The sequence below is a fragment of the Cynocephalus volans genome, chromosome 3 (genome assembly GCF_027409185.1).
Source record: "Cynocephalus volans isolate mCynVol1 chromosome 3, mCynVol1.pri, whole genome shotgun sequence".
NCBI lineage: Eukaryota > Metazoa > Chordata > Mammalia > Dermoptera > Cynocephalidae > Cynocephalus > Cynocephalus volans.
In genome coordinates, this window is record NC_084462.1 from 9,816,199 (window position 1) to 9,874,845 (window position 58,647).

The window sequence follows — 58,647 nt, forward strand, 5'->3', positions numbered from 1 at the left end:
CTGCGGGCCTTTGCCCGGGCCTTGTCTTTATTGTTGCCGGTTGCTGCACAAAGCGTCCTCTAATAACACCAACTGAAAAGATCCTCCTAGGCCTTGTATCAGTATTCATTAAGGTCCCGTCTGGTTTTGAACCTCAGTTTCCCCAGCTTTCATAGACCCCTCCCTGCCCATTTTAGAGGTCTGCTGTAAGGATCAGATGAGTAAGTGCGTATAAGGAACTTAATTTTTCTTTTTTTGGTGGCTAGCAGGTAAGGGGATCCAAACCCTTGACCTTAGTGTTATCAGCACCGAGGAACTTAACTTATACTTTTTTTTCACCTACAGATTGATATTTTTCTTCGGGGACGTTTTATTGAATTACATGTTTGAGTACATTTTTCTGTTCTACTTGTTTGGCATAAAAATGCCAGTTATGCATTTCTCCTTCACATGTTAGCTTCTATTAATCTTTGTCATTACACCTGCATTCACTAACACTTGTCAGCAATTTGATTTTTCAGCCATGTCTCTTCTGGTCCCTACAATTTTTAGTGTATTTGTGGCACATGGTGTTGTTTGGTCGTTGTATCAGCTAGCTATTGCTGCATGGCAGACAACCTCAGTAGCATGTATCATGTTCACAGCTTGGAGCTGCAGGTGTGAAGTTTGGTAAGACTGGTCCTGTTCCCCATGTCTCTCATTCTCTGGCACCAATGGGCTACCCAAGGCACCATCTCATAACAAAAAGCAGGTACACAAGAGACCAAGCCCAACTGTGTTAGCATATTTTAAGCCACCTCACATCTGCCACCTCCCATTGGTCAAATCAGGTCACACGATCAAGCCTGAGGTCAAGGGGCAGGTGTATATGTCCCACCCACCAGAAGTGGGAAAGTGTACTTAGTGGAATGGAAGGACTATTCACTGCACAATCTAATTTAGAACAGTCCTCAATTTGTTTCAATAGGTTTGCCAATCTTCCCTTTTCATATTTGAGGTCTTGTTTTAAAGTAGTATCAAGTTCCACACCCAACTACAGGCCTGCTCCTGGGACACAGAGTGGCCTCCATCACCAATACCCAGCTCAGACACTACCACCAGAACATCTGCCTGCCTGCCCCAGAAGTCAGGTGCATCCACTTCTGCATCCAGACCATCTGGCAGGTTTTGACTGGTGGAGGAGTGAGACCACTGACAGATTCTGATTGGTGGAGCTGAAGTCACATGAGTATCTACTGCAAGGGATGCTGGGGAAAAAGATGGCTTCTATTCTAAGGAAAAACATTTAATGGGTGTTGTTAGGCATGGACATGTAGTGGGGGGAATTACACAAACCTAGGAGAATTTAGGGATGCCAAGTGAATAAAAAGGACTGATGTTTCCTACACTCCTTCTCGATAGGCCAGAAAGATGAAAGGAGACAACAGCTTTGTGGATGATAAAGAGCAACACTTTTATTATTACTCCAGTGGCACCCCAAGTACCCTAAGCTTGTGCCTCTCCTGCCCTTCATGCACCTTCCAGAGGAGGTGACAGAGGCAGCAGTGAAGGAGGAGGTGGAGGAGAAACACTTTTATTGGAAGAGCAGTGTGGAAATGAGAAGGGGGATAAGTGTGAGAGAGTGTGAGAGGTGGGGTCCAAAGCTGGTGCCTTTCTCAGCACCCCCTACAGGGGGCTGCACAAAGGTGGGCTGGCATGCCCAGGGTGCAGGCACCAATAAGACTGTGTGATCCCTTGGGAAAGGACCTTGTGGGTGGGGAGGGAGGCAGGAGGACGGGTTCCCACAGAGAGGAAGGCAAAAAGTCACTAGGTTTCACCGATCCATGCTGTCATCCGTCGGGCTGGAGAAACAGGTCTGTAGCAGCTTTTCGCAGAATTCCAGCTCCTCCTGGATTGGGGAGCGAGAACAGAAACCCTGAGTGCAAAGGTCAAGCCCTGCCTCCAGCATGCTCAGCACCCAGAGGTTGCTCCTTGTTCCTCCTGGCTGCTGCCTGCCCACCCCAGAAGCCATCCAGGCTTCTCTGACCACTGATCCATGATTCACTTTCTCTTCTCATCAGTTTCTGAACTACTGAACTACACCCAGGGTCTCACAGCCTCCAGTCTTACCCCACTGGTCTGTCCTCACATCAGCCTCCTTTGGCTCTTTCTAACTCCCAGAAATTGACCCGTCTATCCCTACTCAAGACCCCTTCCACGGATACAAACCCCTGAAACCAAGAAAGAAAGCACAGATAGGTTGAACCACATAAAAAAGATACCTCCATGGCAAAAAAATGTCAGAAACAAAAATGAAAGAAAAATAAGTTGGTAAAAAATATTTGTGATTCAAAAGGCTAACATTTAATACTTAAGGAGCTTTAAAAAATCAATTGCAGGGCCGAGCCCGTGGCGCACTTGGTAGAGTGCTGCGCTGGCAGCGCGGCGACGCTCCCGCCGTGGGTTCGGATCCTATATAGGACTGGCTGAGTGCCGGTCACGAAAAAAAAAAAAAAAAAAAACGACCAAAAAAAAAAAAAAAAAAATCAATTGCAAAACCACCACCCAAAAGATAAATGGGCAAGAGATATGAATGAACAGTTCTCAAGAAAGAAAAGATGCCCAATTTCACTCACATTTGAAATATAAAGTGGACTAGAATACCACTTTTCACCAATCAGCCTGAAAAAGGGTCAAATGGTTTGAAGCCACATTGTCCTGGCCAGGATGTGGAAAGTTGGGCACCCGTGAGGCAGGGAGTGTCAAATGGTCCAACCTCCATGAACAGCAATTTGGCAATAGCTGACAAAATGGCCCTTAACCCTTTAGCCTTCAACTTTAACATACTATACCCCAACCATTACCCTTCTAGAAATGTGTTCTGTAGACACACACATACGAAATAATATGTATAAAAAGTTATTCTATTAACAGGCATTCTCTGTCCCTTCAATAGTTTAATTTTTCCTCACTATAGTTCTAACTCCCTGATGTCATGTAATAAATATGTAACAGTACATATTAAATGTATTACATATATTATACATGCGTATATATACGGTGTGTGTGTGTAAACACATATATGTGTGTGTGTGTTTGTCGACATGTTTATTTGTCACCCTACGAGCCCCATGAGAACCCAAGCTGTGTCTGTTTTGTTCCCCACAGAATCCCCAGAGCCCAGGGCATGGCCTGTCACAAAGGCCACCTACTACCTGATGAATGGAGGGATGGAAGAACGAATGTTTCCACAGGTATTTACACATGTCAAAACTTCCCACATTGTACATTTTCAATATGTGCAGTTTATTATATGTCAATTATACTTTACTAAAGCTGTTAAAATTATTGTTTAGGGCCGACCCTGTGGCTCACTCTGGAGAGTGCGGCACTGGGAGTGAAGTGACGCTCCCGCCACGGGTTCGGATCCTATATATGGATGGCCGGTGCGCTCACTGGCTGAGCACAGTCACAAAAAAGGACAAATAAATAAATAAATAAATAAATAAAATTATTGTTTAAAAAGAAAGAAAAAAGGGCCAGCCTGTGGCTCACTTGGGAGAGCGTGGTGCCGACAACACCAAATCAAGGGTTAAGATCCCCTTACCGGTCATCTTTTAAAAAAAAAAAAAGAAAGAGAAAAAAAGGAATGTTGGTCACTTTACATGAAGCTGCCCCCATTAGCCCATGGGCACCTCCAGGGTGGGGACAAGGTGGGCCTCACAGGTAGACCCCAGCTTCACCCGGCCAACTGACTGGCACACCAGAGGCTCAGGGGATGTCTGGGGGACAAACACACTCCCCAACCCAAACCCCAGGCCAGGCTAGTCCCAGGCTTCCCCTGCCTCATAGCCTGCGGGTCCTGTCATAAGGTCAGAGTGAACACCTGCGGATGGGCATCCTGCCTCTTCTGGTCACCTTTATGCCCAGTGCCTCTCTGTAAACACTTGACAGTGCCCACAGAAGAGTGGGCCCAACAGAATGGATGCTCTGGGTGTGTTGGCACATTTGCTGGACTCGGCTTTGCTGAAGTACCAACATTTTAGTGGTTAACTAAATTAATTAATCATTTAAATTATTAAATAACGATTTGAATAATTAGTTCTGATTTCTCATATGTTACTTAATATCTATTTATCTGAGTTGTTTATCACTTATTTGTTACTTATCTATTTAATTAAATATCTAGTGAGCTATTTATCAATTAGTTACTTTTTAATCTAATCAATTAAACAATTGGTTATCACTTATTTCTTATCAATTTAATGAAATAGCTTATTAAGATATTTCAGTGATATGATATAAATAATCATATTAGATAACTTAGATAATAATTCAACAACTTTATCATCCCCTCAAGAATCTCTGAGCTCCTCTATCTCCCTGCTGCCTCCCCTGTACTGACACAGCACTGGGCAAATGGGAGGCACGCAAAAAATGTCTGCTGAATGGACAGCAGAAAAACACACATAAAAAGAGAGAATGCAAAGGGTTGGCCCGTGGCTCACCAAGTCAAGCATTAAGTTCCCCTTACCAGTCATCTTTTTTAAAAAAAAAGAAAGAAAGAAAGAGAATGCAAATGGAAAGCCTGAATCAATAGAACCCAGAGCCCCCAGGGCAGGTATGGGCTGGTTCCTCCCTGACCCAGGCCCTCCACCCAATACCTGGTACTCTTCATGCTCCTGCAACAGCTGGCATCGGTGGCGGAGGAGCTCCTCCAGACCCAGCTCAGGCTCCCGACACTCACGCACGCCCTGGGGGAAGTCTGTCACCAAGCTGTAGGAAACAGACAGCAGCCCTTAGGACCTCGCTCTGCCAGACAGAACTGGGCTTACTCACACTGCCCACCCCCAACAGCTCCCATGGGAGCCAGGACATGTGACTGCCCCACACTGGGACTTAGTTTCCCCATCTGCAAAAGTGACCTCACACTGCCCCACATCACCCCAGGGGTTACAATGAGGCAGGTACAAAACAGGGCACTTAGTACAGTGTCTGACACTCACTCACTCCATTCTGTCATTTTTTTAGACACTAATCCACTTGTACTGTGTGTGTGTGTACAGGGGGTATAAGAAAGACATTCCCCCTCCCACAGGCCACCATGTCAGCCCCCTACAGGTAGAGAAACTGATGCCCCACATTCCTGCTCCTCTCTGGCCCCGCACCTTTCATCCCCCACATGGAAGGTCCCAACTCCTGGTTCTGAGAAAGGAGGAGGCTGGTGAGCTGATTCCTGAGGCACTCTCACTGTGGGAAACCCACCCCAGGCCCCATCCTCTAGGGGCCTCAGCGCACCTGCAAAGGGCTCCAAGCACGTGCTCATGGAAGGGACTGTGTTCTGTCCGCACAAGGGCCACCAGCTGCTGGACCATCCCCATGGAGCACAGGGTCCCTGGGGGAAGGGCTTCAGGGGTCAGAGGGGCAGTCCCTCCCATTCCCGATGCCCTCGCCCTCCCCAGGATGTCTGCTCCTCCCTTTCCCCTATGCCCATACCCTCCCCAGGTCATCTGCTCCCCCTCCCTCCACCCTGACCTCCCTCAGGGGCCATCCCACCTTTGTGTTCAGGGTGGCCCACCAGCAGGTTCTGCAACAGAAATGCTGACTTGACCTTAAGCTTCTGCACCTGCTGCTGCATGGCCCGCATCAACACTGAGAAGCCGTCTAGGCGGAGGAACTGCAGCAGCCCAGCCTCCTGCTCCCGGACCAGGCCTGAGAAGGAAGGAGCAGGGCCTTGAGGTCACAGTCATCATCACCACCACCATCACCATCATCTTCATCACCACCATCATTACCACCACCACCATCATCATCACCACCCTCACCATGACCATCACCATTCATCACCAGCATCATTATCACCGTCACCACCATCATTATCATCATTTTCTATGGGCCTACTCTTTTTTTTTTTCATCTTTTTAAAAAAGTATTTTTATTGAGATATAATTCATAATCCATGATGCTGATAACACCAAGGTCAAGGGTTCAGATCCCTGTACAAGCCAGCCACAAAAAAAAAAAAAAATAGTCCATACAGTTCACCACTTTAAAGTATACAACTCAGGGGCTGGCCTATGGCTCACTTGGGACAGTGCGGTGCTGATAACACCAAGGCCGCAAGTTCGGATACTATATAGGGATGGCCGGTTAGCTTACTGGCTGAGCGTGGTGCTGACAACACCAAGTCAAGGGTTGAGATCCCCTTACTGGTCATCTTTAAAAAAAAATAAAAAATAAAATATACAACTCAGTGGTTTTTAGTATATTCACAAAGTTTTGCAGCCATCACCACTATCTAAATCCTGAACATTTTAATCACTCCCCAAAAAACCTATTAGGAGTACTTCCAAGTTTCCCCTTCCCCCAGTTCCCACAACCACAGATCCACTGTCTTTATGGATTTGCCTATCCTAGACATTTCACGTAAACAGATTCACATCATATATGACCTTTGTGTCTGGCTTCTTTCACTCAGCATAATGTTTTCTAGGTCCATTCCAGCTACAAATTGTTTTGTTTTGTGTTCTTCTTTTGCTTTTTTTTTTTTTCACTTTGTAAACCGTATCAGTACTTCATTTGTTTTCATGGCTGAATAGTATTCCATTGTATGGATAGACCACATTTTGTTTATCCATTCATCCATTGAGGAAGCATTATCTCTTTTTGATCCACACAACTATCCTAGAGGTAGGTGCCCCTGGAATCCCATTTTACAGATAAGGAAAGTGAAGCCCAGAAAGCCAGGCTACGGAGCATGTATGACCTTTACCTTGAGAGCAATGAGAACTCTGGAAGGCCTCCAAGCAGGACAAGAGCCAGGCTGTGGGGTGCACCTCCAATGAGGTGCCAACTCTTGGGCAAGCTCTAGGCCTGCACTGCCCAGAACGAATGGACATCACTAGAAGCTTGTGGCCACTAAGTACCTGAGATGTGGCAGGCGCAACTGAGTAACTGAGTTGTTCATTTCATTTAACTTCAATTCATTTACAATTAAAGTAAAAAGCTGTAAAATATTTTCCCATTAAACACAACTTTATTGCTTTAGTACAACTATACTTCATGCCAGCCGCTGAAAATTCAGCATCTGCATTGAGTGTAAGATGCACACCAGGTTTTAAAGACAGCATGACAAAAAGATGTAAAGTATCTCATTGATATTCCATATTAACTATGTCTTAAAGTTTAATAGTTTGGATATATTGGGTTAAATAAAAGGTTGCTTAATTAAAAATAAAGAAGAACAGGCCTGTGGGGAGTGACAAACATGAAGATCCCCCCACATTCAACTGGCAAGCACAGCCTGTTGGCTCTCCCTTCAAAATGTAGCAAGAGCAACTACTTCTTTACTCTAAGGTTTCTCCAACTGGACATAGTTGACATGTGGGCCAGATCATTCTGTGTTGTGGGAGCTGTCTTGTGCATTTGTGCACTGCAAGATGTTCAGCAGCATCCCTGGCCTCTACCCACTAGATGCCAGTAACTCCTGCCCCTCAAATTGTGACAATAGGAAATGTCTCCAGAAATTGACCAAGTGCCCCCTGGAGGACACAATCATCCCTGTTTTAGAACCACTGCTTTACTCCCCCCTCACCCTTTATCTCTTGCCTAGGTCATTACTATAACCTCCCAACTCACCTTCCACCTTCCATCCACCCTTGCTGCGTCTATCCTCTTCTCAACGCAGCAGTGAGCAGGAGGGACTGTAGTATGGCTGCCATCACTTTTGAAGCGAAAGCCAATGTCATTACCATGGCCCACACATCTCCTTTAAAAAAGTTACACTTTGGGCCGGCCCCTGGCTCACTCAGGACAGAGTGGTGTTGATAAAACCAAGGCCATGGGTTCAGATCCCATATAGGGATGGCCGGTTCACTCACTTCAGAGAGCATGGTGCTGACAACACCAAGTCAAGGGTTAAGATCCCCTTACCGGTCATCTTTAAAAAAAAAAAAAAAAAAGTTCCACTTAGTGCTAAAAAGATATAAGCTATCGAGCCATGAAAAGACATGGAGGAACCTTAAATGCATATTGCCAAGTGAAAGAAGCCAATCTGAAAAGGCTACATACTGTCTGATTCTACCTACATGATGTTCTGGAAAAGGCAAAACTATGGAGACAGTAAAAAGATCAGGGATGGGATGAACAGGTGGAGCAAGGGATTTTTAGGGAAGCACAACTACGTATAATACTGTAATGATAAATACATGTCATTATACATTTGTCCAAACCTATAGAGTGTACAACACCAAGAGTGAACTCTAATGTACACTATGGACTCTGGTGATAATGATGTAACACTAAATTCATCAGTTGTAACAAAGGTACCACTCTGGCGTGGGATGTTAGCAATGGAGGAGGCTGTGCATGTGTCGGGTAGGGGCCACATAGGAAATCTCTGTACCTTCTGTTCAATTGTGCTATGAACCTAAAACTGTTCTAAAAAAAAAAAAAAAAACCTTGAAAAAAAAAAAGGAGGGCCACCCTGTGGCTCACTTGGGAGAATGTGGTGCTGACAATACCAAGGCCCCGGCTTTGGATCCTATATAGGGATGGCCAATTAACTCACTGGTTGAGCGTGGTGCTGACAACACCAAGTCAAGGGTTAAGATCCCCTTACCGGTCATCTTTTAAAAAAAAAAAAGAAAAAAAAAAAAAAGAGCCACTTACAAGCAGCATGATGGAGGGCAAGCAAGTCCATGCCCTCACGGGAAGGGCAGGGAGAGCAGTAACGTCACCATCTCAGGCAGCAGGAGGAGCTGAGGAGACTGTGCCCTACATATGGCTCCTAGCATGGAGCTTACCAAATGGTAGCTGGACAGCCAGCTACAAAATGGCGAGCCCTGAAAAAAAAAAGACAGATGCCACTGAATTGTACACTTTAAAATGTTATGTGAATTTTACCTCCAAAAGAAAAAAAGGCATTGCAGATCCCATAGTTCGTGCCTGCATCGTAGATAGCTTTCTCTGGGGAAGACAGCCACCATGCTGTGAGGACACTCAAGCAGCCTGAGGCTTCTTGCCAACAGCCAGCAAAGACTTGCCAGCCATGGGAGGGAGCCACCTTGAAAGCAGACCTGTAGCACCCCTACCTAACATGGGGCTAGTGAGTATTAAATGAGGCACTCCCTGCACAGACTCATCGAGGTCAAACCTTCAGGTGACCATGCCCCTGAAGTTTGACTACAACCCCATGAAAGACACAAAGCAAAAAATACTGAGGTGGGCAACTTCTGAATTCCTGACCCACGGAAACAGTGAAAGATGATAAGTTATTCTCAGTTTAAAAAAAAAAGACAACACCAATGTCAAGGGTTCGAATTCCCCTCCCAGCCAGCTGCCAAAAACAAAAAACAAAAAAGACAGAGGCAGCTCAAAGTGCAGAACAGTCAGAATGGTCTGATACCAGTTATGTACAAATGTACAATAGGAAAAGAGATGTGTCTGCATGTGTCTATGTATACACACATACACCTGACACACACACCACACACCCCCATCACACACCCCCATCACACACCACATGCATACCACAAGACACAGACACCCACACACACACAAACCAGACACACACACACACATACCCCACACCCATGCACAAAAGACACACCTAACACACACATACATGCCCCACACACATACATACCACACACACACACACACACCCCCAACACACACACACCACACACATTTGTGCTCGCAGATTTATTAAAATCTCTGGAAGCAGGGCTGGCCAGTTATATCAGTTGGTTAGAGCATGGTGCTAATAACACCAAGGTCCAGGGTTCCATACCCATACCAGTCAACTGCCAAAACAAACAAACAAAAAAATCTCTGAAAACAGAAATTCATGTCACAGTGATTTTCTCTGGGAAGATTATCAGGTGGTTCCAGGACAGAGTCTTTTCACTGTATATTCTTTTGTACCTGTTGAATTATGAATGTTGTGACTGTCTTACAGATTTTTTAAATATTTGATGACTTTTTTTTAATGTAAGCTGTTAGAAGAAAACTTTGAGGCCGGCCCGTGGCTCACTCGGTAGAGTGCGGTGCTGATAACACCAAGGCCACGGGTTCGGATCCTATATAGGGATGGCCAGTTTGCTCACTGGCTGAGCGTGGTGCAGACAACACCAAGCCAAGGGTTGAGATCCCCTTACTGGTCATCTTTATAAAAAAAAAGAAAGAAAACTTTGCCTGGCCCGTCCCCACCATGCCCTGCTTCTCCATACCTCAGGGGAACCAAGTCTTTCTCTCTTCCTTTTGCTTTGTGGCTGAGCTGCCCCGGGTTTGTCTGTCTATCTGTCTCCCTAGCTTTGGCTGTGTCTTTCCAAGTGCCACCTCCTCCAAGACTCTTTCCCTCATGTCTCAAGATGCTTCCTCCCTCTGGGAATCTATATCCAAACCTTCCCTGTTCTCCTCCCAGGTCTCTGCACCCCTAGGGAACATGCCAGTAGAAAACAAGGGCTCAGGATGTACAGGGATGGGTTAAGAGAGGAAGGGGGGTGTTGAGACCCCTCCCCTACCCTCCATTCCAGTGACTGGGTAGGTTTCTGGGGTTAAGAAACAGTCCACTGCAAACAGATAAACACAGTTACCATATGACCCAGCAGTTCCACTCCTAGGTATCTCCAAGAGCAATGAAAACATACATCCACACAAAGACTTGTTCACCCATGTTCATAGCAGCACAATGCTCAAGAGATGGAAGGGCAAGCCCGTGGCTCACTCGGGAGAGTGCGGTGCTGATAACACCAAGGCCACGGGTTCGGATCCTATATAGGGATGGCCGGTTAGCTCAATGGTTGAGCGTGGTGCTGACAACACCAAGCCAAGGGTTAAGATCCCCTTACCGGTCATCTTTATCAAAAAAAAAAAAAAAATACTCAAGAGATAGAAACAAACCAGTTAAAGAAATCATGGTGTTGGGGCCGGCCCATGGCTCACTTGGGAGAGCCTGGTGCTGACAACAGCAAGTCAAGGGTTAAGATCCCCTTACCGATCATCTTTTTTTTTTAAAAAAAAAAGAGAAAACATGGTGTATCATACAATGGAGTATTATTCAGCCATAAAAAGAACACATGCTACAACATGGATGAACTCTATGCTAAGCTGGACACAAATGGCCACAGACCATATGAAATATATAGGGCAGGTAAATCCTTAGAGACAATAAAATAGATTAGTGGTTGTAGGTGCTGGGGGTAGAGAGGGATGGGGAGTGAGTGCTCAGTGGGTATAGGATTTCTGTTTGGGGTGCAGCTGAAAATGTTCTGGAATTAGATAGTGGTGATGGTTGCACAACTTTGTTAATAGACTAAAAAGTACTAAGTTGTACACTTTAAAAGAATGAATTGTATGGCCTGTGAATTGTATCTCAATAAAGCTATTAAAAAAGAAAAAAGAGGGGCTGGCTGGTTAGCTCAGTTGGTGTGAGCACAGTGTTCAGATCCCTGCACTGGCCAGCCACCAAAAAAAGAAAAAAGAAACAGTCAAATGGGGGCCCTTGCACAGCCCACACACACAAGGCATCTGATACATGAAGAATTCCACCTAGGCTCAGACTCCAGCTCCATGTGTCCTTACTGAAGAGTGAGGGTGGGAGTAGGAGCCAGCTGCCCCTCGGAGCTGTACAACCTGACCAAATCTCTCTGCCCACGCCTCAGTTTCCTCCTCTGTCAAAGGAGGATGAGAACAAACCCAACTTCACAGGACCGTTGGGATAAAAAGAATTTGTGTAGAGCAGTGGTTCTCAACCGGGAGACTCTCTGCAATGTCTGCAGGCATTTTGGGTTGTCATAACCAGGGGGTGCTTCTGCATCTCTGCTGGATACAGGCCAGAGACGCTGCTCAACACCCTACAACCTGCAGTGCACAAGACAGCCCTCAAGAGAGAGAATAAACTGGCCCCAGATGTCAACAGTGATGAGGCTGAGAAACTCTGATGTGTACGAAGTGCTCAAGCTGGGCCACAGAATCATTTTCTACCACCATCTTACTATGTTGTTAGTATCCATCTCTTCGGCTAGCAGGGGTTTGGGGAGCTTGGCTGCTTTGTTCCCAGCACCCAGAGCAGAGTCCCAACAAGTATGGTGAATAAATGCATAAAGGAGGCACCTCTCCCTCTGCCCCCAGCAGATCCCAGCAGGACCCACCTCTGTGGGCAGCTTTGGCCCCAGCCCCAACCCTGAGCATCCCTGCCTCTGCTTCCCCACCCCAGTACACTCACAGGAGATGGCAAAGAGGGCCTTGACGCGCACCGTGTCACAGGAGTCCCGATCAAGCAGCCGCAGCAGCTTGCGAAGGGCGCCAAGGCCCAGCACCTGCTCCTGGATGGCTGCCACGTTCTGACTGCATGTGCCAATGAGCTGTGCTGACCGCCACCGTAGCCCCGCGGCCCCTGCCTCCAGGTACCGGCCCACCAGCAGGTGCATGCCTGACAGCTGGCAGAAGTCTGTGCGGCAGAGAAAGGAGAGAAAGTTTGGGTGTTATGGGCTGAACTGTTTCCTCCCAAAATCTGTATGTTGAAGCCCTGACCTCCAGTACCTTGGAAAGTGGCTATATTTGGAGATAAGGCGTTTAAAGAGGTAATTAAGGTAAAATGAGGTTATTAGGGTGGGCCCTAATCCAATATGACTGGCGTCCTTATAAGAAGAGGAGATTAGGGCACAGACATGCACCAAAGGATGACCATGTGAGGACACTGGTAGAAGCCATCTACAAGCCAAGGAGAGAGGCCTAAGAAGAACTAACCCAGCCAACACCTTGTTCTCAGACTTCCAGCCTCTAGAACTGTGAAAAGATAAACTTACCCTGTTTAAGCTGCCAGGTTGTGGTACTTGGTTATGGCAGCGGGAACAAACTAATACATCAGGGGAGGATGGGAGAGGGAAGCAAGCTCCCACCAGGGCCTGTGTCCAAGTCCTGGCTCTCTCCAAGCACTCAACCAGGAGTCCCTCCAAGGCTGGTGTGTCTCAACACCATCAGCATTTGGGGCATTAGGGTCCTGCTCAGCCCACTAAACGCCCATAATGACCTCGAGTCTTTGTGACAATCAGAATGTCCCCTGCAGGAGAAACACACACTTAACCAGGGGTCAGCACACCATGGGTCACCACCTGTTTTTGTAAATGAAGTGGTACTGGAGAGCCTGAAGGTTTCTCAACAAGTTAAACACAGAGTTCCCATGACCCAGCAAATCCATTCCTAGGTATAGACCCAAAAGGATTGAAAGCAGGGACTCAGACACTTACACACCCATGTTTACAGAAACACCATTCACAGAAACCAAAGTGGGGAAATGACCCAAATGTCCTTCAACAGGTGAAGGGATAAATAAAACCAGGTCTATCCATACAATGAAGTATTAGCCACAAAAAGGAATGAAGTTCTGACACATGCTACAAGATGAATGAACCTTGAAAACATGCTCAGTGAAAAGCCAGTCACAAAAGGCAATGTTATAGAATTCCATTTATACGAAATGTCCACAACAGGCAAATACAGAGACAAAAAGCTAACAGTGGTTGCCAGGGGATAGGGGTAGGGGGAATGTGGAGGGACTGCTTAATGAATATGGAGTCTCTTTTGGGAGCGGTGAAAAAGTTCTGGAAATAGAGGTGATGGTTGCACAACACTGTGAATGTACTAAATGCTATGAAATTGATATTGTAGACTTTAAAATGGTTAAGTTTATGTTATGTGAATTTTACCTTAATAAATAATAATAATTATAATGAGTGGGGTAAACAGCCATATGAAAGAATGTTCTCCTCAGCCCATCTTCATCATCATTCTGCATCTCTATTAAGAAATTACACACACACACACACACACACACACACACACACACACACACACACACAGAGTACTTCAAAAAGTTCGTGGAAAATAGAATTAAAAGATAATACGATCAAGGGGGCTGGATGGTTAGCTCACTTGGTTAGAGCGCAACCTTGTAACACCAAGGTCTAAGGGTTCAGTTCCCCATACCAGCCAGCCACCAAAAAATAAATAAATAAGATAATACAAATCTTTCCATGAACTTTTTTTTTTTTTTTTTTAAAAGATGACCGATAAGGGGATCTTAACCCTTGACTTGGTGTTGTCAGCACCACGCTCAGCCAGCGAGCTAACCGGCCATCCCTATATGGGATCCGAAACCGGGGCCTTGGTGTTATCAGCACCACACTCTCCCGAGTGAGCCACGGGCCGGCCCTCCATGAACTTTTTGAATATCCCTCATATATACATTTATGTGTGTGTGTGTGTCTGTGTGTTTGTGTGCGTGTGTGTGTGGAAAGAGAGAGGGCGAGAGAGAGAAGACAGGCCCGGGAGGAAATCTTTGACTTTCATTCTCATTTGGTTACTAATAGGGTGTAAAAATCGCTGCTGCTGTAATTGGAGACTCAGCACAGTGCTTAGAACATAGCAGCTACTTAGCAGATATTTCCTGAATAAGCGAAAAATGAATGAAACAGCTGAGTTGCTATAAGCCGTCCTATGGATTGAAGTGGGGAGGGTTCCCTGCCTGGGTAAGTCTGGGAAACACTGGGTAAAAGAAAGCTGCAGGGTTGTCTTCACTGTGGGTCTTCTCAGAGCACTAAATGTGCTCAGATACATCATGACTCTCCTGGAACAAAGGAGGGCTTCTCCAACATCGTCCTCCCTGTCTCCCGCGCACTGCGTGTTTACTGCACCTGGACTTGTGTGGATCACATCCCTAGACACAGGAGGTAACCAGGGGCTCAAAGGGCGTCAGGGACCTGCCAAGCTCACACCACCACATGGCAGCACAGCCTGGACTGTGAACTAAATCCACGCCCTCAATGACCACACCACTCCACCCCTGCAAATGAAAGTGGAGTCTCACTTTGTGCTCACCTGCTCAAACCTTCTATTGGCTCTGCTTCATTTAGAATAAAACCCATGGTCTGTGAGGCCTTGTCCACCCCAACATTATTTCCTACCCCAGGCCCTTCACTTATTCCATTCTGCTGTCAGGGCCTTGCTGCAGTTCATGAACATACCAGGCACATTCCCACCTCAGGGCCTTTGCATTTGCTGTTCCCACTGCCTGGAAATGCTTTTTCCAGAGATCATCCCACAACTCATGCCCTCACTTCACGTCTCTGATCAAACATTGCCCCTCGGGGAGACCTTACCTGAACACCCTGACCGCCCTGCCCAAAACTACATCCCCTTCTCATACTCTAGGGAGTGGCAGTGGATGCCCAGCAGACTAGAAGAGAAATGACCAGTCTCGGGACATATCAGGGAAGTGGTGGACCAAACCTGCCACCAGGCTGCCTGGAGTGAGAGAAAGGCCTTGCTCCTCCTGGCAATGGAAAGGGAGAGGCTGGAGGAGGCTGAGAGGCCAGGGAGGGCTGGTGATGAGCTCCCTGAGAGAAGAGATAAGGGCTGAGCTGCAATGGGATATAGCCAGAAGGGGTAGGACACCCCAACATAGTAGGGGATATGTAGAGGGGCATACCTGCAGCATTGTCCATGTTCTCACACAGGTCGGCTAGCAACTCCAGGGCCCCCTCACGCTCCTGCTGGTCAGCGGCCAGTTCAGCCTCGCCTGCTGCAGGAGGCATGGGTTGGGACAGCACTCGGAGGCAGCTCTTCATCTGCTCCACCTCTTCCCGCTGGCCCCGGAAGGCGGCCGACATGGCTTCCTGCAGCCACTGACGCCTCTGGGGGATGATGGCAGGGGCGGGGGGAAGAAGACCTCTATCAGTAATTAATTAAGGAGTAACAGCTATCAATAACTACAGCCAACATCTGAGGGCTGACTTCCTTCAATCAACAAATATCTATTGAGCATCTTTCTCATTCAAAGAATCTTTTCCAGATACTAGGAATGCAGCCCTCAGACAGCCAGAAAAAAACCCTGCCCTGGGGTAAGGAGGCTCACATTCTGGTGGGGGAGTAGATGATAAAGAAAATACACAAAACATGTAGTATGCAATGTGGTGATATGACAAGTGCCATGAAGAAAGTTAAGCAGAGTGGGGGATTAGAAGTGCCAAGGTGGGGCTGTGGAATTAAACAGGGTGGTCAGCAAAGGTCTCAAGGGGGCAACATGTTAGTAAAGAAGTAGGCAAAAGAGTGAGCCAAGCAGACACCTAGGAGAACATTCCAGGTGGAGGGAATAGCCCAGGAGGCCAATGTGGCTGAAGCAGAGTGAGCGAGGGGGGAACAGACAGAAGGTGAGGGGAGAGAAAGATAATAGGGAGCAGATTATGCCTGGTGTTGCAGAATGTTGTAAAGACCTAGGATCTCACTTTGAATGAGGTGAGGGAGCCACCAGAGGACTCTGAGCAGAGGAGTGGTGAGACAGACTTATTGAGTATAGACTGAGGGGAGGTAAAGGCAGACAAAGGAAGACTTGTTACAAGGCTAAGGCAGTGATCCAGGCAAGAGAGAAGGTGGTGTGTTCCCTGTACAACCAGCTGCCAAAAGAAAGAGAGAGAAGGTGGTGTGGAGCAGGGTGGGAGTGATGGAATAGTGAGAAATGGTCAGATCCTGGACTTACTTTGAAAAGAAAGCCAGTACAATTTACTGAGATATGGGTTGTGAAAGAGAGGAATCTAGGGTGACTATAAGGTTTTTGTCCTTGCAACCAGAAAATGGGGAAGATGGTGGGAAAAGCAGGTTTGAAGTGGAAGGAGTTGAGATTAAGAGCTCCTTTTTGAACATCTTAAGTTTGAGTGCTCTATTATACAGCCAGGGTAAAATATTTAGCAGGATGCCTGAAGTTCAAGGAAGAGGTCCAGCCTAGACCAGGATTTCTCAAACTTGGCTATACTGACACTTTAAGCTGGACAGTTCTTTGTTGTGGGGGCTGTACTATACAGTACAGGATGTTGAACAATCCTAGCCTTATGGAAGTAGCATCCTCCCCTCAGTTGTGACAATCAAGTATGTCTCCATACATTGCCAAATGTCCCCTGGGGGATAAAATCACCCACAGTGGAGAACCACTTGCGAAGAGATATAAATTTGAGACTTCTAACGGTAAAAGCCTCAACACAACATGAGATCACAAAGAGTGAGTGTAGATAAGAGATCCAAAAACTGAATCCTGTTGCACTTCATCATTAAGAGGTTGGAAGAACCAACCAAGGACACAGAAGGAAAGCCTTCGGGTAAGGATGAAAACCAGGAGACTATGTTGTCCTAGAAACCAAATGAAGAAAGAGATTCAAGGAAGAGGGAGTAATCAAATGCTGCTATTAGGCCAGATGAGATGAGAGCTGAGAACTGACCACAAAAATTTTTTTTACTTGGCCAGGACCTGTGTTAAGTACTCATAAGAGGGCTCTATAATCACAGCCCTGGATAAGTTTGGGTAAGCTTTTTTTTTTTTGGCGGCTGACAGGTAATGGGGATCCGAACCCTTGATCTTGGTGTTGTCAGCACCACACTCTGTGGGCAAGCTCTTTAATCTTCCTGTATCTACTTTCTCCTACCTCATTCTCATAAAGGTACAATGGCATCGTGTATATAAATGGATTAGCACAATGTTTCATTTACTGTAATTGCCAATTAAATGTTTATACAATAATACTGCTATCAACCTTCAAAACAACTCTATGAGGTAAGTATTACTGTTATTCCCATTTCAGAGATGATAAAATTGAGGCACAAAAAGGTTGTGACTTGCCCAACATCACACAGTCAGCAATTGGCCAAGCCTGAAGTCAAATCTAAGCAGTCTGTCTACAGAGCCTGTGCTCTTCACAACCGCCTTCAAACACACTGCCTATATGCGGGGCACTGTGTGCAGCCCTATTTAAACTGGAACCTCAGAATTACCCCAGGGCCGGCCAGTGGCTCACTTTGGGAGAGTGTGGTGCTCATAACACCAAGGCCACGGGTTCGGATCCCTATATATGGATGGCTGGTTAGCTCACTTGGAGAGCGTGGTGCTGACAACACCAAGTCAAGGGTTAAGATCCCCTTACCGGTCATCTTTTAAAAAAAAAAAGAATTACCCTATGAAGTACTGTTATCATTCTACTATCATCATCAATTTGCAAATGAAGAACTTGAGCTCAGAGAGATTAAGTGACATACCCAAGGTCACACAGCTGGACAATAATGAACCCAGGTCTGTCTGGCTCTAAAAAGCCCTTGCTTTTTTTTTTTTTTTTTTTTCCCAAAAAAACACCACGAGGCTTATTCTGCCTCCTAGAACAGTGCTGGAATCCAGGGATCTGTCCCCTCAGACACTTTTGAGGTCTGACCTTCAGTCTACAATGGCCCCATCTAGCACGAATGTAGCCTACCATGCCTCTACACCTGGACACCTGCCCCCCCACCCAGGAAGACCCCAGCTTCTTGTTCCCCAAGCCACACTTCCCAAGACACCTTTGTCCCCAGCCCCCTCACCCCAGCCTCTTGGATCCCCATCCTTTACCTCCTCACTCATGGGTTCTGGAGGGGGTTCTGGTTCCTCTGAACCCGCAGTGATGGCCATCTGCAGCAGGCCTTGGAGGTTGTGTGGAGGTCGGGGATTTCCCGAGCCCCCCGCCGAGGAGCCACCACCTCCTGACGAGCCACCCTGGGAAGCCGGGGGCAGCGCCAGGGGCAGGCGGCTGCCCCCTGAGCCTTCGTTTGCCATGGGCCGTTTATGAAGAAGGGAAAAATGTGTTGCGGGGGAGAAGGTGGTCACCGCTGAGGCAGCTCTGGCGTACTGATGGGTCGACTCCTGGGGGTCTGCCGAGAAGGTGGCGTTTTAGGGGATTTCGGCGTCCCCGCATGACCCCAAACAACTCTGCTCACAACCCCCTTAACCACAGTCCCCTTTCCTTCCCTCATACCAACAGGACCATTTCCCAAAGCCATAAGCCCCTCCTTCCTCCCTAGCAACAGGCCCCACCCACTCTTCCTGGCAACAAACCCCCACCCCATCTCCACTACTTGCGTTCCCGTTTCTTAGCAACCCCCTACCCCTCCTCCACAACAACAAGCCCTGCCCTTGGTCTCCTTAGCAACAAGTCTCCCCTCTTCTCTTCTAAGAGGGACGCCGGAGCTGGGCGGATCTCACCTCCCAGAGTTTCGAGACTCCGTTTCTTCTAAAGACAGTGTCGTCCGCACCTGATTACTCTGGGAGTCGCCATCTTGACCGGAAATGCGCAGTCTCACCCGGAAGTTGTAGTACCAGCCATCCAATTTCAGGCGGTAGATAGGGCTGAGGCGGCTTGCCCAGCTCTTAAGCCCTTCCCACCTGACCCTATACTGCACCCGGCCCCGCCCCTCCCAGCCAGGCCCCGCCTCCGTACTAGGCCCCGCCCTTACTCAAGCCCCGCCCTCTGAGTCTAAGCCCCGCCCCTCCAACCCAGTGTCCGCGCCTTGGGGAGCCCCGCCTCTTATTTGGAAGCTCCACCCTGCTTTCGTGTAGGCCCCGCCCCTCCCAAGTCCGGCTCCACCCAGGGCTGGACTCCGCCCACACGTGTGTCCTCCCCCTGTTCTAGGCCTTTCGGCCTCTCCCAATTACTCCTCTTTCCTAAGTCCCGCCCCCGGGCTGGCGCTCTAGCCTCTCCGCACTAGGTCCCGCGCTCTTCCCAGGCCCCGCCCGATTTGTTGTTGGCGGTGGAGTTAGTTCGTCGCCGTTAGGCGGGTTCCGGCCTCATCCCCCAAATCTGATTTTACACTCCACCCGGCCCCATACGCCATCTTCTACTAGAGCCCTGGGGTCTCACCCCTAACAGCTGGCCTATGCAACCTGAGACCCATCCCCACTCCTCTCTCGGCCTCCGTTCTCCCTCTTGAACTCTTCCCTGTGTCAGGTGAAGAGGAGGGGATTCTGGAGGTCTGGAGCCGGGAAGCAAAATGCCCCAGAGCTTGAGTCAGGACTCAGAGTGCCAAAGGAGCGAGGGTGTTGGGGAGGCTCAAGGCTTCTGTGCACCAGATTTGGGGCTTAGGTCTGGGAATGTGCTGGGGCAGGCCTTGTCTGTGGTGGTGTTAGTGTTGGTCTGGGTTTAAAGAAACCATAGTCTTGATTCTTGATAGGAGACACCCCCTTCCAGGAAAAGGTTGTGCTCAACTTCAGGTGGGGCCACAGTCACAAATGTGCAGAGGAATATTTTGGGCAGAGATGGGAAGACCAAGCAGATAGGCCGTGTGTGTGTGTGTGTGTGTGTGTGTGTGTGTGTGTGTGTGTGTGTGTGTGTGTGTGTGTGTGTGTGTGTGTGTGTGTGTGTGCAGAGATAGGCCGTGTGTGTGTGTGTGTGTGTGTGTGTGTGTGTGTGTGTGTGTGTGTGTGTGCAGAGATGGGAAGACCAAGCAGATAGGCCGTGTGTGTGTGTGTGTGTGTGTGTGTGTGTGTGTGTGTGTGTGTGTGTGTGTGTGCAGAGATGGGAAGACCAAGCAGATAGGCCGTGTGTGTGTGTGTGTGTGTGTGTGTGTGTGTGTGTGTGTGTGTGTGCAGAGATGGGAAGACCAAGCAGATAGGCCGTGTGTGTGTGTGTGTGTGTGTGTGTGTGTGTGTGTGTGTGTGTGCAGAGATGGGAAGACCAAGCAGATAGGCCGTGTGTGTGTGTGTGTGTGTGTGTGTGTGTGTGTGTGTGTGTGCAGAGATGGGAAGACCAAGCAGATAGGCCGTGTGTGTGTGTGTGTGTGTGTGTGTGTGTGTGCAGAGATGGGAAGACCAAGCAGATAGGCCGTGTGTGTGTGTGTGTGTGTGTGTGTGTGTGTGTGTGTGTGCGCAGAGATGGGAAGACCAAGCAGATAGGCCGTGTGTGTGTGTGTGTGTGTGTATGTGTGTGCAGAGATGGGAAGACCAAGCAGATAGGCCGTGTGTGTGTGTGTGTGTGTGTGTGTGTGTGTGTGTGTGTGTGTGTGTGCAGAGATGGGAAGACCAAGCAGATAGGCCGTGTGTGTGTGTGTGTGTGTACACCACACTCTAACCACCTGTGTGTGTGTGTGTGTGTACACCACACTCTAACCACCTGAGAGTGTGTGTGTGTGTGTGTACACCATACTCTAACCACCTGAGCTAACAGGCCAGCCCCAGTTTCCTATTGCTATCAACAAGTTACCAAAAACTTGGTAAGTTAAAACAACACACATTTATTATCTTGCAATTTGGGAGGGTGGGAGTCCAAAATGGTTTCACTGGGCTAAAATCAAGATGTCAGCAGAGCTGTGTTCCTTCTGGAGGCCCTAGGGAAGAATCTGTTTTCTTTGCTTTTTCCAGCTTCTACAGACCATCCTCGTTTCTTGGCTTGTAACTGCATCACTCCAACCTCTGCTTCTGTCTTCTCATCTCTTTTTCTTTTCTTTTTGGTAGCTGGCTGTTTCAAGGATCCAAACCCATGACGTTGGTGTTATAAGACTGTGCTCTAACCAACTCCTCATCTCTTTTTCTGACTCTGACCCTCCTACAACCCTCTTAAAAGGACCCTTGTGATTATTTTGAGCTCACCCAAACCAGGATAATCGCCCCATCTCAAGATCCCTTACTTTTTTTTTTTTTTTTAAAGATGACCGGTAAAGGGATCTTAATCCTTGACTTGGTGTTGTCAGCACCACGCTCAGCCAGTGAGCCAACCAGCCATCCCTATATAGGATCCGAACCCATGGCCTTGGTGTTATCAGCACCACACTCTCCCGAGTGAGCCATGGGCCAGCCCTTCAAGATCTTTTACTCCATCACATCTGCAAAGTCCATTTGCCATGTAAGGTCACATTTTCACAGGTTCTTGGAATTAGGATGTGGACATCTGTGTACAAGTCTATCTATGATACATATATACACATGTAATATATATAATATAATATCATAATGTAATATAGATGCACATATAACACGTAATTGTTTATAATATAATATATGAAGGTACTTCAAAAAATTCATAGAAAAATAGATAATACAAATCTTTCCATGAAGTTTCTGAAGACCCCCCTATATGTGAATATATGAATATGTTGGTGGCCTAGATGAAAACTCTCACATGCTCTGTAAAAGCCATAGGCTTTATAATGACCTCTAAGGAGAGTGATCATGTAATTTTCCATCTGTAGCAAGACACTTGAGAGTGAAAGGGGCCTTATTAATAATTACAGAATAGTAGGTGTAAACCGGGACATATGGTCACCCTGCTTCTAAGGCCTTATATGATCTGCTTCTTCATCTTATTTCCTGTCACTCTCCCTTGCTCACTCCTCTCCAGCCACACTGGCCCCTTCAATGTTCCTACAACACAACAGGCACACTCTTGCTGCAGGCCCTTTGCTGTTTCCTCTGCCTGGAATGCCCCTTGCCCTTTATTCACATGGCTCAGATCCTCATTTTATTTCCTGGCCACCTTATCTAAAGTTGTACCCCACTCAACAAACACTTCCTAACCCCCTTCCTTGGTTCAGTCACCTCTTTAGCACATATCGTGACTATCTAACGTACCATATATTTTGCTTGTTTACCTTGTCCATCATCTGCCTCATCCACTAGCATAGAAGCTCCATATGGCAGGGATTTTTGTCAATTTCATTCCCTACCATATCCTTACCAGTTGGAACAGTGCTTGGCTTAGATTTGGCACTCAGTAAAGATTCGTAGAATGAAGATGGTCAAATAGGGGACTTGGGAATCTCACAGGAGAGCCTGAAGGTTCATGGTTACACTGTACAGGTGACTTGGGGATTAAATGGATGCCTAACACTTTTGGCTACCTGACATAGAGGAGTCTGTGGATTATTCAGAAATCTAATGGGGCTTGTGCATTACCCATGGGCTGAGCACAGATCTGTGTTATGTGCTACAGTAGGAGTGTATGGGGTCCACATGAAGACCTAGGGGACCCTACGGCAAGCACAAAGAATGCATAGGGATCTGAAAATATATATGGGGCCTCAGGGAGTTCTGGAAGTTTCTCTGTAGGAGCAAGGAGAATCCTAAATCACCCTGGGCTGTGAGTGGAAATGGGGCTCTGATGCTAGTAGGGGCACAGACCTTGCCCAAGGAGACATGGGTGGGCAGGCTTGGAGGGCCTGGGGAAGCAGAGATGAATCTTGGGTTAGCAACTCCCAAAATTCTGTGCCTTCTCTGCCTCTCTCTCTCATTCTCTGCCCCTCCAATCTGTCCCCACCTCTCCCCAGCATCTGTCCCTCCACCTGTGTGTGCCCCCCAGTCCCCTTGCAATCTTCACCTGTGTCCCTCTCTTTGTCCATCTCTCTCTGCAGCTCTCTTTACATCTCTCTCCCATCTCTGTGGCTGGCTCTTTCCTTCTGTTTCTCATCTCTTTGTCTCTCTACATCTCTGACTCCGTCTCTGTCTGTTCCTCTCTGTGCCTCTCGACAACTCTGGCTATTTCCCCGTCTCTTTTCTTCTCCTCCTCACCATTCCTTCTTTCTCTTCTGTCTTTGCCCCTCTCTGCCCCCATCTCTGTGTCCCTCCACCTCCCTCTCTTGCCTCAACCCCGTCTCTGATGGTCTCCATCTCTCTTGCCATCTCTGTCTCTATTTTTCCCGTCTGTAGTCAGCCTTCTCCTCTCTTTGTGCATCTCCATCTCTGCTCCTGTCTGTTGGGTAGCTCTCTCTCTCCATCCTCTCTCCTCCTCCATCCCTCCACCCCTTCCTGCATCTTCCCACCTCCTCTCCATCCCTCAGGCTCCGAGGCCCGCCCCTGCTCCCCCCCCCCCGCCGTTCCCACCCCCCTCCGAAAGGGTTAACTTTGGGGAAGGGCCCGGAGTCCCCGGATGGTGATGTCAGCGTGCCGGAGAGAAAGGACGAGGTGGCGGGGGGAGGCGGAGAGGAGGAGGAGGCGGAGGAGAGAGGGCGCGTGGGGGGGCGGGGGGGACCTCGGCCTGCAGCATCCGCCGGCCCGCACCTCAGACCCCCCCCTGGCGAGGGGAGGCGCAGAAAGGGGGGGGCAACCAGGGACGGGCTGGGGAGGGGGGGCCACGTAGCCCCCCCGGGTCATGCTGACTCCCGGGGCTTGACCCCCCCGGGTCAGCCCCCCCTCCCCCAGCTCCGCGGCCCGCCGACTGGGGGGGCCCAGCCCAGCCCCCTGGGGACCCCCGGAGAGGTGGGGGGCAGCCGGGGGGGCCGGGACGGAGCGGTCGCCGGCCCCCACCGGAGAGACAGGGCGACCGGCCGCAGGGGGGGCGGCCGGGGGGCCGGACGGGCCGGGACCAAGGGCACCATGTCGTCCGGTGCCAAGGAGGGGGGCGGGGGCTCTCCCGCCTACCACCTCCCCCACCCACACCCACACCCACCCCAGCACGCCCAATATGTGGGCCCCTATCGGCTGGAGAAGACGCTGGGCAAAGGACAGACAGGTGAGTCTAGCGGGAAGGGATACCTGGGGCGGGAGCAGGGTGGAGGTGAGGGGCAGAGGGCGGGGCTCATGGGTATTGAAAGAGCAGGGGCCGGCCACTCGGATCCTGAGTCCCTAGTAGTGAAGAGACTTGGGGTCCAGAGTCCTGGGTCCCCAGGATGGAGGGGGGTAGAAGCTCGGACTCTGGGGTCCTCTAGGAAAGTGGGCTGAGGGCCTGAATCCTGGGTCTGAGGGAGGAGGAGCGGCCGACCTGGACTCCTGGGTCTCGGAAAGGGGGGCTGGGGTCTGGACTCCTGGGTCTGAGGGCGGAGGGGCTGCAGACCTGGACTCCTGAGTTGGGGAGTGGAGAGTTTGTGGTCCAAATGCTCCAACCCCATTGGGGCAGAGGTTGGAGGGGCTCCAGGGCCAGGGGTGGGAAGGGAGCCTGCAGATCTGGACGAGCTGGGACTGAGAGCTGAGGCCCTTGCTGCAGTACAGCTGCAGGCCGGGATGGAGGTGCATCTGTCCTGGTTAGCCTCTTTTCTCCCCACTGTTCTCTGGCTTAGGAGGGCTGCCCCCTCTCCAGGCAGCAAGATGGGGTGACAGGGGCAGTGAGGCAGGGGGGACAATTCTTCCCCTTCTCTGGCATGTTGGTTCAAGGTGGGAAACAGGATGGAGAGGTGGAAAGGTGGGCTGTAGGAGACGCATCTCCCAGAAGTGGCTGTGGAAAGTGGGGTCATCCTTTGCTATTGCTAAACACTGGCCACCAGCCGCAGCCTCTTTCCTGCTGGATGGATGGTGGGTGGGAATGAATTGGGAGCCAAACATCAGTGTCCCTGGCAGTGGGTCCAGGGTTGGTCCTAGGGTCTCAATAGAGGGCCAGGGCCTGCAGTAGTGGGTTCTGGGCTGGGACTGGAAGCTGAGACGCTCAGGAAGGGGAGAGGGTCAGGGCTGGCCCAAGGCTCACTCGGGAGAGTGTGGTGCTGAAAACACCAAGGCCCCGGGTTCGGATCCTATATAGGGATGGCCAGTTCGCTCACTGGTTGAGCGCGTGGCTGACAACACCAAGTCAAGGGTTAAGATCCCCTTACCGGTCATCTTTAAAAAAAAAAAAGAAAAGAAAAGGAAAGGGAAAGGGTCAAACCCACACAGATCTTGATAGTAACAGTGTGAAGGTGTTGCTGACCTGAATTCCTGAGTTCTATGGGAGGAAGGGGTCCGGGGCTTGAATTGGGTCTGAGAGAAGAGGGGCTGGGGGCCTGGACTCCTTCCTGGTTTGAGGGAGGAAGGCTGGGTCTGTGGCTTTGGAGGTTTAGGTCCTAGAGTTGAGGGTCCTGAAGAGAAGAGTATGCTGTGGGGTTGCACATACCCTTGGGGTTTGCCTGATCCCAGTTACGGCTGCTACTAAAGAAGATCAAAGGGAATTTAGGGGTCAGGGTTTGGGCTGAGGTGGAGAATGGTTTTGGGAGAGGGAAAATGTGAAATTATATTCATTGGAGACATAGGGTATCCAAAAGATTGAAAGGCAGAGAATTGAAGGAAGTGATGGGTTGAGAGAGAGAGAGAGAGAGGTTCCAAGGAGGCAGACGGCGAGAGACAAAACTATGGAGACAGCGAGAAAAGAATATGTGGAAAGACGAACTTCAGCAGGTTCAGTAGAAGGTCAGAGAATCAGAGTGAGAATCAAGGGGTAGCCAGGGGAGGGGATTGGCAGATGGATAGATGGACAATCAGAAGGAATAGAATTGGGCAACAAGGAGTGGGAAGGGATTGTGTTTTGTGGGAATGGTGGCCGTCGCCCCCAGCAGTTCAGGTCAAGGTGATTCAGGCTGTTTAACAGCCAGCAGGGGAAGGAAGAGGAAACAGCATGGCAAAGGGGACTTAGGAGCTGGGGAGGCTGGGGGCTCTGGAAGAACATCCCACATTTTCAACTTGCTCCCCCAGGGCTGGTTAAACTCGGAGTCCACTGCATCACGGGTCAGAAGGTTGCCATCAAGATCGTGAACCGGGAGAAATTATCCGAGTCGGTGCTGATGAAGGTGTGTGTGTGTGTGTGTGTGTGTGTGTGTATGTGCGCTGCAGTGTGTTTGTGTATGGGAAATCCTTTGGTTCTGAGGGGCATATAGGGAGGCCATGCTGTTCCTGTGTCCCACCACCCTCCCGTGCCCCTCAGGTGGAGCGGGAGATCGCCATCCTGAAGCTCATTGAACATCCACACGTCCTCAAGCTCCATGACGTCTACGAGAACAAGAAATATTTGTAGGTATTTATAGACACCCAGCCCTCCCCCTGCATCCTCCCTCACCAAGTTTCTAAGGTGGACCCTTTCCAGAAACAGGGCCTCGGGGGGCCTGGGGAAACAAGCTCTCCTGTCTGAAGGCCCAATCCTTCCCCACTGCAGAGGGATATCCCTCAGTACGCACACAAAATCCCCATTGTTCCCACAATGACTTGGACCTTTTGCTAAAGGCCAGTGTGTCCTAGCAAAAAGATAGCTGAGCCTGAGCTGTTCTGAGAGGGGAATAGAGGCTGATCGTCCCCCCACCTCCGCAGCCCCAGTTTCTCACTCTACTGCCCTGCAGGAAACACTCTATACTAGACCATCTGGATGCCCTCAGCCAGACCCAATTTGCCAAGGGCAGGAGACTCCTATTTGCTAAGGCAATGGGACCTAGCAAAGCCCAAGGGAATCTTCCTAACACCCCACTCTAGAGCATTGGAGGACCCCTCTCCTCCTACAACGTAACTCCTGGTGCCATGGCTGGACCCCCAGCAGTGGGCCTCCTTAGGAGTTCTGAGTCAGTATCTCAAAGTCAGTTACCCCCCAGGAAGGATGGGGGTGGGACCCAGCTGTGCAAGCTCCAGAGAATGGCCCTCTTTGTCCAGACTCTGGTGACCCAAAGGACAGCTGGGCTGAGCAACAGGAGAGGGGACAGCCCTCCTGCCCCCACCACCCAGTCCCCAAGATGAACTGACTCCAACACACATCAGATGCAGGGGCAGGTTTCCCCAGACAGAAAGCCACCCCAGCACCAGGTGTTCATGGGAATTGTAGTTCTCAGTCTTTGTCCGGTGTGGGGGCAGGGAGGGGCCATTGTCAGGACAGGTAGAGTTACCACTCCCATTCATCATAAGTGTCAGGAGGGAGAGCCCATGGGATGTTGTGTTTCACACATTTAAGAGGTCATAGAAATTGAGATTTTGTTTCCCAGAGGCTGATGGGATTTGGAGTCTTTAGAATCCAAGTGGCTGATGGGAATCAGGACTCTTTATGTCCCAGAGGCTTATGGGATTTGGGAGTTTTTTGGTTTTTGTTTTTTAAATGACCGGTAAGGGGATCTTAACCCTTGACTTGGTGTTGTCAGCACCACACTCTCCCAAGTGAGCTAACCGGCCATTCCTATATAGGATCCAAACCCATGGCCTTGGTGTTATCAGCACCACACTCTCCCGAGTGAGCCACGAGCTGGCCCTGGGATTTGGGAGTTTTTAACCTCTTAGGACTGATGGCAGTTGTACTCTTATATCTCACAAAAGTTGACTTAGACCGGTGCATACTGCAATCATTATTGCCCAAGAATGAATGAGAATTTGAGTTTCTTCATTCCAGAGGCTTATGAGAATTAGAGATTTGGCTTTCCAGGGGATAATAGGAGTCGGGGGTCTTTATTTCACAGGGTACTATAACAATCGGGGTCTCTTATGCTGGCCAGTTAGCTCAGTTGGTTAGAGCGTGGTGTCCAGGGTTTGATCCCTGTACCCACCAGCCACCAAAAGAAAAGGAAAGACAGAAAAAAAAAAAGAAAAGGAAGAATTGGGGCTCTGTCTTCCAGGTGCTAATGGAGTTACCTTATCTCTTGAAACAACTAGAAGTTAAATGTTGATCCCCCTGAGATCAACATGTGAGTCTCTGCTGTCCAGGCCTAATGGGAATTGAGCTCTGGCTTCCCAGAGGCTGATGGAAATAGGAGTCACTTCCTCCCATGGACTCATGGGAATTGGAGTCTCCTCCCAGAGACTCATGGAAATTGGGATTCTCTGCCCACAGGGGCCAATGGAAGAGGGGGACCAGGCCCTTTGGTCCTTTGCATGCCCCTTCCAGCCCTCTGCCCCCTCTCTATCCCCCAGGTACCTGGTTTTGGAGCATGTCTCTGGGGGTGAGCTGTTCGACTACCTGGTAAAGAAGGGGAGACTGACACCCAAGGAGGCTCGGAAGTTCTTCCGCCAGATCGTGTCAGCGCTGGACTTCTGCCATAGCTACTCCATCTGGTGAGGGGGCAGCCTGAGGGGGAACCCAGGCTGAGCGCTGCCGAGAGGGCAGGCCCTTGGTGGTACATGGAAGCTGAGTGGAAGCCAGTGTGGTCAGCCCCAAACAAATCTTCATGCATACTGTAAACTTCGCCCTTTTAAAGTGTACAGTTCAGTGGTTTTTAACGTATTGGCAGTGTGTGCATCACTACTGTGTAATTTTAGAGCATTTTCATCACCCCATACCCATTAAGCAGTCACTCCGCATTGCCCCCTGCCCCCAGCCCCTGGCAACCACTAATCTGCTTTCTATTTCTATAGATTTACCTATTCTGGACATTTCATATCAATGGAATCATACAATGTGTGGTTTTTTGTGACTGGCTTCTTTCAGTTTAAAAAATGTCATCAAGATTCATCCATATTGCAGCATGCTTCATTCCTTTTCATGCCCGAATCATATTCCATTTTATGGATATACCACATTTTGTTTATCCATTCATCCATTGATGGATGTTTTGATTGTTTTCCCTTCTTGGCTATTATGGATAATATGGATGTATGAAGATAAGTTTTTGTGTGTAACTGTGTTTTCAGTTCTCTTGGGTACTTAGCTGGGAGTGGAATTGCTGGGTCGTGTTGTACCTCTATGTTTGGCCTTTTGAGGGACTACTAGACCGTTTTCCAAAGTGGCTTCACCATTTTGCATTCCTGTCAGCCACATATGAAGGTTCCAATCTCTGCACATCCTCGCCAATACCTGTTGTTATGTCTTTTTGATTACAGCCATCCTAGTGGATGTGAAGTGGCACCTCATTGTGGTTTTGCTTTGCATTTCCCTAATGAGTTCTGATGTTGGGCATCCTTTTATGAGCTTACTGGCCATTTGTATTATCTTGTTTGGAGTAACGTCTTTTCGGATTCTTTGACCTTTTTTCTTTTTCTTTTTTTTTTTTTTTTGCAGCTGGCCAGTATGGGGATCCAAACCCTTTACCTTGGTGTTATCAGCACCATGCTCTAACCAACTGAGCTAACCAGCCAGCCCCCTCTTTACCCATTTTTAATTGAGTTGTTTCTTTAAAATTTATTTAGTCTTTTTATTATTGAGTTGAAACAATTCTTTATTCTAGGAACAGGTCTTTTATTAATGTATGCTTTTTAACTATTTTCTCCCAGTCTGTGACATGCTTTTACATTTTTCTAACACTGTTTTGTGAAAAAGCAAAAGTTTTTAATTTTTTTTTTTTTTTTTTTTAAGATGACCGGTAAGGGGATCTTAACCCTTGACTTGGTGTTGTCAGCACCACGCTCAGCCTGTGAGCTAACCGGCCATCCCTATGTGGGATCCGAACCCGTGGCCTTGGTGTTATTAGCACCACACTCTCCCGAGTGAGCCACGGGCCAGCCCAAAAGTTTTTAATTTTGATGAACTCCAGTTTGTTGGGTTTTTTTCTTTTACACTACATGCTTTTTCTGTCCTATTTAACAAATCTTTGCACAACTTAGGGTCACTAAGCTTTTCTCCTATGTTTTCTTCTACATGTTGTATACAGTAGCTCCCCGCCCCGCCCCCGCCCCCCCCCCCCCCCCCGCATTTAGATCTGGGATTTATTTCGGGTTAATGTCTGTATGGGTGTGAGATGAGGGTTGAGATTCATTTTTTTCCATATAAAAAGATTATATTTTCCTCAATGAATTGCCTTCAGCCCCCAAAACAAGATATTAAGTTTGCAGTGTTTTAATGATTAATTAAGGTGCAAAATGGATGCATTCATCTTTTGGCCTCCTTTATTTGCACATATTCCTCTGGGATGTGTTTTGGAGATGAATTGGGGATTAGGGTGGGGTGCTCAGACTTGGAGTAAAGCTTGGCAATAAAAAGGCAGCACATTTAAATTTTCACCTCCCAATTAACAAGATGGTGTGACCGTGTCAAAACCCCTGATGGTGAGAGGCTGGCCCAGCCTGTGGCTCGCTTGGGAGAGCGTGGTGTTGACAACACCAAGTCAGGGGTTAAGATCCCCTTACCAGTGGAGGAGATATTTAACATATTTAACAACAAGTATGACCCAGTTACTGACTATTCCAAATAGAAACTGCAGAATCCTACAGCCCCACCTCTCCCCAGACACGAACCCTTAAATCTTGAGGAGTTTGGCACAGGGGTGGGAGGGGCCAATGACTGGCTTGGGGTGGCAGTATTTTTTATTATTATTCAGTATGGAAATATTTTGATATTTTAAAAACCAGCTCAATATCAGCCCTACTTACCTTTAAATATCTCACTTTGTATATATTCAAATATTTGTGGATAAAATGACACAATGTCTGGGATCTCCTTCAGAGTAATTCAGGGCGGGGTGGAAAGTATTTAGGGGCGTAGATAGGACTGGCCCTGATTTGAAAATGGGAGAAGCTGGGGGATGGGAAGCAGGGGCTTCCTTATACTCTTCTTTCCACTTTTGGGCATGTTTGTGATTGTCTGTCATAAGAAGTCTCGAGAAGTGTACCATCCTGAGAGATAGTGAGTGGAGCCTGGGCCTACCAGGAGAAAGGCAGAGGCCTAAGCCCCACCTGCCTGTCTCAGCCACAGAGACCTAAAGCCTGAGAACCTGCTTTTGGATGAGAAAAACAACATTCGCATTGCAGACTTCGGCATGGCATCCCTGCAGGTGGGAGACAGCCTCCTGGAGACCAGCTGCGGGTGAGTGGGGGGCCCAGCCTCCCAAGTCCCTGGGGAGGGGCTTAGAAGCTGGCTGGAGGCTCATGCCACCTCTCTCTCTCAGGTCCCCCCATTATGCGTGTCCAGAGGTGATCAAGGTGAGTGAGGGGCAGGTGGAGGGGAGAGAGGAGTGGAGGCAGCAGAGGGGAGAGATGAACTCATAACTGGTCCTTCTCCCTTCCAGGGGGAAAAGTATGATGGCCGCCGGGCAGATATGTGGAGCTGTGGAGTGATCCTCTTCGCCCTGCTTGTGGTAAGGTGCCCCTCACCTCTCCTGCCCTGTTTCTAGAACAATCCTGCCTGGTGGTAGCACAGAATGTTAAGTTCATCCTCACCACAAAGATCATATCTGAATGAATATTTAACTGGTATTGGGAAAAGTATTGTGCTAACCAACAGACCAGATTCTTGGAGCACCCTATTCTAAAGGAAGCTAACCTTTCAATCACAGAAGTATAAGATGGTCGTGAGGGGTGTGAGGTCACTGGAAAGGGATAGAGCATCCAGGAGCACCTGGAGGGCTTGGGACAATGGCCGTTTGCCAACTGATTCTAGGGTATTGCAATATTGTAATAACTCATAATCAGACTGAGAGCTATGAGCCCGGCCTCCTACTATGGGGCCTTTGCACCTGCCCTTCTCTCTGCCTACCATCCCTATTAACCCTGTCCTTACCTAGTTAAGATCTACACTTCTTTAAGCATTCAGCTCAATGATCACTTCTCCAGGAAATTTCCCCTGGCCCCTCTCTTCACCCTCACCCCAATGAGGTCACACCCCCTGTAGTAGGCTCTTTTCTTCCTGGCAACTATCAGAGTTGTCATTGTGCATTCTGTTGCGTAATTCCTTGAAGGGTACCTCCCTTCCCTTCTGTATCATAAGCTCCCCAAGGTCAGAGCATGTCTAAGGCTTTTGTCTTTTTATGTTTTCTTTTGTTTTGTTGGCTCACCTTTGTAACCCCAGGGTTGGCACATTATAAGCCCCCAATAAACACATGAAGGATGAATAAATAAGCAGTTTACCCCATGTAAGTAAACTGCACTGTTTCAAGTACACTATCTCACGTAATTCTTTTAGCAATCCCATAGAGGGGAAGTGACTGGCCTATGGCTGATCCTAAGGCCTGGGATCAATCTTTGGTCTCTTAACCACTAGGCTCTGTGACAGACTCTAAGGGGAATGAACCAACCCAGCACTGCCTTCCTGGGACTCACATCCCCATAGGGGAGCAGCAGAGGTGCTCAAGAGATCAGCTAAAAACATCCCAGATCTCAGCCCTTCTTCATCCATGGTTAAAAGCCCAGTTCTGGAGGCCATCCAGCTGAGTTCAAATCCCTACTCCCTCACCTTGGGCAAGCAAGCCACCTTCCCTCTCCAAGCCTCAGTTTCCTCATCTGCACAATGAGAATAATTACAGTACCTGCAATTGTGAGGGTTAAATTAAATGTTGTATGTTAAGACCCTGGAGCAGTGCTTGATAATTACTATTAGTAGAGTTTATTATTATTATGGTCAGTTCTCATTATTCAGAGATTCCATATTTGCAAATTCACCTACTAGGTAAAATTTGTAACCCATGATCAATACTCGAGGTGCTTTGGTCACTCGTGGACATGTGCAGAGCAGAGATTTGAGTCACCCATCCTCACAGCTGAGGTCAAAGAGACCTCTGCCTTCTTGTTTCAATTCTCATCCTGTAAACAAGTGTCTTTTTTTTTTTTTTTTTTTTTTTTTTTAAAAGATGACCGGTAAGGGGATCTTAACCCTTGACTTGGTGTTGTCAGCACCACGCTCACCCAGTGAGCAACCGGCCATCCCTATATGGGATCCGAACCCATGGCCTTGGTGTTATCAGCACCACACTCTCCTGAGTGAGCCACGGGCCGGCCCTAAACAAGTGTCTTTTTCATAGTCTATTCATTGTCACATCTTTTGCATTTTTGTGTTTATGGTTGATTATTTTGCAGTTTAATTTGGCCCCAAATGTAGTGCCATCTAGTATTCCTAAGTGCAAGGAAGCTGTAATGTGCTCGATGAGCTTCATTCAGGCATGAATTATAGTGCTGTTGGCCGTGAGTTCAATGTCAATGAAACAGTACATATTAAAGGTATTTTTAAACAAAAACAAATAAAAACAAGGTTATGTAATGATTGATTAACGAAAATGTTGTGACCAGATGGTCAAAAGAACCTAACTGTATTTCCTTTAGGGGCAATGATTCATTATTTACTAATTCAGTGTTTGCAGTGACTTTATAGAACAGAACTAGCAAGCATAATGAGAATCACCTGTATTGTTGCTACTGTTATAATTTTTTGGCGGGGGAGGGCTGGCAGTTTGGGGGATCTGAAACAGTGACCTTGATGATACAAGGCTGTGCTCTAGCCAACTGAGCTAACCAGCCAGCCCTGTTGTTATAATTTTTAATTCATACCATAGCCCTTCCTGGAAGGATCATTTTGTCCATTTTACAAAGCAGAGGAAATTGAGGCTCCATGCTAGAATGTTAGGCAGCCACGAATCAAACCCAAGTTTCCTGACCCCAAAACCAGCACTCAGGGGTGCTCTCTCCCTGTTTTCCCCACATACACACACTCTGCATTCTCTGTCCACAGGCATCAGATACCAGGGGCAACCAGATGCTTGTGACAACTGAAAGAAGCCTCAGAGACTCAGATTCTAGCCTCCCGCAAGAGTCTTTGTCCAATGTCGCCTCATCCAAGAGCACCTTGGCTCCTCTCTCTCTAACCCTTTGCCCTGCTTATCCCAAGCATTCCCACTTATCTTATTCAATAGGTCCATTTGTTTATTGTCTGTCTTCCCCTCTAGAATTCAACTTCTACTCATTCAGCTTCTGCTAATTGAGCATCTAGTGTGTGCCAGGCACTGTTCAGGTAAAGCTCCATGAGGGCAGGGACATAGATTTGTTCCCTGATTCACCTCTAGTGGCTAGATCATAACCTGGGATGTAGCAGGGGTATGGTCAGTTGTGGAACTGTAAGAACAGGTAACACGTGTATAGTCCTTACTGTGGGCCCAGCACTGTATTAAGTCAGCTCATTCTGACACAGTCCTACCCATCACCATTTTCAGAGAAGTAGCACAACTTGCCTGAGGTCACACAGCTATAAGCAGCAGAGCAAGGCAGACAACAGCATCTGAACACTTAACCACTGTGTATACTGCCCCTCTGTGAAGCCAAAAGCCCCATGTGATCTGCCACATCCTGTCTCTCAAGCCTCCTCACCCACCATTCTCCCTTCTCCTCAATCCCCTCCTGACAGCCTGGGGACTTTGCACATGCTGTGATTCTTGGCTGTAATAACAAATGATCACAAACTGGGTGGCTTAAAACTACCCACAAATTTATTCTCTCACACTTCTGGAGGTCAGAAGTCCACAATCAAGGTGACAGCAGGGCTATGCTCCCTTTGAAGATGCTAGGAAAGAATCCTTCCTTGACTTCCTAACTTCTGATGGCTCCTGGCGTTCTTTTGCTTATAGCTGCATCACTGCAATCTCTGCCTCCATCATCACAGGACCTTCTTTGTCTCTCTGTGTGCTCTCCTTTTCATTATAAGGGCACCAGTCGTTGGATTTAGGGCTCAGCCTCCTTCAGGCCTCTGCTCCAATAGTACGTCCAGGGAGAAGACTCAGTCACTCTGTCATTATGCAGCTATTTGTTTTTGCTTACTCACCCACAGATTCTGTCTCCCAACCTGCGATGTGAGTTGTGTTGGGCAAGGGCTTGTTTTGTTCACTGTTGGCTTGCTGACCCATAATAAATGGTCACCTTTTCTTGAAGGAAGGAAGGAAGATTCTCTCCTGAAACTGGTCTCTCCCAAAACCTGTTTTTAAGGAACAGCCTCCAAACTGCAATTCCAGACTCTTAAGCACTCGTGCCAAGCTGTCCCTTGCCAAATACCTGCTATGCCACTTAGGAGCTAGGCGTCCTTGGGCAAGTTGAGGAACCTCTCTGTGCTTCATTTTCTCCACCTGTAAAATGCAGATAATAATAGTTCCCTACCTGCTCTACTTGTGGTGAGGATGAAGTTGTTAATGCGTGTAAAGCGCTTAGAATCTCACTTGGCAAATCATAAGCTGTTTGTAAGGGGTCCTATTTCTTGCCCAGGGGGCTCTGCCCTTTGATGATGACAACCTCCGCCAGCTGCTGGAGAAGGTGAAGAGGGGCGTCTTCCACATGCCCCACTTCATTCCTCCAGACTGCCAGAGCCTCCTGAGGGGAATGATCGAAGTGGAGCCCGAAAAAAGGCTCAGTGTGAGTTGGGGAGACCAGCAGAGGGAGGGACAGTGGGTGATGAGGACAGAATTCCTAGGGGAGGCATGGGGATGGATTTCCAGGACCTGCCTGTCAGTCTCCGGAGTGACTGGGTCACTGGCTGGGCCGCAGCCCAAGGTCCCCCACAGCCTGCCGCTCCAAACTAACTAGTGAAGAGGCTGCGCAGGACTGGACTAGGGGAGCCCCAGGCAGCAGAAAAGCGCATGCGCGGACTGACCGGAGGCGGCGCAGAGAAACAGGATGACACTGCTCGTGCGGGAAACTAGAGAGGCGGGTCCAGAGTAGTCAGACCGCGCGTGCGCAGGGCGATTCGCTCAGCTACCACGAGGGGGAGACGTGATCCATTGTGCTGCCCCTGCTGAAAGGAGGGGGGCGTTGTTAGGAACCCCCCCAGGACACTCTAGTCAACTTTCATTGCGCGCCTACTGTGTGCATACGACCTCACTTCTGCTTCTCTATGACCCACCCTCACAGCTGGAGCAAATTCAGAAACATCCTTGGTACCTGTGAGTATGGGAGGAACTGGACACTTGGGTCCGTGGGGGAGGAAGGGGGTAGTGGCCAAAGCAGGAGAGGAGGATGGGGGTGGGATGCCAGAATTCCTGAATGACGAGGGGCTAGGGACTCAGACTTCTGGGTCTTGGGGGAGGAGGACACAGCTGGAGAAGGGATTAGAGGGAGAAGAGGGCTAGGAGTCCAGGACTCCCAAGTTTGAAGAAGAAGGGGCTGGCTGTCTGAACTCCTAGATGTGAGGGAGGAGAGGCTGGGGCTCAGACTCATGGGTCCCTAAGAGAAGACCTGGCTGGGTCCTGGGACCCTTGAGTTTAGGAAGAAGAAGGATGATCCATCTTGGATGCCCAGTTCCTGATGATGTTTCCCACCCACCCCAGAGGCGGGAAACACGAGCCTGACCCATGCTTGGAACCAGCCCCAGGTCGCCGGGTAGCCATGCGGAGCCTGCCATCGAACGGAGAGCTGGACCCCGACGTCCTAGAGAGCATGGCGTCACTGGGCTGCTTCAGGGACCGTGAGCGGCTGCACCGCGAGTTGCGCAGTGACGAGTAAGACCGCAAGACCCCTGCACACACTCACCCTCCGAAGAGGGGCAAGCTGTTGCGGCTCCCCCAACAACCAACCATCAGGGAGTGTGCTGGGGCCTTTCGCATGTGCAGATTGCCTGGGGCATGGAACCCTGGCTGTTAAATGGAACATGGGAGTGTTGGGACCAGCGGGAAAAAGCTGATAAACACGACAAAGTACTAACAGATGCTGAGACAGACTTAGATGGTGCCTACATAGTACTTATAAATAAGAAGCTGTTATTGAGTGAAAAGAGACTGAGATGTACACTGAACCAAGAAAACCAACCATATTGATACCTTGAATAATGGAACCATAGACAGAACTACTGGGTGGGAATGAGGCCCAGAGAGCCACAGCAGCTGGAAGAGAATGAGACCTCCTCTGGGCACTGATCTCTGACTTCAATCCTTTCCTAACCCGTTCTCTTTCCCCACCCCCTGTCTTAGGGAGAACCAAGAAAAGATGATATATTATCTGCTTTTGGATCGGAAAGAGCGGTATCCCAGCTGTGAGGACCAGGATCTGCCTCCCCGGAATGATGTTGGTGAGAAAGCAGAGCTGGGATGCTAGAGGCCTAGGTCCTGAGAGATGAATAGGCTGTGAGCCGAGATGCTCAGATTCCTCAGGGAAGAAGGGGCTGCAGGCCCTGATCTTCTGGGTTTAAACAGCTTGATTTGCTCTGAGACCTTTGTCAAAACCCATCTTTACTCTGGGCCTCTGTTTCCCTATTGGTATAAGTACCATGTACACCTGGATGAATTCATCTGTTGATTGAGTTGAAACTCTTGGCCCTTAGACCCACCCCGAAAGCGTGTGGATTCCCCCATGCTGAGCCGTCACGGGAAGCGGCGGCCAGAGCGGAAGTCCATGGAAGTCCTGAGCATCACGGATGCTGGAGGTGGTGGCTCCCCTGTGCCCACCCGACGGGCTTTGGAGATGGCCCAGCACAGCCAGAGGTAGGAGCCCCTCTTCTCTCCAGGAGGATCCACAGTCCCCATGTATAGAGGGAGTTCAGGATTCTAGCCCCAGCTCAACCTCAAATGTGCTGTGTGCTTGAGACAAGTCACCTCCCCTCTCTGGGCCTCATTTCCTTATCTAGAAGTACTGTGAAAGTAAGAAGACATCTGAGCCTTTTGAAACCCTCCCATCTGATTTTTTTCTTTTTTTTTTAATCTATCCTGGAAACAGATCCCGTAGCGTCAGTGGAGCCTCCACTGGTCTGTCCTCCAGTCCTCTAAGCAGCCCAAGGGTAAGGCCAGGTCTCCAGTGGAATTAGAAGGGGTAAAGGGGTAAAGACACTGTGGAGCAAAGATTGAGCAGCAGAAACTACAATTCCCCTGAGGCCTTGAGATGTCGCCTCCTTGTCCCTGAGGGCCAAAGACCCAAGGCTACATAAACCAGTCCCTAGGCCATTTCTACCTCCTTAGGATTGGGTTTTCAGTGTGTGTGAAGAGTTCATTTATTCATTTAACAAAAGTAAATTAAGCACCTACTGTGTACTATTCTCTATGCTCTGTCTGGGGTTACAGTCATGACTGTTGATAGTAGTAGTCCTTGCCCTCCTGCTGTTGGAGGGTGGGAAGGGGAACAATGGACTACAAGTTGCAGCATGCATTGGGGCCAGTCTCCCTGGGTGTGTGCAAGTGGGAGCTTTTAGAGCCTTCTGGGAGTTGTAGTCCGCTCTCTCTCACCAGTCTTGCTCCTCTGCAGAGTCCGGTCTTTTCCTTCTCACCGGAGCCAGGAGCTGGAGATGAGGCCCGAGGTGGGGGCTCCCCGACTTCCAAAACACAGACACTGCCTTCTCGGGGCCCCAGGGGCGGGGGCACTGGAGAGCAGCCCCCACCCCCCAGTGCCCGCTCCACACCCCTGCCTGGCCCTCCAGGCTCCCCACGCTCCTCGGGGGGGACCCCCTTGCACTCGCCTCTGCACACACCCCGGGCCAGCCCCACCGGCACTCCAGGGACAACGCCACCCCCCAGCCCCGGCGGTGGTGTCGGGGGAGCCGCTTGGAGGAGTCGTCTCAACTCCATCCGCAACAGCTTCCTGGGCTCCCCTCGCTTTCACCGGCGCAAGATGCAGGGTATAGGGGTCTCTGGGGGTGCAGGGGCTTGGTGCAGGGACTGCTGAGTCTTAATATAGGGATGGTGCTGGGGGCTGAAAATCTGGTCCCCGGGAAGGTCCCCCTGGGATCTCCAGGGAAGATGGGGGCTGGATTCACATATTCTAAGATAAAAGGGTTCAGATCCCTATACTGGCAAGCTGCAAAAAAAAAAAAAAAAGAGAAGAGGGGGTGGAGAAGGAGTTTCCATCAGAGATGCAGGTGTTGGGGAGAGAAATGGGGCCTCTAGTTCTGGAGGAGGAGCTCATCTGAGGGACATGCCCCTTCTGTGCTCTGGATCACCTCCCACTGGTCTGTGTTTTGCAAACACCACCAAGGGAGCCTGGCCTCACCAGTTTGACATCCCTGGAAGAAACAGGCAGCATGCCATTTGGGATTTAGCTACTGGCAGTGAATAGGCAGTGGGGTCTGGAACCTCTGGGAGGAGGCAACAGCTGGTTTATATGCTGGCCATTAGGATGATAGGTAAGTGTTAACCACATCCTCTTCCCTCCCACCATCCAGTCCCCACAGCTGAGGAGATGTCCAGTTTAACACCAGAGTCCTCCCCAGAGTGAGTCTAACAGGGAAGAGAAGGGTGGGGATGGAGAGGGATTTCATCTCCTTGGTGCCCTCCTGACCTCTCAATCATCCCCTCCCATTCAGGCTGGCAAAACGCTCCTGGTTTGGGAACTTTATCTCCTTGGACAAAGAAGAACAAATATTCCTCGTGCTAAAGGACAAACCTCTCAGCAGCATCAAAGCAGACATTGTCCATGCCTTCTTGTCGGTGAGGGTCCTGGGTCCCCATTGATCCTGACCACCACAGAACTACAAATCTCAGCAGCCCCTGGGATTCACCGCCTTAGCACTGGCCTGACATCTTCCCGGGGCTCATGTGATTTGTAGTGTTCCAGCCGGAGTTGACTTGGGTACAGGGAAGCAGAAAAGGTTTATTGTGCCCAGAGGCCTGGAAATGATGAAAAAGAATGCTGAATTACAACTTGCCAGACATTAGTGTCCCCCAAGGATTGGTGAATTCCCATTCCCCTACAACCAGGTCTGAAATTAGCAGAGCTGTTTTTCCCAACAGACTTTAGAGCTGCCCACTGCCAGTCCTGTGATTTTTTACCTCTAGAAGGATCATTGGACTTAAAGTTTCTGAGATTGATATGGCTATAGGCAATACCGTAGAGGGAGGGAGAAGTGTGTTTCATGTGGTCCTGGAGCCGTCACCTAGATTTCAGAGTCCTCATGAAGTTGGGATTCAGTTCTTCAACCATTCTTCTGGTACCCTATTTATAGTAGGACAGAGAAAACTACAAGTCACAGTAGGCAATAGGGCCTCCTAATGCCTTTTCTGTTATTCTTTCCCCCCAGTGGCTGATTGGACTTGTAGCTCCTTGGGCAGTGCTGGTTGTAGGGTTATCCATTCCCTGGACTCACTCCATCCTTGTGTCCCCACTTCTCTCAGATCCCCAGCCTGAGTCACAGTGTGCTGTCACAGACCAGCTTCAGGGCCGAATACAAAGCCAGTGGTGGCCCCTCCGTCTTCCAGAAGCCTGTCCGCTTCCAGGTGGACATCAGCTCCTCTGAGGGTCCAGAGCCTTCTCCCCGACGGGACGGCAGTGGTGGTGGTGGCATCTATTCTGTCACCTTTACTCTCATCTCCGGTGAGTCTCTCTTGACTAGACTGTCCCCAACCCAGTGCCTTGTTTGAGATGTTCAAGTCAGCTAAGGTAGAGTAGTGGCCCAGGGGTGCAGCAAGAAGGAGGAGGAAATGGTGTTGAGCTGGTGCTAACTGTCTGCAAACTCCCTCCTCACACAGACCCCCACATCCTCCTCCTCCATTCTCTCAACATTAACAGTGTAAACAACGAAGCTTCCAAGCAGCCCCTGAGGTGTTAGTAATCACCCATTTTGCAGATGAGAAAACTGAGGGGGCTAGCTCATAGCTCAGTTGGTCAGAGCACAGCCTTGTAACACCAAGGTCAAGGATTCGGATCCCTGGACCAGCCAGCTGCTAAAACGAGAGAGAAAACTGAGGTAGAAAGGTAAAGGGACTTGACCAGAATCAAACATTCAAACAGTAAACTGTGGCAGATCTGGGGCTCAACCTAGGCCTTCTGACCTCACAAAAGAGAGCAGAGCTCTTCCTACTAGTTTGATATCATAGATCAGAAGGGAAAAAATGTAGCATGCTGCTGTCAAATATCAGTCTCAGAGCAGACATCACCAATTCATCACGACACTTCTTCCTGCTGAGATGAGCTGCAGCCTCAGAAACTGTAACTGCAGGCAGCTGTGACCAATCAGGAGTTGGCACAAGAGATGAAAACAATAGAAAAACTAAAGAGACAAAAAACATCTTTTTAAGTAAAAAAAGAAAACCACAGAAATGCCTTGCTTCCCACTCAACTTGTTTCCTGAGTCCTAATAGTGAGAGTCTGGGTAGCAAGGGATATCTGTTTGCTCTTCTTGTCACTGATCTTAATATGTCAGTCAGGAGATGAGCTTCCTCTGAGTGTTTCTAAACCAGGCTGCTATGGAACACCAGGGTGTTCTACCACCAAAACGAATTATGGCTTTTTTTTTTTTTTTCTCCCCCCATAAAGATTAATATGCAAACATTTTTCAATTTTAAGATTTTTTTTCTCCCTTTACATTCTGGCTCTTGATGAACTCAACTAGAAACTAACAAGCAATAGCATCTATTTAAGTAGAAACCAACACCTCCTATTATTTTTTAAGTTGAAGGTGTCTGAGTTTGACACTGTTCCTTAAATAGCAACATGGGAGACCCATTTGCAAACCTTGGGTTTATGCCAGCCCCAACAGAGCAGGGGCAATTGAGACCCAGAGATGGAGAGTCATTCACTTGGTAGAAGGACTGGGATCCACAGGCTGGGAGGGCCTTCGGTCCTCTACCCCCAGTCAGTCCATTTTCTTTCCCTCCCGTCCATCCAGGTCCCAGCCGTCGATTCAAGCGAGTGGTAGAGACAATCCAGGCACAGCTGCTGAGCACTCATGACCAGCCTTCCGTGCAGGCCTTGGCAGGTGGGTGGTAGGGAGATGTCAGGGGGACCAGGTGCTCCGGGGGTTTGGTTGGCAGATGAGGTTTCCACTGTGGGGAAGGCAGGCCTACATGTTGGGCTCCTTTGCCATAGTCTCACTGAGGCTACAGTGTTGTGAGCAGGTTCCCTGAGAGGCGGGGGCCTGAGACTGGCCTCCAGGGGTCCCTAAAAAGATGACTGTCTTTGTGTTAGGGATAGTGGAACATCCTGCCAAAAGAGGATCTGGACCTCCGTTCTAGAGGAGAGTGTCTAATCATCCCAGTTTGCCTGGGACTGAGGGGACTTTCAAAGCTAAAACCTGGATGGTTCCAGGCATACCAGGACAAGTTGGTCACCCTCTTTGCAGGACTCAGGCTTCTCTGGTGTTCAAGGACTTGAGCCTCACCTGGCCCTGTTTCTAAGGCCTAATGGTCCCTAGCAACCAGGGTTGTAAGCTCAGTTTACAGGGAGCCTGCAAGATCTGTGAACTCCAGGAGATCAGCCTTCCCTGGTCTCACCAGCCCCAATTGTCAGGAAGTAGAGTTCCCTAGCAACTGGGGACAGAGGAGAGGCCAGGCCCCAGTAGATGTCTTAGTCTGTTATGGTTGCTATAAGAAAATACCATAAATCGGGTGGCTTGTAAACAACAGAAATTTATTGCTGAGAGTCTGGGGGCTGGGAAATCCAAGATCAAGGCACCAGCAGATTCGTTATATGGTGAAAGCCCATTTCCTGGTTCATAGATGGCACCTTTTTGCTGTGTCCTCACCTGGTGGAAGGAGCGAGGGAGCTGTCTGGGGTTTCTTTTATAAGGGCACTAATCCTAATCATGAGGGCCCCATCCTCGTGAACTAATCACTTCCCAAGGGCCTGACCTCCTAATCCTATCATCTTGTGGGTTAGGATTTCAGTGAATGAATTCTGGGAGTACTCAAGCATTCAAACAGTAGCATAAGCACTGCCCTAGCAACCACTGATAACCAGAATCCTAAATAAAGACAGCGCCTGTTCAGGAAAACAGGCCTGTTCCTGAGACACGGTGGCCCTTCCCCTAAGAACAGTGATTCCTTAAGACTCAGTGAATGAGGGTGCTGGGCCCCACTGAAGGGTGGCTGAGCACACCATGTGCCCTGGAGAAGTCCAGCTGCATCATCTTGGTAGGGCTTACTGCCTTTTCCCAGGCCCCTTTGACTACCTTCTCCCCTGTGAAAGGGAGCATGCGAAGGGACCCAGCAATGAAGTCAGGAGCTAGGGTGGCTTTGTCACTAGGAAGTGCTGAGTCCAGGTTCAGGTCTTTGCTTTGGAGCAGTGATTCTCAACTGATGAGGGGCCGGTTTTGCCCCTGTATTAGTTTCCCGTGGCCACTGTTTGTTTGTTTGTTTGTTTGTCTTTTTTTGTGTCGTTTTTTCGTGACCGGCACTCAGCCAGTGAGTGCACCGGTCATTCCTATATAGGATCCGAACCCGCGGCGGGAGCGTCGCCGCGCTCCCAGCGCAGCACTCTACCGAGTGCGCCACGGGCTCGGCCCCCGTGGCCACTGTTAACAAATGACAACAAACTTGGTGGCTGAAACAATACAAATTTACTATCTTACAATCCTGGAGGTCAGAAGTCTGACACAGGTCTCACTGGGCTAATGTCAAGGTATCTGGAGGGCTGCACCTCCTCCTGGAGGCTCTAGAGATAAATCTTTTCCTTGCTTTGTCTAGCTCCTAGAGACCATCCACATTCCTTGGCCACAGCCCCTTCCTCTTCAAAGCCAGCAATTCTGCATCTAACTCCCTGACTTTAGCTGGGAAAGGTTCTTTTAAGGACTAAGTTGGACCTACCCGGATAATTCAAGATAATCTCCTCATCTAAGGTCCTTAACTTCAGTCATAACACAAGATCTCTTCTGCCCTGTAAGGTTCTCAGGTTCTCAGCATTAGGATGTGGACATTTTTGGAGGCCATTTAGTCAGCCTACCACAGCTCCCCAGGGGACATCTAGCAATGTATGGAGACATTTTTGGTTGTCTCAATTGGGGAGAGAGGGGGATGCTACTGCATCTTGTGGATGGAGGCCAGGGATGTTGCAAAACATCCTACAATGCACAGGACAGCCCCCAACAACAAAGGATTATCTGGGCCCCAAATTTCAATAATGCTTGGGTGGAGAAACCCTCTTCTCCCTTATGGTTGCTAGAGACAAGCAGAAAGTGAATTAGATCCACTGGCCCACTTTCCTTGCTAAGGAAAGTTGACCTTAGCAAACAGGAATCTCAAAAGGATACACCCTCAAAGATGTAGGACCAACAGGCATCTGGGGCCTTGGCTACCTATCTTATAGAGAATGGAGTGGAGGGGGCCGACCTTGGAGTCTGCCCTGGAAGAAGAGAGCCTTATTTGTTGCTATAGCAGTGACCTTCCCCCCCACCCCTCAGCATTCATCACCTCTTAATGGGGCTGAGTCTCTGCCAGTGGACCTCAGGTAATGTTTCAGGCCCCATGGAAACTGCTAGAAAACTGGATGACAACCAGTGTTTCCACCATAGTCCCTGAGTGGTGTCAGTACGGAGGAAGTCAGGCTCCACAAAAGGCTAACCAGAGTCAGGCAGACCCAATCAGGAGGACCTGAGACCCCCAAACAACATTCAGAAAGCTCCCTTGGGCCCTACTGCCATGGGACATTTTCCCCTAACCAGAGCAGCAGAAGAGAAGAGGGAGCCCTCTGGCTATGAGCCTTATGTGTTGCTCCAACAAGCTGTCTCTTAGCAAATAGTATCATAACCGGAATCTCTGAGAATCTCTCCTGAAGTCGGGTCAGGCTGAGGTCTCACTTACATTAACTTGGCCCTGTTTCCACAGCTACAGGGCTGCAGGGGGCCTAGGGTACAGCCCCCATTGTTCTAGGGGAGCCATTCCTTGTTGGTAGGGCATGTGTCCCCCTAGCGACTGCCTTTGAAGGCTTCAAACCCCTTTGACGGGAAATTTGGCCTCCCTGGAGGCCTTGGGGTTACTGAGACCAATGGATGAGACAATGCCCCATCCCAACATGGGAACCTTAACCCTGAGCTGCAGCCCTGGAACCCACACAAAACCTTTTCCTCCCTCACAGATGAGAAGAATGGGGTCCAGACCCGGCCTGCTGGTACCCCACCCCGAAGCCTACAGCCCCCGCCTGGCCGCCCAGACCCAGAGTTGAGCAGCTCTCCCCGCCGAGGCCCCCCCAAGGACAAGAAGCTCCTGGCCACCAATGGAACCCCTTTGCCCTGACCCCAGGGGGCCGGGGAAGGAGGGAAGGGAGCCCCCCCAACCCCCTTCCCTGCCCCCCCAACTGTGAATCTGTAAATAAGGCCCAAGGAGTATGTTGGGGGCGGGGGGAGGACAAAAAACCGGCCTTGCCCTGCAGGGATGGGGCTCCAGAGGCCGTGCCCAATTGGGGGATGGTTCTAGGGGGATGTGGGGGTGGGGGAGCTGTTTCTATTTTATTTATTGATTAATTTATTATTTTATTTATTGATCAATCTCTCCGCAGGGTGGGGTGGGGGAGGGATGGGAGCTGGTTAGGGTGGCTTAGCAGATCCGGACAGGGCCCTCTGTCCCTGTGTCATCCCCAACTTCCTCTTCCTGGGCCCCTCCTCTCCAGGTACTTTCCCCTCCCCCACAACCTTCTGTACGGATTTGCTCTCCGGAAGGAATTCTGGTTTCGCGGGATCCTGCCTGCGTCCGTGTCTCTGATTCCACCGGCAGCCAAAAAAAAAAAAACAAAGCATAAAAATAATAATAAATAGCCTTGATCAGGGATGGCTGGCTGGCCTTGGCCTCTCTTCCTGGGTGCTCCTGACGGCAGGGACAGGTGGGCACAAAAATGTTGGCCCTGACCAGTTGTTCAAAGTCCCCACATACATGTCCACTCTATGCTCCAGGACAAGAATGGTCAGCTGCGTCCCCACCTCGCAGCCACTTGGACAGACCCCCAGTGGTTCATCTTGGCAGGGGTGGGGGGATTGGTGTCATCTTCCTTCCTCCACTGTGAGGGCAAGGCCTAGGTCAAAGCACTTGCTACAGCCTGACCTGCAGGGAGACAGGGGAAGCTGGCTGGGGGCTGAGACTGGGCCCTGGTGGGGGGCCTCGGCTGGGCCTCGACTGAAGACATAGGGTGCAGCCATCTAGGCTAGAGAAGTCAATGGCAAAGAGGCCGAAAAGCGTGAACAGCAGCATGGCAACAGCCCACTCGCAGAGAGCAGAGGCAGAGCGCAGCTGCCGGGCATTGAGGACCGTCACTTTACACCAGGGTCAAGGGTCATAGCACTACCACAAAGGACCTGGAAGCCCAGCTTGGTTGCTGTGTGAGTGGAGGATGTGTCTGGGTATCTTCTCATGAGGTGCTTACCCTACCAAGGCTTGAACGACACGCCCCCAGCTGGCCGCCATCCTCAGCCTTCGTCTGCTCACATCCTCTCTCACAGATTCTGGCCTTCCTCACAGATGTTCTCCAGTCCCTATCTCTATCTCAAGCTGCTTCCAGATGTTTTCCCTTGCATGTACTTCCCATTAGTATTGCATTCCCAATATCCCAAAATAACTTCTTATCTTTCCATTGACCTTCCCTGACCCAACAAAGGTTCTGCCATTTCCCTTCTTCTTGGGGCCTGATACCTAGCTGCCTTTGCCACTAACTCCAAGTATGCCGGGTTTCCTAAAGACAACCCCCATGTGAACCTGGTCAGCCTCAGGCTGTGTTTGAATCTTTCTCCTGAACATCCCTCCCGCTTCCCAGGGCCCACAGGCCCCTCCTGCTCACTCCCAAACAATCTAATCTCATCTCCCTAAAATCTGTTCCTCATGCTGGGTGTCCCCATGACAACTCCACCATCTACTCCTGCACCCAAGCAGACACTTGGGACTCCCTCTTGCCCCCTCCCTCCTCCTCATCCCCCACAGCCAGCTTGTCACCCCAAGTCATCCTATCTGCCTTACCCATCTCTCTCTCGACCCCCTCATCTGGTCTTGCATCTCTCTGGTACTGGTTAGCCCCATCCCTTCTCTGGCTCCCCAGTCCCAGCTCCTTACAACCTTTTTCTACACTGCCAGCCCACACATTCTCCAAGCTCCAGCCTAGCAGAGACATCTCTTATTTACTGTGACCTCTCTCATGGGGCCACCAGCACCGCCCTCGTCCCCCCCTTCTCTTTCCCCTCTCATCCAAGCTAGCTCCCATCCTGAATCAGCTTAGATACTATTTCACTCATTCAAGGATATCTAAGCTCATTATGCCAGGCAGTGGGGATAGATGAATAAGGCCAGCACCATCCCTGGCCCCATGCAAGAGAGAGGTGTGAACGCCTGAACACAAACCGCTTACCCTCAGAACTAACCCAGTTCCTCCCCTGCTCAGGAGCTTTCTATGACACCCTATTGCCCCCAGGCAGAAGCCCAAGCCTCTGACTCCTCATCTTAGAGATACTCAGCTTTAGCCCTGCCAGCAGTCTCGTTTCCTCCCAGCAGCTGGTTTTTCTACCCTCTGCATACACCTGCAATATTGCCCCCAATCTCCCAACCCCGGCCAAAAGTAGCTCATTCTATAAGACCATCCTCAGATTCTGGCCAGGTCGCAGACCCATCTTTGCAGACTTCCAGCCCTTATCACACTGACCTGGCTGTCTTCATGGCCCCATCCCTGCCCCACCCACCCATCCCCAGCCAAGGGACAACTGAGAACAAGGACCCTGCAGACAAAGTGATTAGCCGTCCAGTGTTTGAATAACCAGCTCTGGATGGTAGCCTTCGCCAATCACTGTGGTGTGGAGTTATGAAGAGATGTTCCTGAACTGCTCCTGTGAACGCACAAGCCACCTGCAGCCCACCACTACCTCCACCGAAGAACTTCATGGTGGGTCTTGGCCAACATTCTTTCCCTGTCTTTTTGACTTTTTTTTTTTTTTTGGCAGCTTGCCAGTATGGGGATCTGAACCCCTGACCTTGGTGTTATAACACTGCATTCTAACCAGCTGAGCTAACTGGCCAGCCCCCACCCTCTCACACATATGAACCTGTTTTTACTCTTACCAGCATGAAGCTTGGCACAGAGTGGGTGCTCCAAATGGACTGTTATTAGAATATCATTCTGCTAACATATTTATTGGTCTCTCACTATGTGCCAGGCACAGATCTAAGCACCTCAAGTATATTATCCAGTTTACTCCTCCCCTGTTATTTTCCACATTTCATAAATGAGGAAACTGAGGCACATAGAAGTTAAGAAAACAGCAGAAGATTTTCCAAGCTAGTAAGTGGAGGAGATGGGATCCCAACCCAGGCAACCCAACCCCAAAGTCAGCACTCTGGATTAGAAAGCTATAATCCTATGTGGAGACTGTGAGGCCCAGAAAAATTAAGGGACATCCACGGTGGCACATAGCAAGGGCATAGGAGACCGACCCCAATGAAGAACTGCTCCTAACCCCTGCCCTGAGCCCCAGTAAGGATACTGGCCACAATCAGGATGGTACAGAGGCTGCAGAGGCCCAGGCGGAGTGGCCAGACCCAAGGGCCGCCAGGCTGGGGCAGGCTCTTCATCCGCCAGAAGAGGAGGAGCTGTAACCAGAAGTACACGTTGCCCATGATGAAAGCGAGGAAGGACCCTGTTAGGTGCACATGACGCTGGTTGGTTACCTGGGAGAAAGGAGAAGAGTTGAGAGGGAGACTGGGAGGGTAAGGGGCACCGTGGGGGAAGGAGGCCCTTGAATAACAATAGATTGTGATTGAAAACTGCCATATGTTGGGGTCTAGCTTTACTGTAGCTTAAAAAAAAGAAAACTGCCATATGTAGCCATCAGCTTTTTGATTAGGCACATGGACTATTGTTAGGTGCACAAGGGCAGGCATTTAAATCTCTTGATCACTGCTGTAGTCTGAATCCCTAGAACACTGATTGGGACATGGTAGATGCTGAGTAAATATGAGTGGGATAAATGTTGCCTTCTCAAAGGGGGGATGAATATTGCCCCCAAAGGGTAAAAATTAGTTCTACGAGTGGTGTTAAAAAAAAATCTTGGATATTGCAACGGTTTGTGGTTTATAGGTATATAGTATGTATTATGTAATGTTTTTAAAATACTAAACATTTCATGAGGGGAGAGGGCAATTTGGGGAAAATGTCTAAAAAGATTCCTTAAGAGAACAGAACTATGATTCCAGAGGTGGGCAAGGAAGAGCGGGAGGGAGGTAAGGGAGTAATTGTGTAAGGGACACAAAGAATAGTTACAATTTGTAATGATGAACATGCTAATAATACTGATTTGATCACTACATATCGTACACAAATACTGATAGTCAACTCTGTACCCCATAAATATGTATAATCAATTATGTTTAAATTAAAAAATTTTTTAAAGAAAAAAATTTTCTGGATGAATAATAAAATTAAATAAATAAATAATAAATAAAAGACTCCTTAAAGGAGCAACATAACAATAGCAATGATAATAAATGGTTGAGGAACACAGGACTAGATGAATAAGTGACCGAATTGCTATGCAAATTAGATGGGGAATTCTTATAAACAAATTGGAGGCAGCCTCTTGTGGTCTCCCCCGAACTTCCATTCTTTCAGCAAGAGAGGTTGGGCATAAAAGTAAAATAAAACAATATAAAATAAACCAATAAGATGTTCCCTATAATGTGTTGATTCATTTATTCTACAAATATCTACAGAACTTCATGGTTAAGAATGTGGATCCTAGAGTCTACGAGTCTGGGTTCATTTCTGATCACCAAGGACCAACTGATTAAAAAAACCTTCTCTGTGGCATATGGCCCATAAGGACCTTCCTAGGGTTCTTGTGGAGGTGGTTTAAAATAATGTACACAGGGGCTGGCCGGCTAGATCAGTTGGTTAGAGCATGGTGTGGATAACACCGAGGATTCGATCCCTGTACCGGCAGCCACTAAAAAGAAAAAAGAAAAAAAGAAATAATGTACACAATTGTAAAGCCTCGAGCTTCCTCCAGAGTGAATGAACTGTCAATCAATGTATCAGACACTGCCAAACTCTAAGAATGAACGAATCTCAGTCATGTCATCATTAAATATGATGGGGAAAGGGGTTGGCAGAAAATTATCTCAACCGCCTGGGTTCAACGAAGTTATGTATATAAAGAACCTCGCACCGACGCTCGATTCAGAGAGCAAAAGAATTCACCACCTTCGCGGCCCACTATCCACCAGAAAAATACAAGTCCCAGGAGGCCGTGCGGGAACGAGCCCCCGAAATGAGAAACCAGGGGTCGCGAGGATGCTGGGAGTTGTAGTCCCAGGCTCCAGCGGCCAGAACCCCGGGGTGGGCTCTGGGAGCCTACTCAGTCTCACCTGGAAATTGCCTACCACGGAGGTGCCCAGCGCACAGAGGAGCCCCGTCCACAGGATCAGCTGGTTAGGCCACTTTCCGACCCCCCAGTCCCGGAGCTGGTGGTAACGTACAATGCAGATCCAGGCAGCTGGGAGGAGAGGGAAGTGGGCGGGAGATCTGGGTCCCGGGACTCTTAGGTACCCAGCAAACGGAGCCGGGTGGTGAGAGATGGGGGCTCTGGGGATGAGGGCCAAGCTCCCGGATTTCGGGGAAGGAGGAGGCTTGGGGCGCTAGACTCCTGGCTCTGAGAGAGGAGGGGCTCATTTGGCGGGGTTGGACTAACACTGGATGAAAAGGGCTCGGGAATATTTACCCATAGCAGCTCCCACATTGAGCAACTGACTGAAGATGCAGCTCTGAGGGGGGTAAGATCCGCAGACACTGGGGAAGATAAAGGGGTCATCCTGTGGTTCCTCAAAGACAAGGTCCTCCACTTTACACTATCAGGACCCCACAGTGCCTTAACTACCTGATGTAGGGGAAGCCTTCGGTGAGGTTCACAGTCCTGTTGGCCACGGAAATTGCAAAACTGAGGTGGGGGGAACACATCAAAGTGAGTAAGAGCCTTTCAATGACTAATTTCCCTTCTATTAAACAAACACACCTGGACTTCTAGACCCCTCCTCCTTCAGACCCAGGAGTCCTGACTGCAGCCACTCCTCCCTCAGACCAGCGAGTCCAGGCCCCCAGCGCCTCTTTGCTCAGATCCAGGCATCCATCCTGCCTATCATACTTACACGGTCCAGACTCCGGCAATAGCCCAGAGGGTCAGGAATACAGGCAGCAGGGATAGGTAGCCCCACATGCTGGGATCTGCAGGGGAAGGAGAAGGGCTGGAGCTGGGGCCAGGAATCTCTCACTCCCTCCTTCCTTTCCTCTCTTTCCTTCTCTCCTTCTCTCTTCTCCTTCCTTTTCTCTTTTTCCTTCTCTCAATCTCCAGGTGAAGAACCAGCACTCAGGGAGTGTCCAGGTGCATGGAATTGTGGCCGCCTTCCTCTGAGGCTTCCATTGGCTCCCAGACAGAGGTTATGGGCCAGGGTCTGATTTAGCCAGGCCAGCCCTCACCCAGGGGCATATTCCCTATCTTTTCCATAGTGTTTCAGTCCTAAACTCCCACTTTCTCCTGGTTTTGCCATTTTTTCCTACCTTCCCAGCCCCTCCCCTTCACCTCCTAGCCTCCAGGGCTCTCCCTGGCCACTCACTTCTTCAAGCTCCCTGGGACTCTCCCAGTCCTGGGAATGGGGCTGGGAGAGAGCCTAAGGGAAGAAGGGCTGGGATGTGGGGTGGGGCTCGTGCAGAGCAGGTCAAAGTTTCCCCAGAGGCAAAGTTCAGGCTGGAGCATTGAACGATAGTGTAAGGCCTTGGTTCTGACTGCCACTTTCTAGGGGACCTCACCCCCAAACTGCCACTTCCTGTCTCCTCAGAACCTAGTAGACAGCACCTTAGTTTCAGGGGGCCCCTAACTTCCTTCTTGCAGCTTTGTGGGTTCAACGTCCAAACTCTCAGGGCTCATCCTCCCCAGGACTCAGAAATCTAAGCCTCCAGCTCTCTCCACCCTTCTTCTCCTGAAGACCCAGGAGTCCAGGACCCCGGTCCCTTCTAGAATACAAGCATTCGTTTCTATCCCCCCAGCAGTTTTACCTGTCAGCTTTTACCTACTCAGGGACCTAAGAATCCAGGCCCTCAGGTCTTCCTGCTTTCTGCATACAGTTTCTTTCCTAGAGCTGCTGAATGTAGGGCCCTGGTGACTCTACCTCCTCCTTTCCAATTGCCTTCCCCTCTCCCTTCCTCTCTACCATGCCAGAGTTCCCCAAGCAGGCTGGGCATGGGTGGGCAAGGAGATCTTAGTGATGACATACCCATCAGAAAATTGTCTCTCCAAAGAGCAACTACTTCCTCTGCCCTGACCATATTCCTTCTCTTTCCCACAAGTCAACTCTCAACTTTCTGGCCTTCTTCCCTCTTGGCACCCAGATGTTCTGGTCACAGTTGCTTCCTTCTGTCCAGGACCTAGGAGTCCAGCCCAATTTCCTCCTCCCTCCTCAACCCCAAAAGTTCAAGCCTCTAGGCCCTCGTCCTTCTCTAGGATCCCAGAGTTCGGGCCCCTACACCTTTCCCCTTAGACCCAGAAGTTCCAATCACCTCCCCCCTCACTACTCCACCTCTTTTTTTTAATTGAGGTAAAATTTCCTGGGCCCCTACACCTTTCCCCTTAGACCCAGAAGTTCCAATCACCTCCCCCCTCACTACTCCACCTCTTTTTTTTAATTGAGGTAAAATTTACATAACATAAAACTGACCATTTTAAAGTGTACAATTCAGTGACATTTAGTACATTCACAATGTGTGCCACCACCACCTCTACCTAGTTCCAGAACTTTTTTATCTGCCCAAAAGGAGACCTCATACCTATTAAGCAATCATACCCCATTCCCTTCTTACTCCTAGCCCTTGGCAATCATTAAACTGTTTTTTGTCTCTATGGATCTGCCTATTCTGGACATTTCATATAAGTGGAATCATATGACATATAGTCTTTTGTGTCTGCCTCTTTTTGCTTAGCATAATGTGTTTTTTTTTTTTTTTTTTGGTCCTTTTTTGTGACCGCGCTCAGCCAGTGAGCGCACCGGCCATCCCTATATAGGATCCGAACCCGGGTCGGGAGCGCCACTGCGCTCCCAGCGCCGCACTCTCCCGAGTGAGCCACGGGGTCGGCCCAGCATAATGTTTTTGAGGCTCATCCATGTTGCAGCATGTGTCAGTGCTTCATTCCTTCACATGGCTGAATAATATTTCATTGACCTCGCCTCTTTTGGGACTCAAGAATCTAAGGCCCTATGTACTGAGGATTTCCAGTGCCCTGGCAACTAGGAATTTAGGCTCCCAGCTTCTTCAAGTGTAAAGGTGAAAGGAAATAGAAACAGACAGACCACAAATAGGTGAGACCAGAGACCCAGTGATTGATCAAGAATGAGATCTCACCCTGCCCGCTGCTGGTCCCCAGGCTGGGGGTGCAGAGACACATGGATTCCAACAATTAGAATACAAGGTGCTCCTGTACCAGCCAGCTGCCAAAACAAAAACAAACAAACAAAAAAGAATATAAAATGTTATAATGGAGGTAGCACAGGGTATGGTTCCCCCCTCCCTCAAGAAGAGGAAGTTTCTTTAAAAAAAAAAAAAAAAAAAGATGACCAGTAAGGGGATCTTAACCCTTGACTTGGTGTTGTCGGTACCACACTCTCCCAGGTGAGCCACGGGCCGGCCCAAGAAGAGGAAGTTTCTAACTAGCGATGGTGGCTAGTGTGTGTTTGGCTGGGGAATGGGGAAGGTCAGGAAAATCTCATGGATTCAAAGTCACACTCAGAAGGAGGATGTGTTAGAGTTTGCAAGTTCCAGGAAGGCATTCTGGGTAGAGCCCCAGGTGGTCCCTGAACCTTGGCCGGTGAAAGTCAAGTGTCTTTGTCCCCGGGGTTACAGAGTGTGTCACCCACTATGAGGATGAGTCAGGACCCAAAGTTCTTGAATGCCATCAAGGACTTGGACATGTTAAATAAAATTCATGGGAGGCCTTTGTTTTGAGCTAAGTTCCTGCACTAGACCTCAAAAGACCAGACTGAGGGCCGGCCCATGGCTCACTCGGGTGAGTGTGGTTCTGATAACGCCAAGGCCCTGGGTTCGGATCCCATATAGGGATGGCCGGTTAGCTCAATGGCTGAGCGTGGTGCTGACAACACCAAGTCAAGGGTTAAGATCCCCTTACCGGACATATTTAAAAAAAAAAAAAAAAAAAAAAAGACCAGACTGAAAATAAAAATGGCGTTACCTCTGCTAAGTTCCACCGCACCAAATCTAAACTAAGTTGTGGTTTAACCTTCCAAGAAATCAGGAAAGAGAGATAACAGCCAATTTCCCAAAGAGGGCAGTTTAAAACTTCAATTGGCATGATAATGAAGTTCCCTCTGCTTTAATACTTACACAAAAAGATAGCCTGAAGTAACCTGATGTTAAATAACCAGTTATTTTTCTATTGTTCTGGCTCCCTGTCCCCATCTTACAAGGTAAGTAACTTTGAAATGACCAATCTGCTTTTTGTTCTTTGTTTCTGCTCTCTTCAGCCTTTTCTGTCTACCTCCTCTGCCGGGCTCATTGGAACACTTTTTCTACGTTATGGGATGGAGTGTTGCCTAACCCAGAATCATGATAAAGCCAATTGAGATCCTTAAGTTTCTTGTTATTTCTGTCCTTTGACAGATTTGGGGACCTGATAAGGAGACTGCTATGACTCTGAGACCCCTTTAGGAATACAGGAAGGCACCACTAACCCCCTCCTTATGGGGGGAACCACTGTCTTCATGGAGCCCTGGAAGTCGTAAGTCCCTCTCAGGTCTGAGCTCTGCTCTCCTTTGCATTTGAGTCTCTGATCTCTTTGGCTTTGGGGGTACCAAGGGTTAGTTTGCACTGTGAGAAAGCATATGACCATGGAGTACCAAGGGTTAGTTTGTGCTGTGGCAGGGCGTATAACCCTTGGGTTTGTAGTAACTGATGAGTCACTGGTTTTAAAAAAAAAAAAAGGGGCTGAATTTTTAAATGTAACTGACAGCAGTTGTGGTAAATGGCTATTACTGCAGGGGGTGTGAACTCCAGCTTTCGGAATTCACAGTTATGTGGGTTCTTTTGTTGTAATGTATGTTTAGGTAAGGGAGGCCTTGGGTGTCTGACTGGATCAGACAGAAACTGGAAAATCATTGGCTAAATTGGTCAAGGAGATCTCGCAGCCAAAGCCATCTCAGCTCTGAGAAAACCAAGATCCAACATAAAAATGTGATCCATTTTTTTTTTTTCTTGGCAGCTGGCTAGTAAAGGGATTTGAACCTTTAAGACCTTGGTGTTATATAACACCACGCTCTAACCAACCGAGCTAATTGGCCAGCCCAGGATCTTAGTTTCTAAAGATCTGAGTACTCTACCTTCCAGTACATTTGCCTCTTTCTTGTATGAGAATTATGATGGCCATTATGTAGAACATTCCAGATGAACAACAATGCACTTTAAGATGGATCCTTTCCTTCCCATGAACAGCAATTGCTTTCTTGTTTGTCTTGTTCTTTGTAATGGGAACTTGGCTCAACTTTCTATCTGTTGGGGGCACACAATATTTAGGGCCTATGTGTGCAGGCAGTCAACCAAACGGTTGGGAGCCCCATGAATATGGCCGAACAGAAATGCCAGTTGTACCATTTTCGGCTAGACAGACTGTTGTCAGTTCTTGAGATATTATCTCTTTGGGCTATTTTTGGTAGTGGCTCTGTGTCTTGGAGAGCTAAAGTGCATTTAAAAATAAGGACACCTGGGGGCTAGCTGGTTAGCTCAGTTGGTTAGAGCACTGCCTTGTAACACCAAGGTCAGGGGGTCAGACCCCCATTCCCCTCCTTCCCCCTCATTAGGCAGCTGCCAAGAAAAATAAGGACACATGAATTAGGCACACCCAGAAGCTTCTAAAAAGATTTCAATTTTTTTTTTTTTTTTTTTTTTAAAAGATGACCGGTAAGGGGATCTTAACCCTTGACTTGGTGTTGTCAGCACCACGCTCACCAAGTGAGCCAACCGGCCATCCGTATATGGGATCCGAACCCGTGGCCTTGGTGTTATCAGCACCACACTCTCCCGAGTGAGCCACGGGCCGGCCCAAAGATTTCAATTTTTTTATTGCCTCTTTAAAAGGCTGTTCACAGAAGATCAAACGAAAAGCTTTAACCTACTAATTGACAAGATTCTACCCCAAAAGCAAAAAGAAAGCTAAATAAAGTATTTATAAAAGTTAGTTGTGCTGGCGGGTGACCTCGGTTAGAGCGTGGTGCTGATAACACCAAGATCCAGGGTTTGATCCCTGCACGAGCCAGTCAAAAAAACAAAAACAAAAACAATACCTTCAGGTCAAGCAGGCATAGAAAACACTCTTTGCTCTGTTCCTGAGAGGCCACTGTCCTGAAGTAAGTAATCTAATTAAGGGATGAGCTAAATAGACTAAGTTGAAAAGACTGCCTATGGAACTAAATTGGTCTCCAAAATACAACTTCCTGGGCTGAGCCTGTGGCGCACTCGGGAGAGTGTGGCGTTGGGAGCGCAGCGATGCTCCCGCCGCGGGTTCGGATCCTATATAGGAATGGCCGGTGCACTCACTGGCTGAGTGCCGGTCACGAAAAAGACAAAAAAAAAAAAAAAGAAATATCTGGGCCGGCCCCGTGGCTCACTCGGTAGAGTGCGGTGCTGATAACACCAAGGCCCCGGGTTCGGATCCCATATACGGATGGCCGGTTCGCTCACTGGCTGAGCGTGGTGCTGACAACACCAAGTCAAGGGTTAAGATCCCCTTACCGGTCATCTTTAAAAAAAACAAAAAAAAACAAAATACAACTTCCTGACATTTAGCTGGCTCCTTTGAAACTCTTTGTAAAACAAATTTACATCTGTAAAGGAAATCTATTGTAAAGGCATCTCCTTCCCTGCACTTAAACCACTGGAACCTTTTGCAAGGGGGAAAACATTGACTTAAAGTTTACATAACAGTCTTTACCTTTAAGTTGCCTTTTCTGGCCATCTTTTCTTTTCTTTTTTTTTTTTTGGCAGCTGGCTGGTACAAGGATCCGAACCATTGACCTGATTTTGTTTTGTTTCTGCTTTCTTCAGCCTTTTCTGTCTATAAAACTAACCTCCTCTGCTGGGCTCATTGGAACTCTTATTGTAGTTTATGGGATGAAGTGTTGCCTGATTCTAGAATCACAATGAAGCCAATTGACGTCTTTAAATTTCTTGTAATTTTGTCCTTTGACAGATGTTGTCCTGAGGATACTGAGGAGCCATGGAAGATTCTTGAACAGGGAAGACTAAGAGGTGATGACACTGTTGAAGGGTAGATAGTCAGGAAAGAGATGTAATGATAATAACCATTAACACATCGATAGTGACAGGCACGGTTCTAATTGCTCTGCATGGGTTAACTCACTGATCACGAGAGCCTTGAGGTGTCATCGGTAACCTGTAAGGGCCAGATTCCCTCTTCCTCATGGAAATAGAATTCCTGGTTTCTTGATTCACCTCCGTATGCCTCAAACACACAGACGCACACACACAGCCCAGCAACCCTGAGGAAAAAACATCTGGAATAATTCCAAGCTTCACACATCCAAGAGACTGTGGTTCTGAAGACTCAGGACTTTTGGCACATCAAGACTTGAGTTCCAATTCTGTTTCTGCCACTGAAGAGCTGGGTGCCTGCATTAGTTTCCTATCACTTTTGCAACAAAGTACCACAGACTTTGTTGCTTAAGACAACATGCGTTTATTAGTTTACAGTTCTGAAGGCCAGAAGTCCAAAATGGTTTTTTGGGCTAAAACAAAACTGTCAACAGGGCTGTATTCCTTCTAGAGGCTCTAAGGGGAAAGGTGTTTCCTTGCCTTTTCCAGCTTCTAGAGGCTACCTGCATTCCTTAGTTCATGGCCCCTTCCTCCATCTTAAGAGTTCTTCACTCAGACCTCTGCTTTCATTATCTCACCTCCTTCTCTGACTTACCCTCTTGCCTCCCACTTTCACCTATAAGGCCCCATCGGGGTGACATTGAGTACACCCAGATAATCCAGAATAATCTCCCCATTTTAAGATCCTTAATAACATCTTGAAAGTCCCTTTTGCCATGTAAGGTACCATATTCACAGGTCCCAGAGAAGAGGACATAGACGTCTTTGGAGGGCCATTATTCTTCCTCCCACAGTGTCCTTGGCTATATCCTTGGGGCTTCAGTTTCTTCAATCTATAAAACAGGGTGTTTAATATCACCTCCTGAGTGCGCAGTCTCTGGAGCCAGACTGCCCAGGTTTCCTGGTTCACCTCTGCCTCTTGCTGATGTGGCCAGGGGCAAGAGAATTCATCTCTCCACACCTCAGTTTTCTCATCTGTGAAGTGGGGATAATAAAATTAACTACCTCAGAGAGCCGCAGTGAAGAATTGATGAATTAATTCCTATCAAGTGCCCAGAACAGTGCCTGAAAATGTAATACAGGGGTGCTTCGAAAAGTTCATGGAAAGATTTGTATTATCTTTTAATTCTATTTTTCCATGAACTTTGAAATACCTTCTGATGTGCTTTAAAGAGTTAGCTGTTTTTAGCATTGCCTTTTTCTGGGGGTTCATGGTAAGAATCGAGTGGGAAAAAAACCCAGCATGGTATACCTTATTACATGCCTGGTGCATTATTATTGCTCAGCCCAGGACTGCTTCCTTCCAGGGCGTGTAGCTTAGGCACTAGTGGCAGAAGGAATGGGTGCAGAGCTTCTGATTTTTGCCATTTAGCAAATATTGACTGAGGATCCACTGTGTGCCAGGCACTGGTCTAGACATGTGTGGTATAGCAGTGAACAAGCAAACAGGAATTCTGTCTCAGTGGAGCTGCCAGCAAGTGAAGCTCTTCAAGGTCTCCTCATCCCTTCTGCCCCCAAATGCCTCTCCTCTCTCTGTCTGAGTTGAT

At 48.8% G+C, this 58,647-nt stretch overlaps 3 protein-coding genes and 1 non-coding gene across 4 annotated transcripts; 2 read left to right on the forward strand and 2 right to left on the reverse strand.

Annotated features, from left to right (window-relative positions):
• Positions 1–1,407: 1,407 nt before the first annotated feature.
• Positions 1,408–18,728, reverse strand: HSPBP1 (HSPA (Hsp70) binding protein 1). The gene is given in 8 exon segments (XM_063091057.1): positions 1,408–1,867; positions 4,623–4,734; positions 5,257–5,353; positions 5,515–5,670; positions 12,188–12,412; positions 15,452–15,656; positions 18,386–18,625; positions 18,627–18,728. Coding segments are annotated over 8 exon segments (1,212 nt in total). The 3' UTR covers positions 1,408–1,792.
• On the forward strand, positions 10,746–10,817 carry TRNAV-GAC (transfer RNA valine (anticodon GAC)). Its single transcript has one exon. It is a non-coding gene; the product is annotated as a tRNA-Val (tRNA).
• A 5,384-nt stretch (positions 18,729–24,112) lies between the features above and the next one.
• On the forward strand, positions 24,113–45,091 carry BRSK1 (BR serine/threonine kinase 1). The gene is made up of 19 exons (XM_063090484.1): positions 24,113–24,248; positions 26,171–26,265; positions 26,400–26,485; positions 28,355–28,495; positions 31,062–31,178; positions 31,261–31,294; positions 31,381–31,449; positions 35,330–35,476; positions 35,972–36,003; positions 36,388–36,558; positions 37,027–37,124; positions 37,377–37,536; positions 37,769–37,829; positions 38,291–38,660; positions 39,204–39,252; positions 39,345–39,468; positions 40,153–40,351; positions 41,646–41,735; positions 44,828–45,091. Exons 1-19 carry the CDS (start codon positions 24,113–24,115, stop codon positions 44,983–44,985), a joined length of 2,337 nt encoding a protein of 778 aa, XP_062946554.1. The 3' UTR covers positions 44,986–45,091.
• Positions 45,092–45,774: 683 nt separating this feature from the next.
• On the reverse strand, positions 45,775–50,927 carry TMEM150B (transmembrane protein 150B). The gene is made up of 6 exons (XM_063088435.1): positions 50,860–50,927; positions 50,592–50,651; positions 50,436–50,503; positions 50,083–50,210; positions 48,204–48,387; positions 45,775–45,995 (listed from the first exon to the last, which is right to left on the reverse strand). The coding sequence occupies exons 1-6, from the start codon at positions 50,925–50,927 to the stop codon at positions 45,775–45,777; spliced, it is 729 nt and encodes a 242-aa protein (XP_062944505.1).
• Between the last annotated feature and the right edge of the window lie 7,720 nt (positions 50,928–58,647).

Bases quoted from the DNA above. Each gene is read 5' to 3' on its own strand.
- TMEM150B (XM_063088435.1), bottom strand. From the start codon at position 50,927: ATGTGGGGCTACCTATCCCTGCTGCCTGTATTCCTGACCCTCTGGGCT. The intron at 50,504-50,591 runs GTAGTTAAGGCA...TATCTTCCCCAG, and splicing joins GAAGGCTTCCCCTACATCAG to TGTCTGCGGATCTTACCCCC. The intron at 50,211-50,435 runs GTAAATATTCCC...CTCTCCTCCCAG, and splicing joins CAATGTGGGAGCTGCTATGG to CTGCCTGGATCTGCATTGTA.
- BRSK1 (XM_063090484.1), top strand. From the start codon at position 24,113: ATGTCGTCCGGTGCCAAGGAGGGGGGCGGGGGCTCTCCCGCCTACCAC. The intron at 31,179-31,260 runs GTGAGTGGGGGG...TCTCTCTCTCAG, and splicing joins CTCCTGGAGACCAGCTGCGG to GTCCCCCCATTATGCGTGTC. The intron at 36,559-37,026 runs GTAAGACCGCAA...CCCCTGTCTTAG, and splicing joins CGCGAGTTGCGCAGTGACGA to GGAGAACCAAGAAAAGATGA.